The following is a 72,089-nucleotide window of genomic DNA, read 5'->3' as shown; positions in this document are numbered from 1 at the left end:
GAGCTAACAAAGTGTGCAAGCTCCAGCGATCCATTTATGGACTGGTGCAAGCCTCTCGGAGTTGGAATAAACGTTTTGATAGTGTGATCAAAGCATTTGGTTTTATACAGACTTTCGGAGAAGCCTGTATTTACAAGAAAGTGAGTGGGAGCTCTGTAGCATTTCTGATATTATATGTGGATGACATATTACTAATTGGAAATGATATAGAATTTCTGGATAGCATAAAGGGATACTTGAATAAAAGTTTTTCAATGAAAGACCTCGGTGAAGCTGCTTACATATTAGGCATTAAGATCTATAGAGATAGATCAAGACGCTTAATTGGACTTTCACAAAGCACATACCTTGACAAAATTTTGAAGAAATTCAAAATGGATCAAGCAAAGAAAGGATTCTTGCCTGTATTACAAGGTGTGAAGTTGAGTAAGACTCAATGCCCGACCACTGCAGAAGATAGAGAGAATATGAAAGATGTTCCCTATGCATCAGCCATAGGCTCTATCATGTATGCAATGCTGTGTACCAGACCTGATGTGTGCCTTGCTATAAGTTTAGCAGGGAGGTACCAAAGTAATCCAGGAGTGGATCACTGGACAGCGGTCAAGAACATCCTGAAATACCTGAAAAGGACTAAGGATATGTTTCTCGTATTTGGAGGTGACAAAGAGCTCACCGTAAAAGGTTACGTTGATGCAAGCTTTGACACTGATCCGGACGATTCTAAATCGCAAACCGGATACGTGTTTACATTAAACGGTGGAGCTGTCAGTTGGTGCAGTTCTAAACAAAGCGTTGTAGCGGGATCTACATGTGAAGCGGAATACATAGCTGCTTCGGAAGCAGCAAATGAAGGAGTCTGGATGAAGGAGTTCATATCCGATCTAGGTGTCATACCTAGTGCATCGGGTCCGATGAAAATCTTTTGTGACAATACTGGTGCAATTGCCTTGGCAAAGGAATCCAGATTTCACAAAAGGACCAAACACATCAAGAGACACTTCAACTCCATCCGGGATCTAGTCCAGGTGGGAGACATAGAGATTTGCAAGATACATACGGATCTGAATGTTGCAGACCCATTGACTAAGCCTCTTCCACGAGCAAAACATGATCGGCACCAAGGCTCCATGGGTGTTAGAATCATTACAGTGTAATCTAGATTATTGACTCTAGTGCAAGTGGGAGACTGAAGGAAATATGCCCTAGAGGCAATAATAAAGTTATTATTTATTTCCTTATAATCATGATAAATGTTTATTATTCATGCTAGAAGTGTATTTACCGGAAACATAATACATGTGTGAATACATAGACAAACAAAGTGTCACTAGTATGCCTCTACTTGACTAGCTCGTTAATCAAAGATGGTTATGTTTCCTAACCATGAACAATGAGTTGTTATTTGATTAACGAGGTCACATCATTAGCAGAATGATCTGATTGACATGACCCATTCCATTAGCTTAGCACCCGATCGTTTAGTATGTTGCTATTGCTTTCTTCATGACTTATACATGTTCCTATGACTATGAGATTATGCAACTCCCGTTTACCGGAGGAACACTTTGGGTACTACCAAACGTCACAACGTAACTGGGTGATTATAAAGGAGTATTACAGGTGTCTCCAATGGTCGATGTTGGGTTGGCGTATTTCGAGATTAGGATTTGTCACTTCGATTGTCGGAGAGGTATCTCTGGGCCCTCTCGGTAATACACATCACATAAGCCTTGCAAGCATTACAACTAATATGTTAGTTGTGAGATGATGTATTACGGAACGAGTAAAGAGACTTGCCGGTAACGAGATTGAACTAGGTATTGGATACCGATGATCGAATCTCGGGCAAGTAACATACCGATGACAAAGGAACAACGTATGTTGTTATGCGGTCTGACCGATAAAGATCTTCGTAGAATATGTAGGAGCCAATATGGGCATCCAGGTCCCGCTATTGGTTATTGACCAGAGACGTGTCTCGGTCATGTCTACATTGTTCTCGAACCCGTAGGGTCCGCACGCTTAAGGTTACGATGACAGTTATATTATGAGTTTATGCATTTTGATGTACCGAAGGTTGTTCGGAGTCCCGGATGTGATCACGGACATGACGAGGAGTCTCGAAATGGTCGAGACGTAAAGATTGATATATTGGAAGCCTATATTTGGATATCGGAAGTGTTCCGGGTGAAATCGGGATTTTACCGGAATACCGGGAGGGTTACCGGAACCCCCCGGGAGCTATTTGGGCCATAGTGGGCCTTAGTGGAAAAGAGAAGGGGCTGCCCTAGATGGGCTGCGCCCCCCCCCCTTCCCCTAGTCCTATTAGGACTAGGAGAGGTGGTCGGCCCCTCCTCCTCTTTTCCCCTCCAAGGAATCCTAGTTGGACTAGGATTGGAGGGGGAATCCTACTCCCAGTGGGAGTAGGACTCTCCTGCGCCTCCCCCCCTTGGCCGGCCAGCCTCCCCTCCTCTCCTCCTTTATATACAGAGGCAGGGGCACCTCTAAACACACAAGTTGATCCACGTGATCTATTCCTTAGCCGTGTGCGGTGCCCCCTGCCACCATATTCCTCGATAATACTGTAGCGGAGTTTAGGCGAAGCCCTGCTGCTGTAGTTCATCAAGATCGTCACCACGCTGTCGTGCTGACGAAACTCTTCCCCGACACTTTGCTGGATCGGAGTCCGGGGATCATCATCGAGCTGAACGTGTGCTCGAACTCGGAGGTGCCGTAGTTTCGGTACTTGATCGGTTGGATCGAGAAGACGTACGACTACTTCCTCTACGTCGTGTCATCGCTTCCGCAGTCGGTCTGCGTTGGGTACGTAGACAATACTCTCCCCTCGTTGCTATGCATCACATGATCCTGTGTGTGCGTAGGAAAACTTTTGAAATTACTACGAAACCCAACACATTCGATGACAAAGGGGGAGAAATTTGAGTTAGTCTTCAAGCGGATCTATCTTAAATGGGTGTTTTTTTTCTAAGTTACAACTCTCGTTCTTTTGATGACTTTGCTGGATCGAGTTGTAATCTTAAACTCTATGGTGGTTTGATACTTTTGCTGAGTTCTTCTGCATGCTTATTCCTCATTAATATTAATGCACGCATGCTTAATTACATCATTCACCATATTTCATGATGCATTTCAAATTCTTCATGTTATATGTCAAATGCGTGTATGAATTACAAGATATAGGGGGAGATCTCCATGATTATACTCTTCAAGTGTGCATTGCTTCAAAAGCAAATTCCTCACTATGCACATCTTCAGGGGGAGTTCTTCTATATCTTGCAGTCAAATTCCTCATTATCAGTATTTACACTTCATATGTTTATCCCCGTTGAAAAGTTAACCTATATTGTCATCAATCACCAAAAATGGGGAGATTGTAAGTGCATCTAGTGCCCCTTATTGATTTTGGTGTATTGAAGACTTATAGGTTAAGAGACTGATATGTTATGAGTGTACACAGGTCTATAAGTCTATGAGGAGTTTGATATTTACAGAGAAAGTCGACCCCTAAAAATGAAGTTCTTCGACTGAAGACTTTGGATTTCTGAAGACTTTGAAAGTGAAGAAATTGGTGTGACCTTGAAGACTTGGTAATCATTCGAGGAACATGAAGCGTGAAGACTCTTGTTTTTACTGTTTTATTTTCTCTTTCTTGAGTCATAGGAAACACCGTACTGTTAAAGGGGGTCGAGGAAATACTAAGGAAAAATTTCCATGTGATGCTCAACTCAAAATCCTACACCTACCAATTCCTTCGAGTGAAGCCATTGGAAATCTCGCACAGTTCAGTCATATTCTTCAGTGACAGAGACGAAGTTCTTCTGGTCTCTGAGGAATTTGTTCTGATTGAGGAGTTAGGAATTCGCCAGTGCGGATTGCCTACAAAGTGAGGAACATGATAGCCCTGAGGTATTTGAGAGTCAAATATTCCGACCATTGATGTGCTACGCGCCAACTATCCCAAAATATCTACCCACCTAACGGTCATATCAGACAAGGGCATTTATGTCTTATCATGTCAGGCTGCTCCCCGGCTATAAATAGCCGCCCCCTACAACCACTGGTTGGTTGGCTGCTCCGAGAGAAACTGACACTTGTCATTTGAGAGCAACCCATCTTCCGAGGACTTTGAGCGCAAATCGTCAAGTGTGGAAAACCCAAACGACAAACCTACAAACCCCGAAGTGATTGAGCATCACTGAAGAGATTGATCCTGCATGGATCCGATGCTTGTTTCCTTTGAAGATTGTGCTTCTTCCAAACGGTTAGGCGTCAAGGTCTAGAGCATCCAAGAGGAATTGTGGATCACCGAGTGATCGAGTTTGTGAAGGTTCGGAAGTCACCTGAAGACTTACCACGAGTGATTGGGCGAGGTCTGTGTGACTTTACCTCAAGGAGAATACGGTGAGGACTGTGTGTCCGGGACTAGTTGTCCTCGAGTTTAAATACTCAGCCTCTCCAACCAGATGTACAACTGAGACAGCAGTTGGAACTGGACTACCAAATCATTGTCTTCACCGAGCTTACTGGTTCTATTTCCTCAACTCTTTCATTTCCTCATCTCTGTTGTTGTGTGCTTGTTCATATCTGTTTGAAGACTTTGACTGAAGACTTTCTCAATTTCCTCAGTTCAATTTCGTCAGTCTGTCCGTCTTCATCTTGTGTTATCCTATGTTTACGCTTTCTGTACTCTGTGCTTGTCTTCATTTCATCATGATGACTATGTGTGTGTTCTGCTATGTTTACTTTTGAGTACTTATTCCGCTGCAAGTAGTTCTTCATTTAGGATTTTCCTCACCAGCAAATTCCTCATTGAAGAATTCATAAAAATCGCCTATTCACCCCCCCCCCTCTAGTGGATATAACGCACTTTCAGGTAACTTAGCCAAACAATGGTTTGCTAGGAAGGTGGGTTAGAGGCTTGACATTGCAAAATGGGAGGCATGGTAAACAAGTGATAGGTAGCACAGCATAGCGATAGAACGAAGCAACTAGCAAGCAAAGATAGAAGTGATATCGAGGGTAATGGTCATCTTGCCTGAGATCCCGCAAGGAAGAAGAACAAGACCATGAAGTAGACGAACCAACGTAGTCGAACCAATCCTCACAAACACAACGTTACCGGAACTATCAAGCAGAAGCGCAACCAGAAAGAAGCAAACAACATGGTAAACAACCATCACATAAGCATGGCATGATGCAGAATCAAGTATGATGCATGTTCGGTTTAATGAGGCATGGCATGGCAAAGTGAAGCAAACAACACTACAATTTAAGTGGAGCTCAATATGCAACGAGTTGCATATTGACGGAACACCACATTCAATTATTTAGTTCTCTCTCGTTAAGCTACTCAACAATATTAAATGTTGTTAAACATGGCAAGAAGTGAGGCATAATTAAACTAACTATCTAGGCAACTTAAATGAGGCCGGAAACAACAAACAACAATTCTGAAAAAACCTCATGTCCATATTTCGGATTTGGTACTGTTCTGCCCTAAACCATATTTTAATGTCGTTAAACGGTAAAACAAAGTGCACCAAGTTAATCTATGCATTTTTCCACCCCATTTACATATAAATTTTATTTAAAATGGAGCTACCGTTATTTAGTTCTGAATTAAATCATTTTAGCATGGCATTTGAGCAAATTTAATCAAACAGCATTTTAAACATTTCAAACACGGATGAAAGTGGCATAATGTGAAACTAGATGAAATCCTAAGCATTTTACAATATAAATCATTTCAATCTGATACACCATTTGTGAGTTATTAAATGCATGATCGAGAGGGACTTTTCTGTAAAACAGCACTCTCTGGAAAAAAACTAAAATCGCAGATCTGAAAAAAAAACAGGAGCTGGGCCACATCTCGGCTTGACTAGGCTATAGGAACTTGAGGCTCACCATGGGCTCTTGGCCCGGTCGGTGGAGGAGGAGGCTAGGGAGGCCGAATCTGGCGCGGCTGGGCCTTGGCCAACAGGCAAAGGGGAGGCAACCCAGGTGCATGCGGTCGGTCACGGGACTTGACGCGGTCAACGCGAGCAAGGAGCGGGACAAGGCATTGGTCATCGTTGTACAGGAAGCAGAGGTCGCGGCAGAACTTGGGGGCACCGGCAACGGGGGCGCTTAGCGCGATGCAGGGCTCCGGTAGGCAACGGGAAGGCTGGCAGGAGGCGGAATGAGCAGGACGACGCGGATCCGGGCATCGGGGCAACAGACGAGCTCCTGTCTCCATGGTGTCGGGTACCTCCGAGCGGCCAAGGATGCACGGGTCTCAGAAGAGAGAAAGCAAGAGAGACCGGGGAAGGAAGGCAGGGATGCAGAATAGGGTGCGGGCAGCCTGATGCAGCGGGACGAAGGGGCGACAAGGCAAGGGTGTCGGGGAACTGAATCCGGTCGTCGGGGTTCCATTCCCTGCTGGATCTTGAGCGGGTGGGCGGCTTGACTCTGATGACGCAAGGCAGCCATGTGAGGGAGCTCGGGGATGCGAGGACGAGGTCGAGATCCGGAGCAGGGCGCTGGGGTCAAGGGGATCAAGGAGCTCCTCTCCTATGCGAGCTGGGCGCCTGGTGGATCGAGGCAGAGGGCTCGACGATGAGCAGGGAATCGAGCCACCGAGGGGAGGCACTGCTGCGGGCTGGACGGATGGATTTGATCGGGGAGGATTCCAAGGACGGTGGCGGCTGTTGGTTGGATTGGGTCGGGCAAGATCCCGATGTAGATGGTCAGTGGGTAGCGGCGGCGGGCACGGAATGGATGGGACAAATCTCCTAGGTTTTAGGGTTAGGTGGGTATATAAAGCGATGGGATTAGGCTAGGGGCTATCTCGTCCCTCCGCTCGTAATTGGACGGACGGGAAAATAGGCTAGGGAGTCCAAATAAGAAAATAGAGATGTTTTATAGATGTTTGGGGATGATCCGGACTCATCGGTCACGACAGCCCGGTTCGAGTTCGGAGCAGTTTTCGGACGCGCGGGAGGGGTCGATGCGCTGCGCAAAGAGGGGTTAGGCAGTCACGGTCGGGAGGGAAGCGAAACCTTGATTGGTCTGAAACGGTCAACGAAGGCAAAGCGGTCCGAGGGAAGGTGATGAAGGCAAAGGGAGAAACGACAACGACGAACCAATGCAAGTTTTATGAAAACATGCAGATGCAATGCGCATGATTCTATGAGATGAGATGCATGATATGAAGAAAATGCAAAACAAAAGACAAAAACCCAGCCACGGAGGAAATAACATAACACATAGCCGGAAATGGCAAGAGTTGGAGTTAAAATTATGGAAAGTTACATCCGGGGTGTTACACCTCGGTCTTGAGAGCTCTAGCTCTTGCTCTTGTTATGGGTCCTCTTGGTGCTTGGTGAGACGATGATAGATCCATGGAATGATCGAAGGATGCTCCGCATCACTTACATGGTTCAATGACATTGTACACGCCATATAAAGAACACACCAATTTGATTCTCAAGTATATTCAAGTCTACACTGATTATATCGTTTGGTAGTACTATAAATTTTCCATAGTGTTGATAAAGAGGTTTTGCACGTTGTTTGGTAGTACTATAAATTTTTGATAGTGTTGATAAACAGGTTCTGCACGATAGTGTTGATAAAGTCTACACTAATCTAATGTGTAAGGAGGGTCTAGACTTTGGTAGGCTAGAAGCCATACAACTTGCTCGCCGTATCCGCCATGATTTTGAATGATCAGGGCAAACACACAGATGAATGCATGGATGCAGAAGGCTTTGCCTGTAAGCATTGTGAGTTTGTGACTGACTACTCAACTCTGCATGATTAGCTGGCCTACTCAAAAACTCACTGTCTTCACTGGGGCTACCACATTAGATCAATAATACTATTATAAAAATAGGCTATATTTCGGGTTGTTGACCAAGAGTGAGTAAACCGAAATAAATGACACTGACGTCCGCTCCCGTTCGCTCCTGAGCCCCGCTCCCGTCCCCGAGCCATTCCGTCGGCGGCCACTCCGGCCCCGGCGTCCACCTCGCCACCTCCGCCTAAGCCATGTCTTCCCTCTCCCCGACACCCTCGTCGGGCCGCCCACGCGCCCAGCGCTGGCTAGATCCGAGCTCGTCTTCCGCGGGATCTGGCTAGGAGTGCTCCCCTCCCCCCTCCTACCATGAGGTTCTCTGCGGTAGGGGCTGCTCGGCCGTGTCTCCCTCCGGCGATGCCATCCAACTGCCGTCCGGCCCCTCGCCTCCCTCGTCGGCCCGGGGCATGCCCGCGGCCCGGCGCGGCCCGTGCTCGAAGATCCACCACGTCGGACCCTCGCCGCCTGCTCATGCGCCGCCCCTAGATGAGGGGGGCTGGCAGCTTGTCTCCGGCCGTCCATGCTCCCCGCGCCTGCGTCACCGCCCCCACTCCCGGCCCCGCTCGCCTCCCGCCCCGGCCGTGGTATCTCCGACGGGCGCCACCTACCCCGCTGTCTGGACCCCGGCCACCCCTGCATCGACTATCGCAAGGACATGCGATGCAAACCCTGCAGATTCTTCGGCAACATCGCCAGGAACTGCACCCTGCCACACCCTCCCTCATCGGACGGTGTTCTGGTTCCCGCTGTGAAGCGGCCGCGTGTATCTTCTCCGCGGCCTGCAAGATCCTCTGCGTCCAGCGTCGACGGCGCCTGCCATCCCGTGTGCTCCAGGTCGGCCCTGTCGCCGTCTCCGTCCCCGACCCCGTCGGTCCCCTCTCCCGCGCCCTCCTTGCCACCCGTGTCCTTCGGGTTGCTTGGCTCATCCTCGTGCGCCCCCTACTCGTCGGCGGCTCTTCCCCTCTCGGGCTACCCGTTGCTTCGTCCGGCCAGGGCAGTGTGCTACCTGCCCCGCTCCAGCGACATCACCGCGGCGGAGATGACCCTGCGCAAGGCGCTCGTCGCCAACATCCCAGCCCCCCCCCCCCGCCCTGGGTCTCCTGCAAGGACGTCAAGGTGCTCCTCCTGCGCCAGTTTGATCTTCCGGTCTCTGCCCTCTCGGTTCACCTTCGCCACCCCGAGGAGTTCCTCATCCGCTTCGCCGTTGCCGGCGTGCGTTCCAGGGTCGCGGTCGCGCCCGTCCGATCACCCAAATTTTTCCTTTTGCTCCACCCTTGGAGCAGCCTCGCCGGCAGCGAGCCGGTGCGCGTCGTCTTTCGTGTGGAGCTGGAGATTGTGGGCATCCCCGAGCATGGATGGCACCGCTCGTCGGCGGACACCCTCCTGGCCCCGTTCTGCCTTGTCGAGCACCTGGCGCCCGAGACGCGCGATGGACGTGACATGTCTATCTTCCATCTCAGCGCGTGGACGGCTAACCCCGATGCCATCCCTCGGACCTCCGAGCTCCACCTGCCCGAGCCTGGCGCGCTTGTCGCCAACCATGACCCGGACCGCGTCTCCAACTTCGCTGTCAGCCTCACCCGCTTTCTGGTGTCCATCCACGTCGTCCGCTCAGAGGATTATCGTCTCCCGGCTGTGCCACCGCCGCCCCCTCCATGCTCCCCGGATGGGGCGGGCAATGCCCCACCGAACTCACCTCCTCTCCCTCTCTCCTGGCCCCAGCGGCATGATTTCCCCGCGCGTGATGGGCGTTCCCGCGGGCGCCGCTCTAGTGGTCACTCCGGCGGCCGGCTGACGTTCCGCGGCTTTCACGGGGTGCTTGGGACGCACCCTTCGGTGGTCTCCAGTCAATCTACCAGACCCGTGCGTCAGCGCGTGGCCCATTCTGCCCCTGATGAGTGTCAGCGCGGGGCCCCACCTCCAGGCAAAGTGGCTTTTCCCTCGGAGACTGATCCTGACCCTGCGGGCCACCCCATTGGCGACCGCCCATTGGCCTTGATTCGAATCAAGTCGCCACCCCTGGTGGGGCCACTTCCCACCGTGCCGGCCAATCCCCACACCTTCCTGGAAGGTCCGGCCTCGGATCCCGTCGGCGCTTCTCCAGTTGTCGGGCTTGCAGATGGGACTAAGCCACCATCGCCCGGCCCCACACTCGCCAGTTCTCGGGCCTCGCTAGTGTCCCCCCAGGTGGCCCCCGCGCCTGCGTCTCCCGAGACCGTGCCGCTGGCTGATTCCCCTAGCGCGGATCCCTCCGCTGCCCCCCCCCCCTCGCTAGTTGCCCCTCTGCGGTCTGATGCTGGCCCCATCGTCGCCTCCCCCAATGAGGATTGTGTGGCCCCACCACAATCGGATCCCGCGGGCAACCTGACCACTTCATGTGCGCCTCATGCTCATCAGGAGTTGGCACTCTGCCCCCAGCCCATGCACGTCTGATACGTCACCAATGTATCTATAATTTTTTATTGTTCCATGCTATTATATTACCCTTTTTGGATGTTTACGGGCTTTATTATACACTATTATATTATTTTTGGGACTAACCTATTAACCGGAGGCCCAGCCCGTATTGCTGTTTTATTGCCTGTTTCAGTATTTCGAAGAAAAGGAATATCAAACGGAGTCCAAACGGAATGAAACCTTCGGCAACGAGATTTTTTGGAAGAATATCACCCAGGAGACTTAGAGTTCACCTCAGAAGACCCTCGAGGAGGCCATGAGATAGGAGGGCGCCCCCCCCCCCTACTGGGCGTGCCCCCTGTCTCCTGGGCCCCTCGAGCACCTCCGGACCAACTTCTTTTGCCTATATAAGCCTACGTACCCTAAAAATATCGAATATCAAGATAGATCGGGAGTTCCACCGCCGCAAGCCTCTGTAGCCACCAAAAACCTCTCGGGAGCCCTTCCAGGCACCCTGTCGGAGGGGGGATCCTTCACCGGTGGCCATCTTCATCATCTCGGCGCTCTCCATGACGAGGAGGGAGTAGTTCACCCTCGAGGCTGAGGGTATGTACCAGTAGCTATGTGTTTGATCTCTCTCTCTCTCGTGTTCTCTCTCATGTTCCCTCTATGGCAAGATCTTGATGTATCCCGAGCTTTGCTATTGTAGTTAGATCTTATGATGTTTCTCCCCCTCTACTCTCTTGTGATGAATTGAGTTTCCCCTTTGAAGTTATCTTATCGGATTAAGTCTTTTATGAGAACACTTGATGTATGTCTTGCCGTGCTTATCTGTGGTGACAATGGGATATCATGTGCCACTTGATGTATGTTTTGGTGACCAACTTGCGGGTTCCGCCCATGAACCTATGCATAGGGGTTGGCACACGTTCTTGACTCTCCGGTAGAAACTTTGGGGCACTCTTTGAAGTACTTTGTGTTGGTTGAATAGATGAATCTGAGATTGTGTGATGCATATCGTATAATCATGCCCACAGATACTTGAGGTGACAATGGAGTATCTAGGTGACATTAGGGTTTTGGTTGATTTGTGTCTTAAGGTGTTATTCTAGTACGAACTCTTGAATAGATTGATCCGAAAGAATAACTTTGAGGTGCTTTCGTACCCTACAATAATCTCTTCGTTTGTTCTCCGCTATTAGTTGCTTTGGAGTGACTCTTTGTTGCATGTTGAGGGATTGTTATATGATCTATCTATGTTATTATTGTTGAGAGAACTTGCACTAGTGAAAGTATGAACCCTAGGCCTTGTTTCCTATCATTGCAATACCGTTTACGCTCACTTTTGCCATTAGTTACCTTGCTGTTTTTATAATTTCAGAATACCAACACCTTTATCTACCATCCATATTGCACTTGTATCACCATCTCTTCGCTGAACTAGTGCACCTATACAATTTACCATTGTATTGGGTGTGTTGGGGACACAAGAGACTCTTTGTTATTTGGTTGCAGGGTTGTTTGAGAGAGACCATCTTCATCCTATGCCTCCCACGGATTGATAAACCTTAGGTCATCCATTTGAGGGAAATTTGCTACTGTCCTACAAACCTGTGCACTTGCAGGCCCAACAACGTCTAGAAGAAGAAGGTTGTGTAGTAGACATCAAGTTAATTGCTGGCGCCGTTGCCGGGGAGGTGAGTGCTTGAAGGTATATCTTTAGATCTTGCAATCGAGTCTTTTAGTTTCTTGTTTTATCACTAGTTTAGTTTATAAAAGAAAATTACAAAAAACATGGATTTGAGTTTGTCTCATACGCTTCATCTTTTTAATATCTTTTGTGAGAATGATGGAAAGGAAAATTGTGCTCAAGTGCTAGAAGAAGAATGCATTAGAATGTTTGGTACTAGATCTTTGTATGATGAGCATGATTGCAATGTTGTTCGTATGAATTCCTTGAATATCCATGATGCTAATGATATGCAAAGCCACAAGCTTGGGGAAGCTATGTTTGATGAATATGATATTTTTTGTCCCCCAAGTTTTGATGAGAATATTTATTACGATGAAAGCATGCCTCCTATTTATGATGATTATATTGATGAAAGTGGGTTTGGAAGAGTGTAAACTTTAGGAAGTAGTGATCCCACTATTTTGTAGGATATTGAATCTTATTGTGATGAACATGAAAGTGGATTTGGAAGAGTGTCAACTTTATTTAGTGATGATTCCACTATTTCGGAAGAGGTTCCAATTGATTATGAGAACAAAGTTGCTATCTATGATCATTATTGTGATGACATTTATGCTATTAAGAATAATGATAACCATGAAACTTGTCATCATGATTTTAGTTTTCAATTGGATTATGCCTCACATGATAGTTATTTTGTTGAGTTTGCTCCCACTATTATTCATGAGAAGAATTTTTCTTATGTGGAGAGTAGTAAATTTTCCATACTTGTAGATCATGAAAAGAATGCTTTAGGTGCTGGTTATATTGTTGAATTCATTCATGATGCTACTGAAAATTATTATGAGAGAGGAAAATATGCTTGTAGGAATTGCAATAATGCCAAGTTTCCTCTCCATGTGTTGAAATTCTTGAAGCTATGCTTGTTTTATCTTCCTATGCTAGTTGATTATTGTTCCCATAAGTTGTTTGCTCACAAAATCCCTATGCATAGGAAGTGGGTTAGACTTAAATATGCTAGTCATATTTTTCATGATGCTCTCTTTATGTTTCAATTCTTATCTTTTATGTGAGCATCATTGTCATCATCAAGCCTAGCTAGAAAGGCATTAAAGAAAAGCGCTTGTTGGGAGACAACCCAATATTTACCTTTACTGTTTTTGTGTGTTCATATGATTATGCTACTGTAGTAATCATGTTTTATAGCTTTTATTTCAATAAAGTGCCAAGTAGAACCTTTGGGAAGACTTGGGTGAAGTTTATGTGATCTTGCTGTAAAAAACAGAAAATTTTGCGCTCACGAGATTAGCTGCCATTTTTTACTGAAGAGTGATCTTAGGTTGATTCTTTTTTCAGATGATTAATAGACAAATTCCTCAGATCCATCGATTTAGTTCATAATTTTTGGGGTTCCATAAGTATACGTTTGGTACAGATTACTACAGATTGTTCTGTTTTTGGCAGATTCTATTTTCATTGTGTTGTTTGCCTATTTTGATGCATCTATGGCTAGTATTAAGTGGTATGAACCATAGAGAAGTTGGAATACAGTAGGTTTAACACCAATATGAATTTAGAATGAGTTCATTACAGTACCTAAGTGGTGATTTATTTTATTATACTATCGGAGCTTACGAATTTTGTTTTGAGTTTTGTGTGGTTGAAGTTTTCATGTTTTGGGTAAAGATTTGATGGACTATAGAATAAGGAGTGGCAAGAGCCTAAGTTTGGGGATGCCCAAGGAACCCCAAGGTAATATTCAAGGACAACCAAGCAACTAAGTTTGGGGATGCCCTGGATGGCATCCCCTCTTTTGTCTTCGTTCATCGGTAACTTTACTTGGAGCTATATTTTTATTCACCACATGATATGTGTTTTGCTTAGAGAGTCAATTTTTTTGTTAGTATTTGCTTTATGATATTTAGATTAATTTTTTGCATCTTTAGATTCAATAAAAAATGTCAAGGATAGCCTTCGTCATGCTTATTTTGCTAGTATACATGTTGCTGTTTGAAAACAGAAAGTTTACCGCTGTTGCAAAAATTCCCTAGAAAAGTCAGAGAATGGTATAATATTGAATATTTTTGCATATTGAGGTCTGATAAATTTATTACAGTGTGCATTTTCTCCCATAATTTTTGGAGTCAGGGAAGTATTGATACTCTTGCATTCTTTACAGACTGTACTGTTTTGGCAGATTGCTGTTATGGTTGCATTGTTTGCATATGTTTGCTTGTTTAATGATTCTATTTGAGGATAGGAGTATTAAATATGCAGAGACATTGAGTATTCAATGTTGAATAATAATATTAGTGATTTGTTACAGTAGAAGATGATATGGTTTTGCATTGGTTTATACTAACCTATCTCACGAGTTCTTGTTGAGTTTGTTGTGAATGAAGCTTTTGGTAAAAAGAGAAACCATGATATGAGAGGAATTAAGGAGACATAAAAGCTCAAGCTTGTTGGAAATATGCCCTAGAGGCAATAATAAATTAGTTATTATTATTATATTTCCTTGTTCGTGATAATCGTTTATTATCCATGCTATAATTGTATTGATAGGAAACTCAGATACATGTGTGGGTACATAGACAACACCATGTCCCTAGTAAGCCTCTAGTTGACTAGCTCATTGATCAATAGATGGTTACGGTTTCCTGACCATGGACATTGGATGTCATTGATAATGGGATCACATCATTAGGAGAATGATGTGATGGACAAGACCCAATCCTAAGCCTAGCACAAAGATCGTGTAGTTTGTATGCTAAAGCTTTTCTAATGTCAAGTATCATTTCCTTAGACCATGAGATTGTGAAACTCCCGGATACCGTAGGAATGCTTTGGGTGTACCAAACGTCACAACGTAACTGGGTGGCTATAAAGGTGCACTACGGGTATCTCTGAAAGTGTCTGTTGGGTTGGCACGAATCGAGACTGGGATTTGTCACTCCGTGTAAATGGAGAGGTATCTCTGGGCCCACTCGGTAGGACATCATCATAATGTGCACAATGTGACCAAGGGGTTGATCAGGGAATGATGTGTTACGGAACGAGTAAAGAGACTTGCCGGTAACGAGATTGAACAAGGTATCGGCATACCGACGATCGAATCTCAGGCAAGTACAATACCGCTAGCTAAAGGGAATTGTATACGGGATTGATTGAATCCTTGACATCGTGGTTCATCCGATGAGATCATCATGGAACATGTGGGAGCCAACATGGGTATCCAGATCCCGCTGTTGGTTATTGACTGGAGAACGTCTCGGTCATGTCTGCATGGTTCCCGAACCCGTAGGGTCTACACACTTAAGGTTCGATGACGCTAGGGTTATAAAGGAAGTTTGTATGTGGTTACCGAATGTTGTTCGGAGTCCCGGATGAGATCCCGGACGTCACGAGGAGTTCCGGAATGGTCTGGAGGTAAAGATTTATATGTGGGAAGTCCTGTTTTGGTCACCGGAAAAGTTTCGGGTTTTATCGGTAACGTATAGGGACCACCGGGAGGGTCCCGGGGGTCCACCAAGTGGGGCCACCATCCCCGGAGGGCAGCATGGGCCAAGTGTGGGAGGGGGCCAGCCCCAGGTGGGCTGGTGCGCCCCCCCCCCTCCCCCGCAAGGGCCCAAGGCGCCTAGGGTTTGGGGAGGGGGCGCACCCACCTAACTTGGGGGGCAAGTTTCCCCTCTCCCCCCCTTGGCAGCCCCCCTCTCCCCCTATATATAGTGGAGGCAAAGGGGCAGCCCAACACACGAAGTTCTTCTCCTGTTGGCGCAGCCCTACCTCTTTTTCTCCTCCTCTCCCGTGGTGCTTGGCGAAGCCCTGCAGGATTACCATGCTCCTCCACCACCACCACGCCGTCGTGCTGCTGCTGGACGGAGTCTTCCCCAACCTCTCCCTCTCTTCTTGCTGGATCAAGGCATGGGAGACGTCACCGAGCTGCACGTGTGTTGAACATGGAGGTGCTGTCCGTTCGGCACTAGGATCTCCGGTGATTTGGATCACGACGAGTACGACTCCTTCAACCCCGTTCTCTTTAACGCTTCCGCTTAGCAATCTACAAGGGTATGTAGATGCACTCTCCTTCCCCTCGTTGCTAGTCTCTCCATAGATAGATCTTGGTGACTCGTAGGAAAATTTTGAATTTCTACTATGTTCCCCAACAAAGCTTGGGGATGCCCAAGGCAACCCTAGATAGTATTTCAAGAAGTCTCAAGCATCTAAGCTTGGGGATGCCCCGGTAGGCATCCCACCTTTTTTCTCCAACAATCATCGGTTAGTATCGGTTGAGCCTAAGTTTTTTCTTCTTCACATGAGTTGTGCTATCCTTGCAATGTCATTTTATTTTGTTTTGCTTGCTACTTGAATACAATACCGATCTGAAATTCCTTAATGTTAGAGAGTCTTCACATAGTTGCACAATTATTTGAGTACTCATTGATCTTCACTTATATCTTTCAGAGTAGTTTGTCGTTTGCTCTAGTGCTTCACTTATATCTTTTAGAGCACGGCGGTGGATTAATTTTGAAGAAATTTTTAGTCTCTCATGCTTCACTTATATTATTTCGAGAGTCTTTTAGAACAGCATGGTATTTGCTATGGTTACAAATTTGGTCCTAGAATGATGAGCATCCAAGTTGGGTATAATAAAAAACTATCATAGGAAGTGAATTGGATGTTATGATCAATTTGATGCTTGATAATTGTTTTGAGATATAAAGGTAGTAATGTTAGGGTCATGCTAGTGGATAATTATGAAATTGAGAAATACTTTTGTTGAAGTTGGCAAGTCCCGTAGCATGCACGTATGGTAAAAGTTGTGTGACAAATTTGTTGCATGAGGTGCTCTTTTGATTGTCTTCCTTATGAGTGGCAGTCAGGGAAGAGCGATGGTCCTTTTTTACCAATCTATCCCTCTTGGGGCATGCGTAGTAGTACTTTGCTTCGAGGGCTAATTAGACTTTTGCAATAAGTATATGAGTTCTTTATGACTAATGTGAGTCCATGGATATACGCACACTCATCCTTCCACTTTGCTAGCCTCTCTTATTACCGCGCAACTTTCGCCGGTATTGAACCCATTATTTCCTCAAAACAGCCACCATACCTACCTATTATGGCATTTTCATAGCCATTCCGAGATATATTTCCATGCAACTTTCCACCATTCTGTTTATTATGACACGTTCCATCATTGTCATATTGCTTTTTGCATGATCATGTAGTTGACATCGTATTTGTGGCAAGGCCACCTTCATAATTTTCATACATGTCGCTCTTGATTCATTGCATATCCCGGTACACCGCCGGAGGCATTCATATATAGTCATATCTTGTTCTAGCTTTGAGTTGTAATTCTTGAGTTGTAAATCCATAAAAGTGTGATGATCTTCATTATTAGAGCATTGTCTCAGTGAGGAAAGGATGATGAAGACTATGATTCCCCCACAAGTCGGGATGAGACTTCGGACTTTAAAAAAAGAAAAAATAGAAAGGCCAAAAAGAAAAAGAAAAAAAGGAGAGGCCAAAGAGAAAAAATAAAAAAATAATGAGAGAAAAAGAGAGAAGGGACAATGCTACTATCCCTTTTTCCACACTTGTGCTTCAAAGTAGCACCATGATCTTCGTGATAGAGAGTCTCCTATGTTGTCACTTTCATACTAAGTGGGAATTTTTCATTTTAGAACTTGGCTTGTATATTCCAATGATGGGCTTCCTAAAAATGCCCTAGGTCTTCGTGAGCAAGTTGGATGCACACCCACTTAGTTTGTTTTTGTTGAGCTTTCATATACTTATAGCTCTAGTGCATCCGTTGCATGGCAATCCCTACTCACTCACATTGATAGCTATTGATGGGCATCTCCATAGCCCGTTGATACGCCTAGTCGATGTGAGATTATCTTCTCCCTTTTTGTCCTTACAACCACCACCATTTACCACCATAGTGCTATGTCCATGGCTTGCGCTCAAGTATTGCGTAAGAGTTGAAAAAGCTGAAGCGCGTTAAAAAGTATGAAACAATTGCTCGGCTCATCATTGGGGTTGTACATGATGGGAGTATTTTGTGTAATGAAAATGAAGCATGGCCTAACTATATGATTTTGTAGGGATAAGCTTTATTTGGCTATGCTATTTTGATAAGACATGATTATTTGTTAGTATGCTTTGAAGAATTATTATTTTTATGTTTTATAAGCTTTTATCTTGAATCATTTGGATCTGAACACTCATGCTACAATAAAGAAAATTACATCGAGAATTATGCTAGGTAGCATTCCACATAAAAAATTCTGTTTTTATCATTTACCTACTCGAGGACGAACAGGAATTAAGCTTGGGGATGCTTGATATGTCTCCAATGTATCTATAATTTTTGATTGTTCCATGCTATTATATTATCCTTTTTGGATGTTTACGGGCTTTATTATACACTATTATATTATTTTTGGGACTAACCTATTAACCGGAGGCCCAGCCCGTATTGTTGTTTTATTGCATGTTTCAGTATTTCGAAGAAAAGGAATATCAAACGGAGTCCAAACAGAATAAAACCTTCGGCAACGTGATTTTTTGGAAGAATATCACCCAGGAGACTTGGAGTTCACGTCAGAAGACCCTCGAGGAGGCCACGAGATAGGAGGGCCCCCCCCCTACTGGGCGCGCCCCCTATCTCGTGGGCCCCTCGAGCACCTCCCGACCGACTTCTTTCGCCTATATAAGCCTACGTACCCTAAAACATCGAATATCAAGATAGATCGGGAGTTTCGCTGCCGCAAGCCTCTGTAGCCACCAAAAACCTCTCGGGAGCCCTTCCCAGCACCCTGCCGGAGGGGGGATCCTTCACCGGTGGCCATCTTCATCATCCCGGCGCTCTCCATGACGAGGAGGGAGTAGTTCACCCTCGAGGCTGAGGGTATGTACCAGTAGCTATGTGCACGATCTTGATGTATCCCGAGCTTTGTTATTCTAGTTGGATCTTATGATGTTTCTCCCCCTCTACTCTCTTGTGATGAATTGAGTTTCCCCTTTAAAGTTATCTTATCGGATTGAGTCTTTTATGAGAACACTTGGTGTATGTCTTGTCGTGCTTATCTATGGTGACAATGGGATATCATGTGCCACTTGATGTATGTTTTGGTGACCAACTTGCGGGTTCCGCCCATGAACCTATGCATAGGGGTTGGCACACGTTCTTGACTCTCCGGTAGAAACTTTGGGGCACTCTTTGAAGTACTTTGTGTTGGTTGAATAGATGAATCTGAGATTGTGTGATGCATATCGTATAATCATGCCCACGGATACTTGAGGTGACAATGGAGTATCTAGGTGACATTAGGGTTTTGGTTGATTTGTGTCTTAAGGTGTTATTCTAGTACGAACTCTTGAATAGATCGATCCGAAAGAATAACTTTGAGGTAGTTTCATACCCTACCATAATATCTTCGTTTGTTCTCTGCTATTAGTTGCTTTAGAGTGACTCTTTGTTGCATGTTGAGGGATTGTTATATGATCTATCTATGTTATTATTGTTGAGAGAACTTGCACTAGTGAAAGTATGAACCCTAGGCCTTGTTTCCTATCATTGCAATACCGTTTACGCTCACTTTTGCCATTAGTTACCTTGCTATTTTTATAATTTCATATTACAAATACCTTTATCTACCATCCATATTGCACTTGTATCACCATCTCTTCGCCAAACTAGTGCACCTATACAATTTACCATTGTATTGGGTGTGTTGGGGACACAAGAGACTCTTTGTTACTTGGTTGCAGGGTTGTTTGAGAGAGACCATCTTCATCCTACGCCTCCCACGGATTGATAAACCTTAGGTCATCCACTTGAGGGAAATTTGCTACTGTCCTACAAACCTGTGCACTCGCAGACCCGACAACGTCTACAAGAAGAAGGTTGTGTAGTAGACATCAATGTCCCGCTCACATGCAACCCAGCACTGGCGAATCTAGTGGATTTTTTGTGCGCCATGCAAGCACCTGCTCCGTCCATCTTGCCCTCTCCGGTGCATCGCAGACGCCACAACGTGATCCCACCTAACTTCACGCCTCGCCGCAGTGGGCGCATTGCCCAGGACGATCACGGCCTTGATTCTGAGATGAAGGCTAAACGGGTGTTGCTGCGTAAGCTGGGCCTGCTCAAGGATGATGAACCTCTGGACGATGCCATCCTTGCCTGCTACTCTGCCCTCTTTCAGCAGCCGCTTGACGAGGATGTGATCTTGGCTTTTGCGGATTTCTACGGCTGGAGCCTGCCTCCAGCTTCCTCGCTTGATTGCGCCTCATCCGCAAGCCCTTGCCCGGTGGAGGGTTGATCTCCCCCCCCCCCCCCCCGCCTTTCCATGGATAGTGATCTCAGCATTGTATTCTAGAATGTGTGCGGCCTCAATTCACGGGCTAAACACACGGCAGTTCGTAGCGTGATTTCCTCCGCTAGACCTTGTATTGTATGCCTTCAAGAAACTAAGCTCGAGTTGGTCTCGTCCTCGTTGGTCTCCGAGACGTTAGGGGTTTCTTTTTGCGATTTCTTCTTCCTTCCCGCGACTGGCACGTGCGGTGGCATTCTACTTGCGTGGGACAGCACCAAGATTGCTCTTTCCCATCCCGAGATTGGCTCCTATCACGCCTCGGCCCTCGTCACCCCCCCTCTCGGGCAACCAACATTGGTGGCTCTCGGGTGTTTATGGTCCTTAGGCGGATGTCGATAAGCTAGCATTCCTCACCGAGCTCCAAGATTTTCGGAGCACATGTGCGGGCCCTGGTTGGTCGGTGGGGATTTCAACATGATTGTCCCCGCTTCTGATAAGAACAATGGCCGGCTCAATCACAGGTCTATGAGTCGCTTCCGCCGCTTCATCGCCGACATGGAACTCTCTGACATATACCTCCATGGGCGCCGATACACCTGGTCCAATGAGCAAGATCACCCCACGCTAGTGCGCAATGATCGTGTGCTGTGTACCCCCTCTTGGGAGGCTGCCCAACCTAGTTGTCTCCTCCGGTGCTTGGCTTCGACAGTATCTGACCACTCCCCACTTCTCATCGACTGCACCACCCCCCTGAGTGTGCCAAATGATTCCACTTTGAAAGTTTTTGGCCCAAGATGGATGGGTACCTCGCCCTGGTTGTGGAGGCTTGGAACTCCATGGAGCCGGACCCCGACCCCTTCCGCCGGATTTATGACCGCCTTAAGGTCCCAGCGCGCAAATTGCGCAGCTGGGGCACACGGCAAATGGGCGAGATTTCACTCCAGCTTCTGCTTGCCCGCGAGATTATCGCGCGGCTCGACGAGGCTTAAGACTTCCGCCTCCTTTCCGCTGTGGAAACGTGGCTGCGTCGCAAGCTGAAGCATGCCTACCTTGGCCTGGCATCTCTGGAGCGATCCCTCTCTCGCCAGTGTTCGCGTTTCTCCTGGCTACGCGTCGGCGCCGCCAACTCTGCTTTCCGCAGGATACATGCATCTCAACGCCTTCAGAAGAAGAGAATCCACGCGCTTCAAGTCGGTGACTAGTCCCTCACCGATGAAGCGGCCATGGCCCGGGCGGCTTTTGAGCACTTCTCCGGCTCTCTGGGCTCCGAGGACTCGCGCACCTTCTCCCTCAACTTCCCAGCTTTTGAGCCACGCTCCTTCGACCTGTCGGCCCTTGAGCTCCTATTCTCTGCCGATGAGATTTGGCACGCCGTCAAGCTGCTGCCCACCGGGAAAGCGCCCGGGCCTGACGGATTCACGGCTGAGTTCCTTCGCTCCGCCTGGACGATCATCAAGGCCGACATCGTCGAGGCCTTTGGCAAGCTATACGAGCTAAACGGGCAGAGCTTCCAGCGGTTGAACGAGGCTCTCCTCACGCTGCTCCCCAAGAGACCAGACGCCGCCTCCCTCTCCGACTACCGGCCGATCAGCTTGATTCACCTCCTTGCAAAGCTCTTTGCGAAGGTTCTCTCCCTCCGGCTCACCCCTATGCTTGGGGAGATGGTCTCCCCAAACCAAAGCGCATTCATCTCGGGCCGTTGCATCCACGATAATTTATTCCTTGTCCAACCGACCGCCAAGCACCTTCATCATCACAAGCTGTCTAGAATCCTCCTCAATTTCGACGTTGCCAAGGCGTTCGACTCGGTTTCTTGGTCTTTCCTCCTCGAGACTCTCCGCCATCTCGGATTCGGCCCAAGATGGAGGGAGTGGATTTCCATCCTCCTCTCCACGGCCAGCACCAGGGTCTTGATCAATGGGCATCCTGGTCTGCCCATCCCCCATGCCAAGGGCCTCCGCCAGGGGGATCCGGTCTCCCCGATGCTTTTCACGATCGTCATCGACATGCTCCATTCCCTCATCCAGCATGTCGTCCATTGTGGTATTCTCAGACGCCTCACTCCACAATGCACAACCCCCAGCGTATCCCTCTTCGCGGACGATGTGGTGATCTTCTGCCATCCGGATGCCCACGACCTCGACGCGGTGCGCGAGATCCTCCGGATTTTTGGGGTGGCCTCCGGCCTCCATACCAACTACGCCAAGTGTTCCATCTCTCCCATTCGCTGCTCCGACGAGCTGTCTGCGGAGGTGAGCGCCGCCCTGGCCTGCCCGATTGCCCAGTTCCCAATTACCTACCTGGGCCTCCCATTGTCACTCCGAAAGCTGCCATCCTCCGCCTTCGATTCGCTTATTGTTCGCCTTCAGAAGAAGCTGCTCACCTGGCGAGCCGCCCTGCTTTCCAGGGGCGAAAGACTTGCTCTGGCTCGCCACGTCCTCATTGCCATGCCTACTCACATCCTGGCGGCGATCGCGCTGAATGCTAGCACCCTCAAGTGCGCCAACTGGGTAATCCGAGACTTCCTGTGGCACGGGCGCAAGGATGCGGCATCAGGTTGCTGCCCTGTCAACTGGCGCAGGGTGTGCATGCCACTCAGTGTCGGCGGCCTCGGCGTGCGCGATCTCTTTCGTGTGGGCATCGCCCTTCGGGTCCGGTGGCTCTGGCTCCAGCACACTGACCACAACCGGCCGTGGAAACACGTCCAGCTCCCCCATGACGCGGAGGTCCGCGCGATCTTCAGGGCGTCTACCACTTGGATCATTGGCGATGGCCATACCTGCCGCTTCTGGACCGATCACTGGATCCAGGGACAATGCGTGGCCGAGTTTGCACCACGATCCTTGCCCTCGTGCCCAAACGATGCCGGAAAGCCCGCTCTATGGCGGACGGCCTGCATCTTTGCTCTTGGACCCAGGACATCCAAGGGGCTCTTGGCCCCCTGGCGGCTCTTCAGTACCTGGAGCTCTGGCATCGCGTCCGCGACATCCCCCTCTCCTCCGCTCCTGGCGCCATCCGCTGGCGGTGGACGGCTTCGGGCATATATTCTGCCAAGTCCTGCTATGATGCCCTCTTTCTTGGTTCCACCTCGGCGCCGCACGCCAAGCTGATCTAAAAAACGTGGGCTCCGCTATGCTACAAGGTCTTCATCTGGCAAGTCACCCTCGACCGCTGCTGGACCGCGGAGCGCCGCGCCCGCCATGGGCTCTCCCACAGCCCTACCTGCGTCCTCTGTTACCAGGCCCTCGAGACGATCGACCACCTCCTGGTCGGCTGCCCGTTCTCCCGCGAGATATGGCACCGCGTGCTCTCGAGCTTCAGTCTCACTGCGGTGATTCCGACGGCACAGGACAGATTCATCGACTGGTGGAGCGCCGCCACCCTCAACACCCCACACTCGCTTCGCAAAGGCTTTGCCTCCCTTGCCGTCCTTACTGCTTGGAGCCTTTGGAGACACCATAACGCCGTGCACTTCGACTCCGCCCGCCCATCCGCCGACCTAGTGACGCAAAGCATCCTTGACGAGTCACAGACCTGGGCCCTGGCTGGGGCTAGAGGACTAGCCGCGATCACCCAATTGAGCCGCCCTAAGCGCCCTATGCTCTGTTTCCCGGGCTAAGCATCCCGATCCCTTCCTATTCCTAGTTGCACCCTCTTCCGCTGGTGTTGGAGTTTGTAATTGGGCCCTTGTAACTCTTGCTTTCTACCTATCAATGAAATGATACGCAACTTGTGTATGCGTGAAAAAAAGAGAGAGTGAGTCAACCACTCTTCATATCTTCATACGAGATATAATACTATGTGCCAAAATGATGGATCAGTTTTCTTGGAAGCAACATCACATCATAGGATGTTGGTTCGGGTTGGTTTCTGCTTCGTAGTAAGTACCAAAAAAACTATACATTCCGGGCAAAAGAACAAATAATATACGTATTTTACACGCACGCGCCTGCATGCTCGTCAAATGAGGACTAACCCTGCCTGCCTGCCGCCACTTGCCCTCGGAAGCCGGCGATGGAGTTGAAAACCAACCAAAAAGAGTACGTGAAGGATAAACCAACGAGTGAATAGCATAAAACTACCACTTTTCATGATATGATACAAAAAATATCGAAAATTTGTTTATAACTAATATTTATTACGTTGACGTCGGCTGTCTCAAAAAACCTGAATCACCATGTAATTCAAAATTGATCTGGATTATGACAAGTCGGGCCCGCTCCTAAACAAACAGTTTGTTTGACTATTTAGTTTGACCGTTAACTTACATGTGGGACCCACCCGTAAACTTCATCTTCTTCCCTTTCTTCTCTACTTCCCTCCCCTGATCTCTCTCTTCTTTCCTCACGACCAGCCACCGGTCACGGCCGGCCACGGCGACGGGCTACAGTTGGCCACCGCCACAGGCGCGGAGGCAACCGGCGAGCAACTCGACCACCCACGCCTCCTCCCTCCTCCCCATAGTTCGCCTCCTATGGCGCGTGCGCCGCCCGACCCCATCTCCGGCGGAGCTCAGCCAAATCCCTCACCTCCTGCTGGCCTCCTTCCACTCAGGCCGAGCTCTCTTTCTTCACGTCTGACGGCCGCCTTGCCTGGCCCCATCTGCAACGCCTCGAGGCGACCTCGCCATGGCTGCCTCGCCCGCAACCGGCAGCAGGGAGCCCTCGAGCTCTACCGCATGCAATAGGGCAACAACGATGGCCTCAAGCTCGAGCGTGTGCAGCAGAGCAGCAGGGACAGCGCCGCTGAAGGCCGGCCGACGCCCGCATCTGCTCCGACGACGAGCTTGCCGGTGGGGACCCGATTGCCTTTTGTTTATTTTTCAAGGACCCGATTGCTTTTTATTTTATTTTCAGGGACCTGATTACTAATTGAGGGAATGAAGATTTATTTTATTTGAATATGTGGAAGAGACACTGGCATGTAGTCCTCACATGTAAATTAACGGTCAAACGAACTGTTATCTTACATGCGGACCCCAGTTGTTATAAACCTGATTAGATGTTAACCACTCGCCCATTTGGATTTTTTGAGACAGCAGATGCCAACAGTGATAGGTATTAGTCACAAACAAATTTTCGGTAGTTTTTTGATATCATAGCACGAAAAATGATAGTTTATGCTATTCACTCTAAACCAACCCAAGCTGCTAGCTAGCTGTACGTTTGGCATGTACAGCCGCGGGCAGTGAAGTTCTTTCTTGTGGTTTTTTCAGAAACTTTCGTTTTATTTATCTTCAATCATGACAATACAACAAACACTAAAGAAAATATTATATCTGGATCCGTAGAGCACCTAACGACGACTACACGCACTGAAGCGGGGCGAAAGCACGCAGCCGTCATCGTTCCTCCCTCGCTGGAGCCGGACAAAAATTGTTGTAGTAAAAGTCGGGAAGTCATCGTGCTAAGACCCAATAGGACCAGCACACCAGAATAGCAATCGTCGCCATTAATGAGTAGCGTAGGTCAAAAGCATCCACCTGTAGACACACGAATATAGATAAACTACAACCAGATTCAAGCAAATCCACTAAGGACTGATTCGCCGGAGATACACCTCCACACGCCCACCGACAATACTAGATGCACCACCAGAACATGGGCTAGACAAGGAGAACCTTATTTCATCTTCAGAGAGCCGCCGCCGTCTCATCTTCCTGAGCAGGACACAAACCCTAACAAAACTCGAAGGAACATCTAAAAATGCAGCCCTCCCGCCGGTAAGGGCCGGGATCCACCGTGCCACCATGACCCTATGGCCAGCAAAGACGAGGCGGACCGGCGGCAGTGCCGGCGGGAAGAGGAGGAACCCTAGGTTTTTTTTCTTTTTGCGGGAGGAGGCGGCTATGTGAGACTTCTGTGTTGAGATGGTTTTGCTATTCACCGTAAGTCACTTGGAGTGTTCTTTTGCATGTAACCCCTTAGGAAAAAAGCGAGTATAACTTTGAATACGGCACAACGCTTACTTCACTTGAGATCGTGCAGTCCAAACAACACCATACCAAACTACATACCTATGATAGGCTTAAAGCATGAAAGACACGTGCGAACGTCCATGACCTGAAAATAAACACTACCAACCAAAAAAAAGGTACATGAAGGGTAAACCGCATGGGACCTTAACAACAACTTCTAGTAGAAGACGACCAACCATGACAGGGCGCGAGCACCACTGGTTAATCATCGACTACCAGCACATGCTCAACCAAATTAAGGAGTGTAAGGTCCAGGATGGAGGGGACCCTGGCAACCTGCAGGCAAACAACAAGGATTCATAGGAGCATTGCGCTCATACAGTATGACTCCGAAGACCATCCCCACCACCTCAAGGAGTTCAAGGCGACAACAGAGGTAGCGCCTAACCCGGAGGTGGTTAAATGACATACCGTTGAAGACCTTGTACGGTTGTCTCTAGACGACCAGACAAAGAATGTCGTGACACTTCAAGAATCTGAAACGTTGCATTCTCGGATGCCTCTCAGGCCTAATCCTAGTCCTACTGCCTATATCCAAAAATATGGGTGGCCAAATGAACTTCAAGTCGGCCAGCTTCTTCGAAGTAGAGAGACACACATTCCTCCTCTCTGTTTATATAGAAAGAGCAATGGAACTGTACCCTACTTGATGCGGGTCCACAACCGCACAACCTTACATGGTTCGATGACATTGTACACGCCATATAAAGACCACACCAATTTGATTCTCTGGTATATTCAAGTCTACACTAGTTATATCGTTTGGTAGTACTATAAATTTTCGATAGGGTTGATAAAGAGAGGTTCTGCACATTACAGATTTTTGTTCAAGGAGAGGCGAGACTATGGTAGGCTAGCAGCCAATAAATTTCCTCACAGTATCTGCCATTGATTTCGAGTTATCGGGGCAAGCACGCCGATGAATGCATGGATGCGAGTATGAGTTGTGTCTGACTACTCAAAATCCTCGCATGATTAGCTGACCTGCTGAAACAATCGTTATCTTCGCCAGGTAGACGTAGATCAATGATAACTAGTACTCCCTCCGTCCGAAAATACTTGTCATCAAAATAAATAAAAAGGGATGTATCTACATGTATATTAGTTGTAGATATATTTTTTTTATCCATTTTAATGACAAGTATTTTGGAACGAAGGAAGTATCACAAATGGGCTATATCAGGCTGTTGACCAAGAGTGAGTCAACCAAACCACGATAAACCGGTTTTGGGGGAATGCGTCGCTTGCATATCTTCATACGAGATAGTATAATATGTGCCCAAATGATGGATCAGTTTTCTTGGAAGCAACATCACATCATATGATGTTGGTTCGGATGGGCCTGTGCTTCGTAGTACCAAGAAAAACTACACGTTCCCGGACAAAAAAACAAACAATATATTTACACTCACGCCTGCATGCTCGTCAAATGAGGACCAACCATGCCTGCCTGCCTGCCTGCCGCCACTTGCCCTCGGAAGCCGGCGGTGGAGTTGAAAACCAACCCAAAAAGGATATGTGAAGGGTACGGCCGGAATTGACAAATCCGGTCCCCCAAACACCCGCAGACGTGTCCGGACGCGTCTATGAATACTGACCGGACACTTCTTAAAAAATACAATTTACATTCGGATATCTCAATTACCATATCTCAAATTCATGCAACTACGCCGACGCACACGCATCGTCCGGCTACTCCATCACACTACGTTAAATATGCCATCGGACTACCAAAAATTGGCATGTTTGACTGTGGTGGAGTTTATCTATGGCTTCCCTTGCCCTTCCTGACGCCCTTGTCGCCCTTCTCGCGGAAGTACCGGTCGTCGAAGACGCAGTACGGATCAAGACGGATCTGCTCGTCGTCGGAACTGTCCTCGCGGTCGATGCCCTACTTCTCCTCCTTCGATTGCAGTCCAACCATGTCACAGACCGCACGATTCTGCTCTCGGGCGAGGGTCGCGTGTTCCTTCATTGTTGTTTCTTCAAAATGCGGACGCGGATGGCTTCCCCCTCTGCGGCAGCCCGCGCCGCCGCCTCCGTCGCCACCATTTCCGTCGTGATACGGGCCTCAGTGGCCCTTATCCTCTCCTTCCCACGGCGGGCCGCCCATTCCCGGTGGAACTCATACTTTGCCCGACCGGTGATGGGGAAGGACAGGTGTTCCGGCAGGGACCACGTGGATCGAGCACCAGAGGACCCGAGCGCCCGGTGAACTGACGCTATGTCGTCCGTCGGCCAGGCGTTGTCCTCCCGAGAGCGGCGGACTGCCATTGCCTCTTCCAACCCACACGGGATGACACCCCAATCGACGGATCCGGACTGGTCGGAGTCTGATCCGCTACCTGCCATGGTGGTGAAGGACGAAAACCGTCGGAGATGAGCTCCGGCGGTGGAGGGGAGTGGAGTGAAGTGGCTAGGGTTTGCTCTGGCTAGACGATGGGGACGAATATAAGTGGGGTCGGGTGGGCCTGCATGGGCCGGGTCCGACGTGGTGGGCAGTCCGGGCGTGCCCGGGTGTCCCCACATCCGCCCCATATTTGGGCTGGTATGGGGGTGCCGGTCAGCCCGGGCATTTGAGGCTCATTTGAGGCGTCCGTCTGAGTCCAAAAAACATGACCGGACAGCCCACCCGGGCGTATGAGACGGGTTTGAGAGGTCCGACTGTTGATGCTCTAAACCAACCCAAGCTGCTAGCAGTACCTTTGGCATGTAGAGCCGCGGGTAGTGATGTTCTTTCATGTGCTTCTTTTTCGAGAAACTTCCGTTCTATTCATCTTACAGTACAATGGACACTAGAAATAATAAAAATTACATTCAGATCAGTAGACCACCTAGCGACGACTACAAGCACTGAAGCAAGCCGAAGGCACGCCGTCGTCATCGTCTCTCCCTCGCTAGAGTCGGGCAAAACCTTTTGTAGTAAACAGTCGGGAAGTCATCATGCTAAGACCCTATAGGACCAGCGCACTAGAACATTAACCATTGCAATTGATCGGTAGCCTAGATTAAAAGCTCTTGGGGAACGTAGCATGCAATTTCAAAAGAATTCCTATGCTCACGCAACATTTATGTAGGAGATGAACAGCAACGAGAGGGGGAGAGTGTGTCCACGTACCCTCGTAGATTGAAAGCGGAAGCGTCTGCCAACGCAGTTGATGTAGTCGAACTTCTTCTTGGTCTGACCGATCAAGTACCGAATGTATGACACCTCGGAGCTTTGCACATGTTCAGCTCGATGACATCCCTCGAACTCTTGATCCAGCAGAGTTTCAAGGAAGTAGATGACTTTCGTCAGCACGATGGCATGGTGACGGTGATTGTGAAGTTATCCGCGCAGGGCTTTGCCTAAGCGCTACGTGAATATGACCGGAAGCGTAAACTATGGAGGGGGGCGCCGCACACAGCTAGGAATCAATGTTGTGTGTTCTAGTGGTGCCCCCCACATATATATAGGTGGGAGAGGGAGGGTAGCAGCAAGTGGCGCCCTAAGTAGGAGGGATCCTACTTGAGCGCCTTCTCTACGTCGGCCTCCCCCCCCCCCCTTCCATAAGTATCGGAGGAGGAAGGAAAGAGAGGGGGAGGGAAGGAAATGGGGAAGCCGAATCCTCCCCTTTCCTTCTCCCTTCCCTCCTATCCTTCTCCTCCTATTTCGGCCAATAGGGGGCGCACCAGCCCCTTAGGGGCTGGCCTGTCCCTCTCTTGGCCCATTAGGCCTATATAGTTTGTTGGGGTTTGCCCGGTACCCCTTCCGGTGACCTGATATGTACCCGATACCGCTAGAACACTTCCGGTGTCCGAATACCATCGTCCTATATATGAATCTTTACCTCTCGACCATTTTGAGACTCCTCGTCATGTCAGTAATCACATCTGGGACTCCGAACAACATTCGGTCACCAAATCACATAACTAATATAATACAAAATCGTCATCGAACGTTAAGCGTGCGGACCCTACGGGTTCGAGAACTATGTAGACAAGACCGAGACACCTCTTCGATCAATAAACAATAGCAGAACTTGGATGCTCATATTGGCTCCTACATATTCTACGAAGATCTTTATCGGTCGAACCGTTATGACAACACACGTTATTCCCTTTGTCATCGGTATGTTACTTGCCCGAGATTCGATCGTCGGTATCTTCATACCTAGTTCAATCTCGTTACCGGCAAGTCTCTTTACTCGTTCCATAATGCATCATCCTACAACTAACTCATTAGTCACTTTGCATGCAAGGCTTCTTATGATGTGCATTACCGAGAGGGCCCAAAGATACCTCTCCGATACTCAGAGTGACAAATCCTAATCTCAATCTATGCCAACCCAACAATCACCTTCAGAGATACCTGTAGAGCATATTTATAATCACTCAGTTGCGTTGTGATATTTGATAGCACACAAGGCATTCATGCGGTATCCGGGAGTTGCATAATCTCATAGTCGGAGGAATATGTATTTGACATGAAGAAAGCAATAGCAATAAAACTGGACGATCATTATGCTAAGCTAACAGGTGGGTCTTGTCCATCACATCATTCTCTAATGATGTGATCCCGTTCATCAAATGACAACACATGTCCATGGTTACAAAACTTAACCATCTTTGATTAACGAGCTAGTCTAGTAGAGGCTTACTAGGGACACGATGTTTTGTCTATGTATCCACACATGTATCAAGTTTCTAGTTAATACAATTCTAGCATGAATAATAAACATTTATCATGAAATAAGGAAATATAAAATAACAACTTTATTGTTGCCTCTAGGGCATATTTCCTTCACTCTCCCACTTGCACTAGAGTCAATAATCTAGTTCACATCGCCATGTGATTTAACACCAATAGCTCACATCGTCATGTGATTAACGCCCATAGTTCGCATCGCCATGTGACCAACACCCAAAGGGTTTACTAGAGTCAATGTTGTAGTTCACATCGCCATGTGATTAACACCCAAAGAGTACTGAGGTATGATCATGTTTGCTTGTGAGAGAAGTTTAGTCAATGGGTCTATCATATTCAGATCCTATGTATTTTGCAAATTTCTATGTCTACAATGCTCTGCGTGGTGCTACTCTAGCTAATTGCTCCCACTTTCAATATGTATCCAGACTGAGACTCGAAGTCATCTAGATTAGTGTTTAAAGCTTGCATCATTGTAACCCTTTACGATGAACCCTTTATCACCTCCATAACCAAGAAACATTTCCTTAGTCCTCTAAGGATAATTTTAACCGATGTCTAGTGATCTACTCCTGGATCACTATTGTACCCCCTTGCCAAACTCATTGGCTAGGCACACAACAGGTCTGGTACACAACATGGCATACTTTATAGAACCTATGACTGAGGCATAGGGAATGACTTTCATTCTCTCTCTATCTTCTACCGTGGTCGGGCTTTGAGTCTTACTCAACTTCACACCTTGCAATATAGACAAGAACACTTTCTTTGACTGATTCATTTTGAACATCTTCAAAACTGTGCCAAGGTATGTGCTTTGTGAAAGTCCTATTAAGCGTCTCGATCTATCCCTATAGATCTTGATGCCCAATATGTAAGTAGCTTTACCGAGGTCTTTCTTTGAAAAAATCTTATTCAAATATCCTTTTGTGCTATCCAGAAATTATATATCATTTCCAATCAACAATATGTCATCCACATATAATATAAGAAATGCTACAGAGCTCCCATTCACTTTCTTGTAAATACAGACTTCACCATAAGTCTGTATAAAACCATATGCTTTGATCACCTTATCAAAGCGTATATTCCAACTCCGAGATGCTTGCACCAGTCCATAGATGGATCGCTGGAGCTCGCACACTTTGTTAGCACCTTTAGGATTGACAATACCTTCTGGTTGCATCATATACAACTCTTCTTTAATATCCATTAAGGAATGCAGTTTTTTGACATCCATTTGCCAGATTTCACCACAAGTCTCATCGTAGTCAATTCCTTGAACTTTGTCGAATTTTTTTTGCCACAAGTCGAGCTTTGTAGATAGTGACATTACTATCAGCGTCAAGCTTCTTCTTGAAGATCCATTTATTCTCAATGGCTTGCCGATCATCAGGCAGTCCACCAAAGTCCACACTTTGTTCTCATATATGGATCCTATATTAGATTTCATGGCCTCAAGCCATCTGTTGGAATCTAGGCTCATCATAGCTTCTTCATAGTTCGTAGGTTCATCATGGTCAATTAACATGACTTCCAGAACAGGATTACTGTACCACTCAGGTGTGGATCGTGCTCTGGTTGACCTACGAGGCTCGGTACTAACTTGATCTAAAGTTTCATGATCATTATCAATAGCTTCCTCTCTAGTTGGTGTAGGCATCACGAGAATGGATTTCTCGGATGAGCTACTTTTCAAAATTGTGAGAAGTTACAGTTACCTCATCAAGTTCTACTTTCCTCCCACTCACTTCTTTCGAGAGAAACTCCTTCTCTAGAAAGGTTCCATTCTTGGCAACAAAAATATTGCCTTTGGATATGTGGTAGAAGGTGTACCCAGTTGTTTACTTAGGGTGTCCTACTAAGACGCACCTCTCCGATTAGGGTTCGAGCTTCTCACACTTAAGCCTTTTGACATAAGCATTGCATCCCCAAACTTTAAGAAATGACAGCTTAGGTTTATTGCCAAACCACAGTCCATACGGTGTCATCTCAACGGATTTTGACAATGCCCTATTTAACGTGAATACAGTTGTCTCTAATGCATAACCCCAAAACGATAGTGGTAAATCGGTAAGAGACATCATATATCGCACCATATCTAATAAAGTACGGTTATGACATTCGAACACACCATTACGCTGTGGTGTTCCACGTGGCGTGAGTTGTCAAACTATTCCACATTGTTTTAAATGAAGGACTCATAACTCAAATATTCGCCTCCGCGATCAGATCATAGAAACTTTATTTTCTTGTTATGATGATTCTCCACTTTACTATGAAATTCTTTGAACTTTTCAAATGTTTCAGACTTGTGTTTCATTAAGTAGATGTGCCCATATCTGCTCAAATCATCCGTGAAGGCCAGAAAATAACGAAACCTGCCACGAGCCTCAACACTCATCGGACCGCATACATCAGTATGTATTATTTCCAATAAGTCATTGGCTCACTCCATTGTTCCGGAGAACGGAGTTTTAGTCATCTTTCCCATGAGGCATGGTTCGCAAGTATCAAATGATTCATAATCAAGTGATTCCAAAAGTCCATCTGCATGGAGTTTCTTCATGCGCTTTACACCAATATGACCTAAAAGGCAGTGCCACAAATATGTTGCGCTATCATTATCAACTTTGCATCTTTTGGCATCAATATTATGAACATGTGTATCACTACGATCGAGATTCAATAAACCATTAACATTGGGTGTATGACCATAGAAGGTTTTATTCATGCAAACAGAATAACAATTATTCTCTGTCTTAAATGAATAACTGTATTGCAATAAACACAATCCTATCTTATTCATGCTCAACAAAAATACCAAATAACATTTATTTAGGTTCAACACTAATCCCGAAAGTATAGGGAGTGTGCGATGATGATCATATCAATCTTGGAACCACTTCCAACACACATCGTCAATTCACTCTTAACTAGTCTCCATTTATTCTGCAACACCTGTTTCGAGTTACTAATCTTAGCAACCGAACAGGTATTAAATACCCAAGGGCTACTACGAGCACTAGTAAGGGGCACATCTATAATATGTATATCAAATATACCTTTGTTCACTTTGCCATCCTTCTTATCCGCCAAATATTTGGGGTAGTTCCGCTTCCAGTGACCATTTTATTTGTCGTAGAAGCACTCAGTTTCAGGCTTAGGTCCAGCTTTGGGCTTCTTCACGGGAGTGACAACTTGCTTGCCATTATTCTTGAAGTTTCCTTTCTTTCCTTGCCCTTTTTATTGAAACTAGTGGTCTTGTTAACCATCAACACTTGATGTTCTTCCTTGATTTCTACCTTTGCTGATTTCAGCATCGCGAAAAGCTTGGTAATCATTTTTTTCATCCCTTGCATATTATAGTTCATCATGAAGTTCTAGTAGCTTGGTGATAGTGACTAGAGAACTCTGTCAATCACTATCTTATCTGGAAGATTAATTCCCACTTGATTCAACCGATTGTAGTGCCCAGACATTCTAAACACATGCTCTAGCTGAGCTATTCTCCTCCATCTTGTCGGCAAAGTACTTGCCAGAGGTCTCATACCTATCGACACGGGCATGAGTTTGAAATGCCAATTTCAGCTCTTGGAACATCTCATATGCTCTGTGGCGTTCAAAACTTCTTTGAAGCCCCGATTCTAAGCCATAAAGCATGGCGCACTAAACTATCAAGTAGTCATCATATCGAGCTTGCCAAACATTCATAATGTCTGCATCTGCTCCTGCAATAGGTCTATCACCTAGCGGTGCATCAAGGACATAATTCTTATGTGCAACAATGAGGATAATCCTTAGATCACGGACCCAGTCCGCATTATTGCTACTATCATCTTTCAACTTAGTTTCCTCTAGGAACATATCAAAAACATAGGGGAGCTACAACGCGAGCTATTGATCTACAACATAATCTGCAAATACTATCAGGACTAAGTTCATGATAACTTCTTAACACAAAGTATTTATCATGCACAACCCCGATGACAAGCCGAGCAATTGATTCATACTTTTTAACGCGCTTTAGCTCTCTCAACCCTCACGCAATACATGAGCGCAAGCCATAGATATAGCACTACGGGTGGAATAGAGTATGATGATAGGGGTAAATATAAAGAAGACAAAAAAGTAAGAAAGTCTCATGTCGACGCGGCTAACCAACGGGCTATGGAGATGCCCATCAATTGATATCAACATGAGTAGGGAATGCCATGCAACGAATGCACTAAGAGCTATAAGTGTATGAAAGCTCAATATGAAAACTAAGTGGGTGTGCATCTAATCCTATAATGAAAATTTCCCACTAGTATATGAAAGTGACAACATATGAGACTCTCCATATGAAAAACATGGTGCTACTTTGAAGCAGAAGTGTGGTAAAGGATACTAACAATGCCCCTTCTCTCTTTGTTTATATTATTTTTTTTCTCTTTTTTTCTTTCTCTTTTTTTTCTCTCATTGTCCGGAGTCTCATCCCGACTTGTGGGGGAATCATAGTCTCCATCATCCTTTCCTCACTGGGGCACTGCTCTAAAAATGATGATCATCACACTTCTATTTATTTATAACTCAAAAGGAATAAAAATTACAACTCGATACCTGCAACAAAATATGACTCTATATGAATGCCTCTGGAATGTACCAGGATGTGCAATGATCTAGCATAACATGTATGAAAAATGATGAACGGTGGCTGAGCCACAACTACTATGTCAGCTATATGATCATGCAAAGCAATATGACAATGAATGCTCAAGTCATCAAACGGAAGCGGTGGAAGTTGCATGGCAATATATCTCAGAATGACCATGGAAAAGCCATAATAGGTAGGTATGGTGGCTATTTTGAGGAAGATATAATAAGGCTTATGTGTGATAGAGTGTATCATATCACAGGGTTTGGATGCACCTGCAAAGTTTTGATCGAGTATGGAGGTGAGGAAGGGCAATGCACGGTACCGTAGAGGCTAGCAAATTGCGGAAAGGTAAGAGTGTGTATAATCCATGGACTCACATTAGTCATAAAGAACTCATATACTTATTGCAAAAGTTTATTAGCCCTCGAAGCAAAGTACTACTACGCATGCCCCTAGGGGGAGAAATTGGTAGGAAAAGACCATCGCTCATCCCCGACCGCCACTCATAAGGAAGACAATCAATAAATAAATCATGATCCAACTTTCATAGCATAACAAGAGACTATACATGGATGCTTCGGGAATCACAAACCTTAACACCATTATTCTTACTAAACACAACTGTTTACTAGTACTTCCCACATATTATCATCTCTATATTGCAAAACTATTGCAAGGAATCAAACATATCATATTCAGTGATCCATAAGTTTTATGTAGGATTTTATGACTAACCATGCAATTGGCCAATTCCCGTTGACTCTCTAAATAGATATAAGTGAAGCATGAGAGTTAAATTCTTTTTACAAAAGACCATGCTCTAACAAATATAAGTGAAGCAAAAGAGCATTCTACGAACATCGGTTTTCTATGTGAAGAGAAACAGGCAATCCAAACTTCAAATGATATAAGTGAAGCACACGAAACGTTCTATAAAGCCATACTCAAAAGATATAAGTGAAGTGCAATGAGCATTCTATAAATCAATCATGGACTATCTCATACTAGCATGGTGCATAGAAAAAAAGTGAAAACTAAATGCAAAAGACGCTCCAAGAGTTGCACATATCACATGAACGAAACGAAGACGAAAACATACTGATACTTGTTGAAGAAAGATGGGATGCCTTCCGGGGCATCCCCAAGATTACATGCTTGAGTCTCCTTGAATATTTACTTCGGGTGCCTTGGGAATCCCCAAGCTTGAGCTCTTGCCTCTCATCCTTCTCCTCATATCGAGACCTCCTCGATCTTTGATCACTTCATCCACACAAAACTCAACAGAAAGCTTGGTAAGATCCGTTAGTATAATAAAGCAAGTAACTACTCTAAGTACTATTGCATACCAATTCATATTTTGTTTTCGCACTATAGATAGTGTAATATAACTTTTACATGGCTCATACCACCGATAAAAATTGATAGTTTCATTAAAACAAGCAAAACAATGCATCAAAAACAGAATCTGTCTTAAACAGGACAGTCTGTAGCAATCTGAACATCCACCATACTTCTGGAACTCCAACAGTTCTACCAAATTAGGAAAACATAAACAATTTTTATAGAAAGACTATGCAAAAATTTCTAGAAACGTTTGACATTCCACTAAAAATGAAAATTCATGCACTACAGCCAAAGTTTCTGTTTCTGCACTGCACAAACCAGCAAGCAATCTAATCATCCTAAAGACAAATCTTGGCACATTATTTTTATAATACAATGGAATTGTACAAGGGGATAATTATTTTTGTGAGAATCTTCCTGAAAAATTCTACATTGTTTCCATGAGCATGAACACAAGTGTTCAAAGTCGACCCTCACTTCCGCAATGCATCATCTTTCAATTGCTCCTCTTTTGTCGAAAAGTTTTAAGTTCCCCTTTATTTTTATTTTGTTTTAAAACTTTATAAAAGCACTCAACATAAATAAATGACTCTCTAAAACTTCCGGGTTGTCTCCCTGGCAGCGCTTTCTTTAAAGCCATTAAGCTAGGCATAAAGTGCTCAAGTAATGAATCCACCGAGATCCCAAGGTATATCAAAGCCAATTTTAATTAACAATGATTTGTCATTTTGTAGTGAGCACAAAGCAATATATATCAATCAATGACAAAGTCTAACTCTCTTCCTATGCATCGGCATGTCATACAAGAACAATTCATGCACATCAAGTAAAGGCCAATACATAGCATAAGTAGTTTCTTGCAATTTTATCGTGTTGGCAACATAGAGAGGAGGAGATGTTGTTCCTCTCTCATAATAATTGCAAGTAGGAGCAGCAATCACATGCATATTATATTCATCAAAATCATCATGTACAATGGAAAAAGGCAACCCATCAATGTAATCCTTAATAAGTGCAAACTTCTTTGATATAGTGTAGTTTGGAGAATTCAAAAAGATAGTAGGACTATCATGTGTGGGTGCAATAGCAACAATTTCATGTTTAACATAAGGAACAATAGCAAGTTCATCTCCAATATCATAATTCATATTGGCATCTTGGCCACAAGCATAGCAAGCATCATCAAAAAGGGATATTTCAAACGAATCAACGGGATCGTAGAAATTATCATAGCATTCATCCTTTAGTAAGAATGAGGGGACATTAAACAATGTATGAGTTGGAGAGTTACTCTTATTAGAAGGTGGGCACGGGTAGCTAGTCTGCTCTTCCTCCATTTGTTCTTCGCTCTCCTCATCATCTTTTTCATCCAATGAGCTCACAGTTTCATCAATTCCTTCATCCATAGACTCCTGCAAAAAAATTCTCTTCTTGGACAGCGAAGACTTTCTCAATAAACGCATCAATATCGAAATTGTATTTATAGTTATCATAGCAATATTTAAGGATGGCAAAATTTTCAGGTCTATAAACATCATCATCAAAAGCTTCATACTTTAAAAACAAAGATTCAATTTCATAAGCACCCTTAAAAGTAACAAATTCTTATATTTGTTCCACGTCATAGTAATCATATTAAGAACAGTAAAACCGAGCCTAAACCGAGCTCTCTCAGCGATTAGCACTTTGGGCCATCCGTTTTCCTGATCAAGCTGTTTTCGGTCGTTCGATCTGACCAATGTACCACGTTTCACGCACGTCTCAGCGCGCCTGGGCTACTCGTGGGCCTACTGTTCTGTGGGCTGCTATTCCCAAAACTATTTTGGAGCCCTCTCGTTCGCCTAAACAGCCAAGCGTATGATCCTGAGCGAACGGCTGTGATGTGCGTTGTGCATCCGCCTCGCCTCTAGAATTGGGCCAACCTCACTCCACCCCTCCTGGCATGCCTCTTCTCTCCCATCCATTTCCCACACAGATGACAATGGCGACGATGACGGCGGCGCCATTGGGGCGGTGAAGATGGTGGCGAGGCGAGTCCGACTTCTTCCTGTCCGTCCACTACAAGAAATATGTCAACTAGTGACCTTTTGTCAGTGACCCTGGAAGAATTGGTCATAGATCTATGACCATTTGAGACCAATTGGTCAAAAGCTGTTCGGGGGGCTCCAAACCCTAAACCATTGTGACCATTTTGGTCAGAAAGGTCGTAATTTCCTTACACCAAATGGTCACAAAGCAAACAGGGCTGGCCGTTGCCTTATTTCTAGTTGTTAACGACCAAAATAGATGGTCATAGCCTTGTAGATTGTGGTTGGTTGTGATGACTAGGCGCCACCTCATCAGTTTTGCCTATGTGTCATGTCCATGTGGCAGTTTTTGCCCTAGGTTGTGAAGCAACCTATATTTTTGTCATTCCAAAAATTTCCAAAAAAATCTCATAAATTGTTTGGATCATATCTTCATCAAATATGTCAAAAACCTTCCTTGCCTAGTTCAAAAATAACTCAACAATATTCATTTTCCTATTCTGTTCAGAGCAGCAGTTTGTGAAGGAAGTACCACTTTGGCATGTCCAAATAGTATCCATTTTCTATAGTGCTTTCCTATGCCCAAATAACCATCCTCCACCAAATGCCAGCTCAATACATTCATTATTTTGAGCCGAGCTTCAACATTTGTAGTTATGTCCAGTGTGGTAGTTTGTAAAGCAAGTACCACCTAGGCTCCTCCTTTTGAGGTGAAAATTTGTGAAGACGGTCTTCTTAGTAACTGATCATTCTCAGCCAAAACTCACACCCACTAGCCATGGCATTTCCTGTACCGCAAATCAAACACTTGGCTGCTTATTCATGTTTGAGCATCGATCGGTCTCCTTGTGAGAATCTTATGTTGTGATTTTCTTCCTAGCACCTACCTGGGGAGTGCCCAACCCACTAGACATGCCTAGGCCGCCCAGAACACATGGCAACGCCACGGTCACGCAGTGACCACGCGGCGGGCATGCGAGCTTACGCGCTCTAGAGTTGGGGTCCTTGGCCACCGTCCAAACCTCGATGTCTCGCCATCAAACCAGGTATTTCTGATTAAATAGATACTTACCTAGAAATGATTTTTGGAAAAAAAATAAAGAGCAAACTATGAGGCAGCTGCAGTTCAAATTTGACCCGCTTCCAACTGAATCGACGGGAATTTGTCTTTTTCACCAGAGGTGGATCAAAACTTTTTTCACCCAACCATTTTGTCAATTCTGCATTATATATGGCCTAGTATTTTATAAAATTGATTTGGTCCATTTTTACAACAATATTTGGTAGGTCCTTCACAAAAAAACTTCCGTTTGGGCACTCGGAAAATGAAAAATGAATTTTCCGTGCAAAGAAAATGAAAACTTTCTTAGGCAACATTGTTTGGAATTCCAAGATGCACCCTTGTGCACAATATGAGATCATTTGAACAAACTATGCCATGAATGTGGCCATAAGATTGATCATTTGGCTTGAAAGCCATGAATCTTCACACTTGATAGCTCATTTCTGAGAACACTTTTTTAAAATAATTACCGTATTACAAGTTTATTATTTTTCCTGGAAACTTGGTCACATATAATGACACAATGGGAAGGTTTTGCAATTTTTTGATTTTTTTTGAATTTTTTATGCCCGTTTCAAAATGTGGTTAAAACGGCGGGCTTGACCGTTCCTAGCTAGTGGTTGAATCATGGAATTTTTTTGGTGTTTCTTTGATTAAATAGATACTTATGTACCTAGAAATGATTTTTCCGAAAAATAAAGAGCAAACTATGAGTCAGCTGCAGTTCAAATTTGACCCGCTTCCAACTGAATCGACGGGAATTTGTCTTTTTCACCAGAGGTGGATCAAAACTTTTGACACCCAACCATTTGGTCAATTGTGCATTAAATATGGTCTAGTATTTTATAAAATTGATCTGGTCCAATTTTGCAACAAATATATGGTAGGTCCTTCACAAAAAAACTCATTTCAGGCACTTAGAAAATGGAAAATGGTTTTTTCGTCCAAAGAAAATGAAAACTTCCTTAGGGGATATTGTTTGCCATTCCAATATGCACCCTTGTGCACAATATGAGATCATTTGAACAAACTATGCCATGAATGTGGCCATAAGATTGATCATTTGGCTTGAAGCTGTGAATCTTCAGAGATGATAGCTCATTTCTCAGAACACTTTTTTAAAATAATATCCGTATTACAAGTTTGTTATTTTTCCTGGGAACTTGGCCACATATAATGACACAATGCGAAGGTTTCCCAATTTTTTGATTTTTTTGAATTTTTTATGCCCGTTTCAAAATGCGGTCAAAACGGCGGGAATGACCGTTCCTAGCTAGTGGTTGAATCTTGGAATTTTTTTGGTGTTTCTCTGATTAAATAGGTACTTATGTAACTAGAAATGATTTTTGGAAAAAATAAATAGCAAACTATGAGGCAACTGCGTTTCAAATATGACCCGCTTCTAGATGAATCGGCAGAAATTTGTCTTTTTCACGAGAGGTGGATCAAAACCTTTTGACACCCAACCATTTGGTCAATTATACATTAAATATGGCCTAATATTTTAGAAAATTGATCTGGTCCAATTTTGCAACAACTATTTACTAGGTCCTTCACAAAAAACCCGATTATTGGCACTCCGAAAATTGAAAAATGATTTTTTGTGCAAAGAAATAAAAACCCCATCCCAATATACACACATGTGCACAATATTGGATCATTTTCACAAAATATGATCCAATTTTCCATCACAGATTTCATACGTTTTAAAAAAACCATTTTTACACTCAGAAAATAAACTTAAATTCTCATTGGTGGAAAGGTGTGTGCCACGGATCGATGACGTGGCACACATCCATCCATCCATCCACATCCATCCATCCATCCCACACCACGGTGACCTCCTCCCTCCGCTCCTTCCTCCCAAACCCTAACTCCCACTCCCCCGATTCAGATCGAATCGATGGCGACGCCGCACTCCCTTCCACCCCCGCCTCCCAGGATCCAGATCCCTTCTGCCGCCGCCACTCCGCTCCCGATCCAGATCCCCCTTGCTGCCGCCTTCCTCTTTGCCACACCTCTCCCCTCGCGGCCGCCTCCCTCTCCGCCACCCACCTCTCCCCTCGCCGCCGGTCTGCCACATCCGGCAACGTTGAGGCCAGCGGGCACTGGATCCGGCACCAGCGTGGCCCCTCCATCAGCAACTCGAACAGGGTGTCGGCGGCGCCATGGCTTCCCCCAACCCCACGGCGTGGGCCTGAGCCACCCGCTGGCCTCGGCTAGGCCCCGGACAAGCAGCCACGCGGGATGACGACCATCATCGACACCCTCCAGGTAGGCACCCGGTGAATCCCCGGTTCACGACGCGGCCCTAATCCTGCTCGGAGCTCCCTCATTTGACTTGCTCTCCTGCTCTCGCAGATGATGTCAGAGGCGGCTCCCGGTGGACTGGAGCGGACAGAGTGGTCGGAGGTCATCGCGCTCGGCGATGTGGTGTCCAGGCAGGCCACCGTCGGTGAGTCTGAAACCGGACTAAATTCCCTAGACTAATTCTGTGAGCTGGGCTGACAATCATTCACGTGCATTCAGAGCTATTAGGGTCTCTCTGGGTGACCATTGATTCATTTCAGTTGCTTGGCATGCCCGATAGGATCACAAATTAGGGAAAATTTAGGTGTTTTATCTCAATTTAGTATTTTGTACTTGCTCGAGAAGCCAATTAGCTGCAGTACATATGTTTTGGCCACTGTATGCAGCCGAGGTAAGTTATCTCTGGTCGTGTTTAGTGCTCACTGCTGACCGCTGTATTTTGTTTCTGTCTAGTGCCCACTGCTGCAATTCATGCAGTCCTTATGGTTGTGTGATACTGCTTTTTTGCTGGTGATTTATCTCTGGCCGTGTTCACTTATTGTTGTTATGCCTGTTTTCGATGTAGCTGGGATGGTCTGGAGCGGAGACTTGCCTGGTGTGGAAACGCTCAAGGAGAACATTGCTGCGTATTTCAACGTCCTGCAGGGTTTCCTTTTGGCCTGTCATGGAAGCAAGATCGGTGGTAGTCCTACGCTTCACAAGTATATCACTAGTTCTGCAAAAGGCGTGGTGGATGTCAGCTTCTCGTTGTTCAAGCTAGCTGTTTCTGCCTATGGTATGTGATATCCAACATCCTGATGCAGGTTATCTCTAATATACATCTAGCTGTTTCTTCTAATATACCTCCTGATTAAGCATTTCTCTTGCTGGCCAATGCTGAATTGCATCATGTATAACAGCAGCACATCCTTAAGTCCTACTCTTCAAGGTGTCATATAACATACTACCTACCTTCCTAAGCTTTAAGTTCTGACAGGGTGCTGCTAGTTATAGGAAACTTAAGCTTTAAGAGTGCCTTTTTATGCTGATAGATAGGATATGATTTCTGAAATGTTTATGCTGATAGATAGGATATGATTTCTGAAATGTTTATGCTGATAGGATATGAATAGGAATGTTGATTTGTGAAATGTTATGCTGATAGGATATGAGCATGGGTGTTGATTTGTGAACTGTTTGTGCTGGTTGGATAGGATATGAGCATGGATGTTGATTTTTGAAATGTTTATGCTGATAGGATATGAGCATTTCTCTTACAAGGTCAAATTTATACTCTCTGTATGCTGATCAGATTGTTACTTAATGTTCGTGCAGTATCGGCGACAACAAGAAGGCCTGGAAGAGCGAACACTGCAGGTATGTGCAGTCGCTGCCAAGCTTTCTGATATTATTAGCCTACCAGATAATTTTTGATATTGCCTTTTGGTGATTACAGGGCACTGAAGATAAAGCTTACAGAAAGAAATAAAGATGGACATATTCTCACATACTCCTGGATTTCATTTACATCAACTTCTCAAGAGAGGAGTACTCCTTTTTAGTAGTCTCAGTTTAAAGTAAATTAAATGAAAGGAGTACTCCTTTTCAGTTGTCTCAGTTTAAAGTGAATGAAAGGAGTACTTGCTCCCTGTACTAGTTACTTCTACTACTTATTTTTAGTTGTTTAGTACTACTCTGTAGATCTGTGATACTAGTCTAGTCGCTTGTATAATTTTGTTTATTAGTGTAACCTGAACCATGGAGTAGTACCCTGTTCGCATATGTGTGATTATGTGTGTTCTGTAGTCTCTAGCTCCAGTACATGTGAAATATATGTTGTGGTGTAAATCATTTTCATTCTATCTTATAAACGTGTTTCTTCAATAGCTATTTCTGTTCAATTCTTGTTGTCACTGATGTTAGCATTTAGTTTGTCTCAAGTTAAAAAAAATACTGAAAATACAGTGTACAAATCAGCCCAAATATGTGAGCCTCGGTTCTGAAAACTAAAGAGTTCATATATTGGTAGATAGACTGTGATTTAGGATATGCTAAACAGAAAGCTTTATAAGATGGAACTCTCAATATCATGACTTCACTTTGTCTTCAATTTAATATGGTTAGAACTACCATGGTTTTTTAAGTAGTTGGGGCATTAAGAAACAGTATGCTGGGTGTTTGGCCTTGCATCCGTCCTTCCATGAATTCATGCTTGTGCATTGCTAGTTATTGCTTTTTTTGCAGGTCTTCTTCTTCCTCGATCTGGTGCAGCAGCAACAATTCAAGGTCATGGTCATGGAGCAGCAGCCATATATTTTTCTTCTTCTTATTCTTCCCTGAGATGACATGAGATGAGGTTTGTTTTCCTCAAGGTCAAGGTGCAACAGCTTGATTTGATTTGATGTGATTGGATTCAGTTTCCTCATGCCTCTCTGTTTGCATTGCAGGCTCTGTTGGTCGGTCTTCAATTCTTCATGCTGCTGCTGCTACTGCTACATGAGGACCCTCTTCAATTCTGCATCCGTTGCGGCCGCCGCAGCTTCCACCTCCAAAAGAGCACCTACTCCTCGTGCGTTTACCCGGCCGCCCGCATCCGCAAGTGTAAGCTCCCCTTCCTCCGTCCTAGATCTCTAGGTCTGCTACTGTCATGCGCCATGTTCTTGATGTTGCGCGACCTCATGTGGATGCCACGAATGGCGCTGCTCCTGCGTGCAGATTTGATTCCCTGCATTATTATGCGGTTGTTGTCTCGCCGTGGTTGTTCAAACTGAGATGTACCCAATTGATTCATGATCTCGGGTCATAAATTTTTCTGCATTCCCTGTTGCTGTAGCTTGTTGGATGCATAGTTTGATCTCCCAATGGGAATTATTAGTGAATGGTGATGTCTGGTCACGAGAATGGTGATGTAGTAGCTGGTATGCTTGGTGCGTGTATGTCCATCTCTTTACTGTTTTGCTAGAACCATAAATCCTGATGCGCATGATGATCATGGTCTGGTTTGTTAGACCTATTCTGCTGGTGCTTAAAATTTGACATGCCTGGATTCTAAAACTTGTTCTTACAATTTTCATTTCTATGATCAATTTAGAGAGTTGGACATGTCAGTATATTATATACCAAAAAAATTCCTAGCTAGTGAGAACATTTTAGTCACTCCATGAACGCATACTGGTTAGTGTTAGTCATATTATTTATGTACATGGCATTTGCTGTCAATTCTTGATTATAAGTTATTGGATCCCTCATTGGCTACTGTTTGATGTTCTGTACCAGTTCTTATTCTTATGTTGTAACGCCCCGAGACCGATGTGCCAGGTGTCATTTAGTTATTCGCTGTTGTTGCCTTGTCATTGCTTGTGTGTCATGCATTGCATATCATGTCATCATGCGCATTTCATTTACAAACGTGTTCGTCTAATGCATCCGAGCTTTTTCCCGTTGTCCGTTTCGCAATCCGGCGCTTCGTTCTCCTCCGGTGGTCATTTCTACCTTTCTTTTGTGTGTGGGCATTAAACATTTCCGGATTGGACCGAGACTTGTCAAGCGGCCTTGGTTTACTACTGGTAGACCGCCTGTCAAGTTTCGTACCATTTGGACTTCGTTTGATACTCCAACGGTTAACCGAGGGACCGAAAAGGCCTCGTGTGTGTTGCAGCCCAACACCCTTCCATTTTGGGCCCAAAACCCTCCTAACTCTGCTCCATCATCTCGGTCGTTCGATCACGATCGCGTGGCCGAAAACCGCACCTCATTTGGAGCTTCCTAGCTCCCTCTACCTATAAAAGAGCACCCCCACCCCGAAATTCGGATCTCTCTCCCCCTCTCGAAACCCTAAAACTCCATCCGCCGCCGCCGGACAAAATCCGGGCAGCGGACGTGTCCGACCTCCGTCGCCAGCGCCACGTGGTGCCCCCTCATTCGCCCGCGCCCTCAGGTCCACTTCGCCGCGCCGCCGGGCCCGGAGAGCCCACGACCGGCCCCCGCGGCCCATCCAACGCCGCCGCCCGAGCCACGGGGAGACCAGATCCGCGCCGCCCGGTCCTCCCTTGCGCCGCCGCACGCCGTATCGACGCCGGCCGCCCGCCGACGCCGCTCGCCGCCTCGTGCCCTGCCCGGCCCCGGCCACCGTTGAGCTTGCCGGATGCCGCCCCCGTCACCCTTCGCTTCCCGCCACCGTCCCGGAGCGCAGCGGCCTCCATCTGACCCCAGGGAGGAGCCCCGGTGCCGCCCGCCCCAAGATCCGGTGCCGCCGCCTCGGTTCTTGCCGTCCCCGTCGCCGGAGTTCCCAGCGCGCCGCCGCCGGAGAGGATCGGGAGGAGCCCCGATCCGTCTGCGTTGACCGCGTCCCCGCTCTTGGGCCCCGCCGTGGCCTCCCAGGCCCAGCGTGCCGCCCCCGCCTTCAGCCCAGATCCGTGGCCAGCATCGCCGGCCCAGCTCCCCGCGGTCCAGCGCGAGCGCCCCAAGGCCCAGCTCCAGCCGGCCTCGCCCTGGCCTGCCTCCTCCTCCAGCCGGGCCGAAGCCCACTGGGTGAGCCGCCACCCGCCCCACCTTGTTTTTTTCCCATTCCTCTGGTTGGGCTGCCCAGTGCTCCAGTTCCTGTTTCGGCCCGCCTCATTTTTTTTCCGTCCTGGGAATTTGTCCAATTATCCAGAGACTGCCAGTTTTACAGTTTAGACCCTCATGTTCATGCTTTTAATAACTCATGAACCGTGCATCGGATTAAAATGTTTTATATATGAAACTTGCTTAGAATTTTGTGTAGATTAAGAATATCCAACTTTCATCTATGTTTATAATGTTTAAAATGCTGTTTGCATTAATTTGCCCCTATGCCATGTTGAAATGATTTTATTCATAACTAAATAACCGTAACTCCGTTTTTAATAATCTTTATATGTAAATGGGGTAGAATTTTGCCTAGTTTAACCTGGTGGCATCACCTTGCATGTTTAACAACTATAAAATTGTGTTTAGGGCAGAACAGGACCTAATCTAAAAATATGCATATGGGGAGTTTTCGGAATTGTTGTTCGTTGCTTCCGGCCTCATTTAAACTTGACTAGATAGGTAATTTTACTTTGCTTCACCCTCTTGCCATGTTAACTAACATTTAATATTGTTGAGTACATAAACGAGATCAAACTAAATAACATGTCGTGGTGTTTCATCAATAAGCAACTCGTTGTGTATTGAGCTCCACTTAATTTGTAGTGTTGTTTGTTGCACTTTGACATGCCATGTTTCATTAAACCGGACATGCATCATACTCGTTTGTGCATCGTGCCATGTTGTTGTGGTGGTTGTTTACTATGTTGTGTGCTTCTTTTCCGGTGTTTGCTTCTTCGGGTTGGTTCCGATAACGTCGAAGTTGTGAGGATTCGTTCGACTTCGTCCGTTTGTCTTCTTCATGGACTCTTTCTTCTTCCTTGCGGGATCTTAGGCAAGATGATCATACCCTCGAAATCACTACTATCTTTGCTATGCTAGTTTGCTCGCTCTTTTGCCATGCCAATGCTACGATGCCTACCATTTGCTTGTCAGCCTCCCAAATTGCCATGTCAAACCTCTAACCCACCATGTCCTAGCAAACCGTTGATTGGCTATGTTACTGCTTTGCTCAGCCCCTCTTATAGCGTTGTTAGTTGCAGGTGAAGATTGAAGTTTGTTCCTTGTTGGAACATGGAGATGTTGTTTCTTGTTGGAACATGTTTACTTGTTGGGATATCACAATATATCTTATTTAATTAATGCATCTATATACTTGGTAAAGGGTGGAAGGCTCGGCCTTATGCCTGGTGTTTTGTTCCACTCTTGCCGCCCTAGTTTCCGTCATATCGGTGTTATGTTCCCGGATTTTGCGTTCCTTACGCGGTTGGGCTATAATGGGAACCCCTTGACAGTTCGCCTTAAGTAAAGCTCCTCCAGCAATGCCCAACATTGGTTTTACCATTTGCACTAACAACCTACCACCTTCCCTTGGGTTCTGCAGACTCAAGGGTCATCTTTATTCTAACCCCCCCCCCCCGGGCCAGTGCTCCCCTGAGTGTTGGTCCGAACTGAGCTGCCTGCGGGGCCACCTCGGGGAAACTTGAGGGTTGGTTTTACTCGTAGCTAGACTCATCTGAGTGTGCCCTGAGAAAGAGATATGTGCAGCTCCTATCGGGATTTGTCGGCACATTCGGACGGTGTTGCTGGTTTAGTTTTACCCTGTCGAAATGTCTTGTTGTACCGGGATACCGAGTCTGATCGGAGTGTCTCGGCTGGAGGTCTATTCCTTCGTTGACCGTGAGAGCTTGTCATGGGCTAAGTTGGGACACCCCTGCAGGGTATTATCTTTCGAAAGTCGTGCCCGCGGTTATGGGCAGATGGGAATTTGTTAACGTCCGGTTGTAGAAAACCCGAAGTTGACCTTATTTAAAATACATCAACCGTGTGTGTAACCGTGATGGTCTCTTTCCGGCGGAGTCCGGGAAGTGAACACGGTGTTGGAGTTATGTTTGACGTAAGTAGTTTCAGGATCACTTGTTGATCGCTACTAGCTTCACGACCGTGCCTTGCTTCTCTTCTCGCTCTCTTTTGCGATTGTAGCCACCATATATGCTAGTCGCTTGCTGCAGCTCCACCTCATTACTCCATCCTTCCTATAAGCTTAAATAGTCTTGATCTCGCGGGTGCGAGATTGCTGAGTCCCCGTGGCTCACAGATACTTCCAAAACCAGTTTGCAGGTGCCTATGTTACCGAGCAGGAGACGCAACCAAGCTCAAGGAGGAGCTCGATGAAGATCTTGCCCTTTGTGTTGTTTCGTTCTAGTTGATCAGTAGTGGAGCCCAGTTGGGGTCGATCGGGGACCTTTGTCGCATTTGGGGTTCTTCTTTTATTTTGGTTCCGTAGTCGGACCTTGATAGTATCTGGATGATGTAATGCTTTATTCATGTAATTGTGTGAAGTGGCGATTGTAAGCCAACTATGTATCTCTTTCCCTTATGTATTACATGGGTTGTGTGAAGATTACCTCACTTGCGACATTGCTTTCAATGCGGTTATGCCTCTAAGTCGTGCTTCGACACGTGGGAGATATAGCCGCATCGAGGGCGTTGCATATATGTTCATTCTTATTTTTTGCACAGGTGAAGCGCGAATCCATGTCCGAAGCTGTGAAGAATATCAGCAAAGAGTAGCATATTATGTGTTGTAGTTGTAGGCAATAGTAGGCATATCTGGGTTGTAATATACTGTAACGATTGTAATAGATTAATGCAGTATTGGTTTGGACCAATTTCATTTGCTCTCTGGTCTATTTGAAACAATGATTGTGTATGTGCTTTGAATACCCGTGAAATGGAAACCTGACAAGTTATAATGGTTGTTTGACAGATTTTGAAATTTTTGATGTGTTGGATCAATTTTGTGATAAGCATGACAAGTGGGACCAATCTGATTGGTGGGACCAGTGGCAAAAAAAGGACGAAAATAAAAAACCACCAATGGCAAAAAAAGGACGAAAATAAAAAACCAGTAGATTGTAAAAGGCTGCATCTTAGAAAAAAAGGCCGAATTAATGGCCCAAGCCCATGTAGCTAGCGAAAATTAACAAGAAAAAAATACATTAAAAAGGCCGAATTAATGGGCTAGGCCCATATAGAAAACTGAATTGGACCGGGCTGAATCTTGTGCCACATCAGCTTGTCACGCTGGATGCCTACGTGGACTGGGGAGGTTGCTAGTGACCAAAACGCCACAGTGGACATATTTTGGTCGTAAACGTCCACGACCTTCTCACAGAGAAGGTCGCTATAGTCAGTTTACGACCCTCAGCTTTTGACCTTCTATTTTTGGTCACAAAAAGGTCGCAAATAAAAAACTATGACCTTTCAGTGATCAATAGTGGAGGTCACAAGATAGCATATTTTTTGTAGTGGTCTGGCGCAGGCTGCGGTGTTTGCGACAATCCTGGGGCTTTTGTGCGTTGCGGATCCGGGAGATCGGAGGCCGTGGCGGTGGATATCGCGTTCGAAAGCTTCGCCGGATGTGGTGCTGGCGACCGGAGCGGAATCAGAGTTGGGGCTACAGGCCATGTTTTTCGGGTTATGGTTTGTGGTGGTTCATCCACCCTTCGCGTGTTTGGTGTGCTGGAGCCATGATAAAGGTATGGAGCTGACTTTTCCGTGGGGATTGTCCCGGGCTGATATGCCGGAATCTGAACTCGATTCACGTTCAATGGGGCGGGACCTATTATGCGGCCTCAAAAGCCATAGATGGCGATGTGGGAAAATAGCTTCTTTCGGCTCGAGCAGACGATGAGCGGCCGGCCGGCAGGTGCTTAAGGCGAGCCTGGAGTTTAATAATGTTGCAAGGATCGATGTGCTTAGGTTGCAGGGCTTGTGGTCTGTTTCCGTCTTTGTTTGTGTACGGAGTGCTTGTATGTGCTGTTGTCATGTACTGCGTATAAGAATATGAATACAAACATCCTTTTCTAAAATAAAAGACAATGGCGACCGGGGCGCATCAGCTTCCCATGCTTGTCGCAGACTCCCCGCGTGGGGACCAATTGGGCATGCTGTTGCCTTCCAGTGAAGTGCCAGATTGGCGTGGTGCCGTAGCGAGCAGCATGGTCCTCCCGGAGTCATCCACAAGTGCGTGCAGCAGCAGCGGTGGCAAATCCAATCCAGATGTGCTTGTTTCAGGAGTGAGCACTAAGTCGGCTTCAAATCAAACCGATCTGCTTATTCTACTTTGCGAAGACTGCAAGATGTGTACCGCCTTCTATACAGAACAATGGTGATAAATTAATTTGAACTTTGGAAGGATTTTATGTGGTTTGGGTTCTAGCGTGTTCCTGCAGGAGTTCTGAAACTGGAGACGTCTTGGGCGATGGAGGCCATGCTTACAGGGGCGCTTGAGATCAGGTTGTTTGCTGAGGAGGTGAACTGGATGGTTGGCATTGGTTCATAGTTGTACTGAGGTGTATGTGACCTTTAGTATCTGGAACCTAATAACCTATGGTAATTAATTAATACTAACTTTCTAACAAACAACAGGAACATAGATTTAGTGATCTTCTTTAATCACAGAATATTGTATCACCTCTATTTCAAAATATAAGATGTTTCGGTAGGCTAAACTAAGCATACGAAAACTTCTTATATTTTGGAACGGAGGTAGTGTATTTATACAGGAGTATTTGATCACTCAACTATATATCTAGAATGTAGATTACCAGCCTGAAGCTAGCAAATTATGGGCATGTACCTATTCATTTTAAACCTTTCAATTATGCACAGGCAACTAGCAAATTATGAGCAATCTATGTATTTATTTACCGAACCTTGCAACTATGAATGGACTAATCAATTGGAAGACAATTTTGTTGGACCAACCATATGGATTGCTCACTAAGCAGCATTTCACAAGTAGATAATAGTAATTCAGGTAAAGGTTATTTTTGCTATGCAAAATATAAAATGGACAAGTCACCTTCTCAAGTAGTTTGGGATGTCCCTTGGGAAATAGTACTTGCTTACTCGATTTTGTTCGTAGTTCAAACATGGACCTTAGAAGGGTGATTTTGCTAGATTGGAGGTTAAATATATTTTTTGGCGAATAAGTTATATATTCCTTGATGAGAAATCTACCTAATTTTATGTTGGATACCTTCACATATTTAGGTAGATACAAATAACTATCATCATGAAAATTTAATTTCCTCAATTTTTTTGCTAGATTGCTTTTTCATGCCAGATTCAGATTCAACCAAGTGAGGATTCCAACTTGGTCACAGAATAAGAATACGCCTTGCATTCCTCTTCTACCACAAGAACATCACCTCTTTGGCTCTTTGCTATTTCCCTGGCATAACAACACTCTTCGAACCATTTCCGTGGAGACAATACATTTTAATTTGCCTTACAATACCTACAGTTTTCTTCATACAACAATTCCTTCACCTGCCATTGAACTCCACCAATGATGGATCTACAACAAATAGACAAGGAACCCAGAGGTTGACTCCCAATCTCTCCTTTTATGGAATTATGCTACATACTGTACTTTGTATCATGATTGCAATATACATGAATCAAGGTAATACTAAGGAGATTTTCACTTCATATGATGTTTTGGTGATATAAACCAGCAAGAAGATCTTCTTAGAGGTATATACAACTTTGTTTTCAGCTTCATTGAAGTCAGCTTTATTTAGATATCGAACACACTTAAAGGTAAACCTTTCAAAATCCTCAATCGACCTGTTTTATATTGTACACTTTGACATCTCTTGCACATGAATGACTATTCATTGATAGTGCCTACAAATATGTGATTGTAGTTGCTTCTTTGTCTGCACTATAGATTGGCTCTCATGCATACCATCATATATCTAAGTAAATAAATTCATATTAAGAAAGGGACGGGCGCGGCAACACCCTCCATCAGTGATCTAGTATACCATTGGCATAAGAAGCCAAGGTTTCATTATCATTAAATTTGCATGAAAAGGGAAGGTGTGGAGCATTCATCCTAGAGCAACAAGTATAATCATATCTCAAGCATAAATCCCGAGCATACGAATGCAACATATAAATTTGATCCCATAAAAGTTTCCCTTTTGTGTCAAGCGATAATCCCTAAAGTATTCACGTTGATCCAACGTTACTCCCATTATCAAGTTGAATGGGGTTTTCTCAGGATTATCAGAGTAGTGCATAATATCTTTCACATAAGGAGCATCGAGGGTTTTAGGAGGTTCCCCATCTCCATGAGTAGCAAGTACCACTAACTTTTTTTGGTGTTTTGTGTTCCATATCCATAATTAAAGATAGAGAACAACTTAGAACAGGAAATAAAAACTACTTAGTGACAAAGCAAACAATCAGACACGAGAATACTCACCCCAGGCTATTGCTCGCCGGCAATGGCGCCATAAAAAGGTCTTGATAACCCACAAGTATAGGGGATCGTTTGTAGCCTTCTTCGATAAATAAGTGTCGAACCCAACGAGGAGCTAAAGGCAGAACAAATATCCCCTCAAGTTCTATTGACTACCGATACAACTCTACGCACACTTGACGTTTGCTTTACATAAAAAAGTATGAAACTATTTTGCAAGAATAAAACTACGAGTACTTTGCGAGAATAAAACTATGAATAAATTGCGAGGTAATAAAAGTGGATAGCTTTTGTCAACAAGAAAGTCATTTGTCCCTAGGCAATCGTTAACAAGTACCGGTAATCATTCTTGTAATTTTATACGAGGGAGAGGCATGAGCTAACATATTTTCTCTACTTGGATCAGGTGCACTTATGATTGGAACTCTAGCAAGCATCCGCAACTACTAAAGATCATTAAGGTCGTGAAACCCAACCATAGAATTAAGTATCAGGTCCTCTTTATCCCATACGCAACAACCCACCTACTCGGGTTTAAGCTTCTGTACTCTCGCAACCCACCATAAGAGAATCATGAACGTATTGCAACACCCTAGAGTGGGGGCCCCTCACGTTTTCCCGAGACGGAGGGCACCGTAGGACAGCACCATAAATAAAATATACAATTATACCAACCAAGATCACGATTAACCCACAGGACAAAACGGATCTACTCAAACATCATAGGATAACCATAGATCTTTGGGAAATAATATATGGAGTTGAGCACCATGTTTAAGTAGAGATTACAGTGGGGAGAAGGGGTGTTACCCGCTGCATAGAGGGTGAGAAAGTTGGTGTTGATGGTAGCAAGATTCTAGATGTAGATAGCTGTCACGATGCTAACCCCGGCAACACTCCGGCGCCACCGGGAGAGAGGGGGAGAGAGCCCCCCTCCTTCTTCTTCCTCCTTGCCCCCCCCCCCCCCCCCTAGATGGGAGGAGAGCTCCCCCTCTGGTCCATGGCCTCCATGGCGGCGGAGGGGCAGGATCCCCTCCGAGATTGGATCTCCCTCTTTGTTCTCTTCTGTTTCGCGCTCCCCAGATCTGGCCCTTCACAGTTTCTTAAATTCTCAGAGATTCGTAACTCCGATTGCGCTGATCTTTTTACACGATTTTTTCTAGATATAAGCTTCCTTGCACCCGAAGTATAGCTCCAACCAACGTTCGAGGAGGGCACGATACACCAGGGCGCGCCTGGGCCTGGTCGCGCGCCCTGGTGGGTTGTCGTGACCTCGGGCCTCCATTTACGTTGATTCCACCTCCTAAAATTCACAAATATTCCAAAATAATTCTCCGTAGAGTTTCATCACGTTTGGACTTCGTGTGATATGGATTCTGTGTGGTACAAAAACATGCAACAAACAGGAACTCGCACTGGGCGCTGAATAAGTAAGTTACTCTAAATAAATCATATAAAAAGTTGCCAAAAGTATGTGAAAGTTTAATAATATTGCCCTGTTGAAGAATTCATCTGATTAACCAGTTAACTTGCCGATTAATCCCTACTCGTAGGGTCACCGAGTACCCTATAAACCGATAAATCATTCGATTAATTGATTAAATGGCTCATTAACTTACCGATTAGCCGATTAATCCCCTACTCACCAGCCAACCGAGCAGCTACCAGTTAGCGATTTCCTCAACAATGTAATATTGGCATGAAACAATAAAAAAATTACGGAGACGATGGAGACGTATCAGTAATAAGTAGTATGGCCATCACCGCCCACAACTCTTTGTGTTCTACTTGTGCATATCATCTACACATAGACCTAGCTCGGATGCCACTGTTGGAGAACGTAGCATGCAATTTAAAAAAAATCCTATGCTCATGAAAGATCTATCTAGGAGATATATAGCAACGAGAGGGGAAGATTGTGTCCACGTACCCTCGTAGACCGAAAGCGGAAGCGTCTGCCAACGAAGTATATGTAGTCGAACTTCTTCTTGTTCTGACCGATCAAGTACCAAACATACGGCACCTCTGAGTTCTGCACACATGTAGCTTGATGACGTCCCTCGAACTCTTGATCCAGCAGAGTGTCGAGGAAGTAGATGAGTTCCGTCAGCACGATGACATGGTGACAATGATGGTGAAGTTATCCGCGCACGGCTTTGCATAAGCGCTACGTGAATATGACCGGAGTCGTAAACTGTGGAGAGGGGCACCGCACACGGCTAGGAATCAATGTTGTGTGTTCTAGTGGTGCCCCCCCCACATATATATAGGTGGGAGAGGGAGGGGAGAAGCAAGGGACGCCCCAAGTAGGAGGGATCCTACTTGGGCGCCTCCTCCAAGTCGGCCTCCCCCCTTCCATAAGTATCGGAGGGGGAAGGAAAGAGAGGGGGGAGGGAAGGAAAGGGGGAGGCCGAATCATACCCTTTCCTTCTCCCTTCCCTCCTTTCCTTCTCCTCCTATTTAGGCCTATAGGGGGCGCACCAGCCCCTTAGGGGCTGGTCTGTCCCTCTCTTGGCCCATTAGGCCCATATAGTTTGCCGAGGTTTGCCCAGAACCCCTTCCAGTGACCCGATATCTACCCGGTACCCCCAGAACACTTCCAATGTCCGAATACCATTGTCCTATATATGAATCTTTACCTCTTGACCATTTTGAGACTCCTCGTCATGTTCGTGATCTCATCCGGGGCTCCGAACAACATTCGATCACAAAATCACATAACTCATATAATACAAAATTGTCATTGAATGTTAAGCGTGCGGACCCTACGGGTTCGAGAACTATGTAGACATGACCGAGGCACCTCTCCAGTCAAAACTAATAGGGGAACCTCGATGTTCATATTGGCTCCTACATATTCTACGAAGATCTTTATCGGTTGAACAGTTATGACAACATACATTATTCCCTTTGTCATCGGTATGTTACTTGTCTGAGATTCGATCGTGGGTATCTTCATAACTAGTTCAATTTCGTTACTGGCAAGTCTCTTTACTCGTTCCGTAATGCATCATCGTGCAACTAACTCATTAGTCACTTTGCTTGCAAGGCTTCTTATGATGTGCATTACCGAGAGGGCCCAAAGATATCTCTCCGATACTCGGAGTGACAAATCCTAATTTCGATCTATGCCAACCCAACAAACACCTTCGTAGATACCTGTAGAGCATCTTTATAATCACCCAGTTACGTTGTGACGTTTGATAGCACACAAGCATTCCTCCGGTATCCGGGAGTTGCATAATCTCATAGTCGGAGGAATATGTATTTGACATGAAAAAAGCAATAACAATAAAACTAAACGATCATTATTCTAAGCTAACGGATGGGTTTTGTCCATCACTTCATTCTCGAATGATGTGATCCCGTTCATCAAATGACAACACATTTCTATGGTTAGGAAACTTAACCATCTTTGATTAACGAGCTAGTCTAGTAAAGGCGTACTAGGGACACGGTGTTTGGTCTATGTATCTACACATGTATCAAGTTTACGGTTAATACAATTCTAGCATGAATATTAAACATTTATCATGAAATAAGGAAATATAAAATAACGACTTTATTATTGCCTCTAGGGCATATTTCGTTCAAAAGCATCCAACCTGAAGACACACGAACATGGACGAACTCCGACCAGATTCGAGCAAATCCACCAAGGACAGATCTGCCGGAGACACACGCACACCGACAATTCTAGAAGCACCGCTGGGACATGGACTGGGCGGGGAGAGCCTTATTCGATCTTCAGAGAGCCAATGTTGCCTCGTCTTCCTAAACATGACACAAACCCAAACAAAACTCGGAGGAACGTCTAAAAACGGAGTCCTCCTGCTGGCGAGGACCGGGATCCACCACGACACCATGGCCCTCAGGCCTCCAAAGACAAGGCGGACCGACGTCGATGTCGCTGGGAGGCAGAGGAACCCTAGGTTTTTTTTGGCGTAGGAGCAGCTAGGTTTTTTTTTGGCGTAGGAGGCAGCTACGTGAGGCTTTTGTGTGGAGATGCTTTCGCTATCTGCTGTAAGTCGCTTGGAGTGTTCTTTTGTTTCATTGGCTAGAGCCACGGTATTGAGGCGTATGCTGTTTTTTTTTTTAAACCATCTTAGATGCATGTACTCATTAAGAAGAAAGCAAGTACAGCGTAAAAAACGGCACAATGCTTACTTAACTTGAGACCGCGCAATTCAAAACACCATACCAAACAGCGTACCTAAGATAGGCCTAAAGCATGAAACGCAAGCACGAACGACCCATGAGCTCAAAATAAACACTACCAACCCAAAATGGGTAAACCACATGGGACCTTGACGGCAGCTTCTAGCAGAACGCGACCAACCATGATAGGGCGCGAGCACCACCGGTACACCATCGACTGCCAACACATGCTAAACCAAAATAAGGAGTGCAAGGTCCAGGAGATAGGGGCCTGGCAACGTGGAGGCATACAACAAGGATCGGGAGGAACATTGCCCTCATGCAGTATGACTCCAAACACCATCCCATCCACCTCAAGGAGTTTAAGGCAACAACAAAGGTAGCCCCTGACCCTGAGGTGGTGAAATGACATGCCATTGAAGACTTGTATGGTTATCTCTAGATGAGTGGAATAAGGACATCGTTGCACTTATAGATTTGGAAACTACTCTGCATTCTCGGATACCTCTCAGGCCTAGTCCAAGTCCTACTACATGTACCCAAAATAAGGATGGCCAAATCAGCTTCAAGTCGGTCAGCTTCTGCGAAGTACAAATGCTCGCATCCCTTCTCCATGTTTATATAGGAAAGAGCATTGTATATGTACTCTATTTGATGTGGGACCACATCCTCACAACCACGTGGTTCCATCACATTTTACTCGCCATATAAAGACCACCGACTTGATTCTCAATTGTATTCAAGTTTGCACTGATTTTATTGTTCAGTATAAATTTTCATAGGGTTGATAAAGAAGTTCTGCACGTTACAGAGTTGTGTTCAAGGAGGGGCTAGAGTATGGTAGGCTAGCAGCCGTACAATTTGATCACAGTATCTGCCATTATTTTGAGTGATCGGGGCAAACACGCGGATGAATGCATGGATGCGGAAAGACATTGCTTTGGCCGTAAGCGTTGTGACTGACTGCTCAAAATCCCCGCATGATTAGCTGACCCACTCAAACACTCATTGTCTTCGCCCCGGGTACCACATTAGATCAATAATACTACTATAGTAGCATCACAAATGGGCTATATATCAGGCTGTTGACCAAGAGTGAGTCAACCGAACCACGATAACCGATTTTGGTGGAAATCGTATCTTCCTACGAGATATAATATGTGCCCAAAATGATGGATCAGTTTTCTTGGAAGCAACATCACATCATATGATGTTGGTTCGGCCGGGCCTCTGCCTCGTACAGGACCAACAAATATTTTTTACACTCACGCCTGCATGCTCGTCAAATGACTACCAAGTACCAACCCTGCCTGCCTGCCGCCACTTGCCCTCGGAAGCCGGCGGTGGAGTGGACATATGATCCGTGTCTAGGCCCTGACAATATGGCCGTTAGGCGCGAGCTTAGTCAAAGGTTGATCAGTTAGGACGAAGGAGAGTGGTTAGCGTGAGCAGCGGCAGCGGCAGTTGCGGTACGCGACTCTGCAAGCCGATCCGATCCGATCCCGTGCCACAATTCGCGGGCGCGGGGCAGCGCGTTTCCTGCGCCGTGAGCTTTATACCGTTTCAACTCAACAAACTAGCGGAAACTAACGGTGCACTCCGGAACAGGTTTGACTATAGAAAGATGCGGTGAAATGCCCCACATAATAATAATAATAATAATAATAATAATAATAAGGTGAAGGGAAAAGAAAAAATATATATAATTCTAAACTGACACAAAGCCTCACATGATCCTTTCCGTTACATGCGGGGCATTACTTCAATCTTCCTACCACTGAAAAGTGATTGAAGTTTGATGATGCAGAGTGCCTTTTTTTTTTAAACGATGCGGTGCCTTTGTTTTATTTGAAGAGGAGAAAAGATGGGCGTATCGTATCCTGTCTGGGCCACAAGACAACATCCTTCTCCCCAGGTGCTGCCAAATGTGGGTCCCTCAGAAACCAAATAATATCAAGCAGGGCCTACTTTAGAGCAACGTCACAACCTAACCTGGTCAGACTCTCGCCGTGACGTGGAACCGGTCTTTTACAAAATTTCTTTTTATCAACAAGCATTGTTTCTCTCAGTTTAGCCCTTGGAGTTTTGCATAATCTGCTATCCCCAAATCTGCTGGTGGTTTTCTTTTGGGAGGGGATGTTGATGGTAGTTGTTTTTTTTTTCCTCTCAAAGTTCACTAATAACTTCAACCAAATTTTTTTGAGGGAAATAACATCAACCAATTGGAATATCTTGTGTTTAATATTTTTGGAATATTTGTATCTATATTAACGTTTAATTTTTTAACATAGTACGGACGCAAACGCCCATACATATGCACATACACCCACCCCTATATGCGCACGCCCGTACACTCTACCCCTATGAGCACCTCCGAGAGAGTGAGCCAGCTTATTATCTTGACATTGACGAAGTCGCCACAGACGCCTTCGTAGTCGACGAGAACGCCTCCTCCCACTGAACGCACATTGCTGAAAGGCCTGAAATAAATACAGAAAAATGCGAGCAAGTCTAAGACTTGAACACTGTCCTCCTAACCATCCAACCACATGTTGATTCGCTATTAAGGTGTGACTTTGAATAGTTATATGTTCCTACAAACCTGGTGCAATTATCCATCTTTATAAATTAACATATTTTCTTTCTCGAAAGAACCCTAAAATGATATATCATAAAGTCGCTGGTCAAGCTGGTTGCGCAGGTTGCAAAAATAACCATAATCGTTACTCTATACTTTACATATAAGGTTGGGGTGGTACGGAGGTGCATTGGCCAGAATTGACAAGCGAGACATGAAAGATAGATCGATGCTTTTTTAATGCATAGTGGAGATTGGGAATTGAAAAGAAGAGTTGTTTCAGCCAGCTGGTTTAGCTTTAGCCGCAACGAAAAAAGGACAGTAGTTCATCCTAGATGTCTGGTGGGTACAATTTCATAGTTACTAGGATGGAATTAGCACCAATCACCAGACTCATTTTTTTCTTCAAGAAGAAAGGAAATGCAAGCCTCAACAAGAACAAACTAATCAAGCAAAGCATATTTTCTACCCTAAAAAATAAAAACAAAAAATTCAATATGCTAGGTGTATTGTTCAAGAAGAAAGAACGGCGCTGAAAAGAAAAGAAAGCTAGAAAACCTACGTTTTGTTCCACTCATTCCACCTCATCTACTCCAAATACCATTGTTACAAAAAAAAACATAATCAAAATATTCACTACAAGAATAGATGAAAAGAAAAGGGCGTGGTAGTAAAAAAACACAACACCAACGGTTATGCCACAACGTTAGCCTCATCAATCAGTCCCAAAGCTTCTTCAGCCTTCATCATGATTCATGAACAAGCCAAAACCTTCATCTTTCTCCTCCTTTTTGCACCCAAACTTTCCCTCCTTTCCTTCTCTCCCTCTAGTCGCCTTCACCTCCGCTCTCCCATGCTTCTTCTTCGATAACAATATATACTCTCCTCCAACTCCGATTACGCGCGCCTGCCTCTTGCTTGCCATCTCCTATGCCCAGCCCCGTCTCTCCGCAACGGCGAGTACTTTGAATTTTGGTTCGATGATATAATTCTCCCTCTTTAAATCGGCATAATTTATTTCTTGAAAGGACTTTGTTGGAGTATTTTCCAGCAGATCCCTCGATATGGTACTCTGGCTAGGCGAGAAGATCGAATGGGAAACATGGAAGGATTTACCTAGGTTCAAGCCCTCGCAGAGGAGGTAAAACCTATTTGATGCTCATCTATATTGCTTGTGTATAGGAGTTACAATGATCGAGCGATTGAGAAATAACATTATGGTTCTCTATCACGTCGACTAACCTAGCCCCGGCTTATATGGGCACTCGAGGTATAGGGTTACATTATCCTAGTAGGTTATGGATGAGCCCGTTGATCGCCTTGTCATCTACCCCAAGTCCTCCAGGTCCCTCTTATTGTAGGGGCCATGGGCCGTGATAGTCGGTCCATATGACATAACCGACCTAGGGGGCATATTCCGATAAAGTGAGGCACCCATGGGCCGTAATACAGCCAGATCTCAAGATGACATAACTAAAAATCATCGAGCGACCGTCTACACAAGTTGTAAAGATATATGTAGCTTTATAGATGAGTGTGGCCATAGTATGAAAGTTTATTGATGAGAACTAATTCAAGGCTCGAGAATAGATGGATGCTTTTTAACACAAAATAAATAACGTAAAATGAAAATAAGTTGTAGTTCTCAACACCTAATCTAGCACACAATGTCGTGGACAAACAATAGCACGTCCTGAGTGTCTGTTATGTGATGTCCATGGCTATAGTTGTGTCGCCATATCCTTTGTCATTTTCACGGTCAAATTTTCCAAAACGCCAAGGTTTTATATCCGTTAGAAATAATGATCCATCACTCATCATTTTGGAAATAACACCATGTTTCACACACACACACACACACACACACACACACACACACACACACACACACACACACACACACACACACACACACACACACACACACACACTTGTGGAGCAAAGAACCACATTATGCCGGTTGTGCAAAAACTAAATTGGCACGAAGCGGACTCTGTGGCGAGCGGAGTGAATCTCATGATATCTATGTTGCTATTTTACATCCATACCAGCCAGTTTCACATATTTTTCTAGCCAGGGTACAGTTTCATATCCACCAATAAAGGGCACAAATTACGAAATTCTAGTTCCATTCAAGAAGCAAATTAGTGAAAGAACAAATTGACCAGACAAAGTAATGTTTGACTATACCAACATATTATGTGGGAAGACAGTAAAAGAACATGACAAGAAAAAGAAAAGAGAGCAGAAAACCTATGTTTTGTTCCACTCACCTATCCCATTAGAGTCTCTAAATATATGGAAAAAAAAGCGTGTGCTAGTAAACAAAAAGCACATCGCCAATAGTTGTACCACAACATCAGCCTCAGCCATATCAATCAGTTCCAACGCATCTTCAGTCTTCATCACCAGCAGGCCAACGCCTCAGCTTTCTCCTCCTTTTTCCGCCCAATCCACCCTTCTTTCCTTCTTCCTCTCTCGTTGCCTTAACCTCCGCTCTCTTCTGCTCCTCCGATAATAGTATATACTCGCCACCACCTCTGTGTACGCCTGCTGGCCATCTCGCTTGCCTTCATCTCCCGTGCCCAGACCTGTCTCTTTGCCATGGCGAGTACTTCGAATTTCAGTTCTCTGGTATAATTCTCCCTCTTTGTAAATTGACATAATTTCTTTCCAGCAAATACCCCAAGATGATATAACAAAAATTTATTGAATGACCGGCTGCATAAGTTGCAAAGTTTTTTGTAGTTATGATAAAAATATATAATTAATTTATCGATAAGTGTGGTGGTAGTATGGAAGTATATTGATGATAATTAATAGTTGGAGCTTGAGAATAGATCGATGCTTTCAAACACATAAAAATAGTATGTAGTTTTAAGAACCTAATCTAGCACGCGTTGCCATACCGACAAAAAATAGCACTCCTGGATGTCTGTTGTGTGATGTCCATGGCTATAGATGTGTCGCCATATCTTTTATCATTTGTTTGCTGGTATATCTTTTATCATTTGCATGGGCAGATGTCCCAATACGCCAAGGTTGATATGTACCGGACTTAGTGAATTATCCTTTTGGGAAATAGTGCCATGCATCATATATTTGTGTATAGAGTGTAGAACCACTTGTCTTCCGGTTGTGGAAAAATTCAACTATCCTTGAACCAATTTGGCATGAAACTAACTGAATGGAAGCCAATTGTGGCAACCAAAGTGAATCTCATGCTATCTTGCAAGTTTTACAACAATACCAGTCAGTTTTATATATTTTCTTGGCGGAGTAACAGTTTCATATCCCTAAAACAAAAATGGCACAAATGACCAAATTGTAATACCCTGCAAGAACCAGCGCTAGGAAAGAACAAAGACGAGCATATAAAATAGTATTTGGCTATGCCAGATCTATTGTCCGAGAAGACAATAGAAAAACATGACAACAAAAGAAAAAGCAGAGCAAAAAACCTATGCTCTGCTACATCCACCCCATCCCACCAGTCCCTACAAAAAAATACACGGGAAAGAAATGGTGTGCTAGTAAAATAAAGCCAAATGCTCTGTCTTTCTCCTCCTTTTTCCGCCAAACAACCCCTTTCCTTCTCTCTCCTGTTGCCTACACCTCGGCTCAATCCTGCTCCTTCTCTGGTAATAGTATATACTTACCACTAGCCCCATGTATGCGCATCCGCCCTCTCACTTGACTTCATCTCACGTGCCCAGTCTTCTCTCTCCATCATGGTGAGTATATATGAGTAAAATGCAAGCGCTGTCCTAATTCTTTCTCAAAAGTGTCGACTGGGTCCTAATTCTTTCAAAATGCACATCTGGGTCCTAATTCTTTCTAAGTTGTTCACTCGAGGTCCTAATTTCATCTGACCGCTGCTGACCAGCTCGCGTGGCGCTTTGACCGCTGCCACGTCGACTCGAGGGCCCACGCGGGAGAGTTCCCGCGATTGGAGGTTGGTAATTTAAGCAGTTTGGCCCCCGGAGTTTATGCTCTCTTCATTCCCCGGTCCCTAGGTCTTCTGCTCGCTCTCTCCCTCTCTCTGGCGCCACGCTGTCGCCGCCATGTCCGCCACCGCTAGCTCGTCTGTCGTGAAGCACCGCGGGAAGAAGGATGCCCAAGCGCCTGCTCCACCTCCGGCATTAGCCCTTTTCTCGCCGCCCATCTCATCAACGGCTGCCGCGAGTATGCTGCCGTTGGTACCACTGCTAAACCCAGGAGATTTAGGGCTTAGTACAAGAGGTAGCTCAGGTGTACCACTAACATGAATATCATCCATTACATTGTCAAAGGCCATGTCTTTGTGATCAATAAACAATTGAAAGTAATGGAATTTTGGAACAACTGTTGTCATGTGCAAAGTGTCAGTGTCACAGTCCACAATCCGCAGTCCATCGCCTAAATTCTTTCCAGGCAGTAACCAGTAAATAACATGCTTAGATTGGTCACTATATCCCAGTTGCTGCATAAAATCAGTGAGCCAGAGAGGAGACCATGTATCTACTTCGCAACCATCGAACAGAGCAACTTTCCCATCGACATACGTCTTCGATCGGCCAAATCCGCAGAAAAATCCACCATAGTTGATTTCTACGGTAAAAACCTCCTCTTCTGCTCCTAGGTATTGAGGGATTCAGTCAAATACTACCATCGATTCGAGCTAAATCGAAATCCGCGGAAAAAAGGATCGAGGGTTAGGGTTATGGGCACCACACTGACCGTATCGTGGAGGAGGATCTCCAGGTCACCGATGCACGGGCGCCATCCTAGCGGCGCCACCGCCGGACAAGCGCCTACGATGGCCGCCTGCCTCTTCTCACCGGACCGCCGCTGTCGATCTCCCCTGTTTCGCCAGAGCAGAGAGAGGTGGGGAAGAGGAGAGGGAAAGGACTATGGCTGCGGAGAGATTAGGGTTGGGGGGCTCTTTTGAAAAAACGCACGGCTTGTCGTTATCCCGCGTGGGCCCTCGAGTCGATGTGGCAGCGGTCAAAGCGCCACGCGAGCTGGTCAGCGGTGGTCAGACGAAATTAGGACCTCGGGTGAACAACTTAGAAAGAATTAGGACCCAGATGTGTATTTTGAACGAATTAGGACCCAGTCGACACTTTTGGAAAAGAATTAGGACCGCGCTTGCATTTTACGCTTTATATATTTTCTTGGCGGAGTAACGGTTTCATATCCCTAAAACAAAAATGGCACAAATGACCAAATTGTAATACCCTGCAAGAACCAGAGCTAGGAAAGAACAAAGATGAGCATATAAAATAGTATTTGGCTATGCCAGATCTATTGTCCGAGAAGACAATAGAAAAACATGACAACAAAAGAAAAAGCAGAGCAAAAAACCTATGCTCTGCTACACCCACCCCATCCCACCAGTCCCTACAAAAAGATAAACGGAAAAGAAATGGTGTGCTAGTAAAATAAAGCCAAATGATCTGTCTTTCTCTTCCTTTTTCCGCCAAACAACCCCTTTCCTTCTCTCTCCTATTGCCTACACCTCGGCTCAATCCTGCTCCTTCTCTGGTAATAGTATATACTTACCACTAGCCCCATGTATGCGCATCCGCCCTCTCACTTGACTTCATCTCACGTGCCCAGTCTTCTTTCTCCATCATGGTGAGTACCCCAAATTTCCCCGGTATAATTCCCCCTCTTTGTAAATCAACATAGCTTTTTTTTTGGAAAAGGACCTCAAGATGATATAGCCAAAAGTCATCGAACAAACGGCTGCACAAGTTGAAACGCTATTTGTATCCGCGATAAAAATATATAATTAATTGATCTTAAGTGTGGTGGTAGCATGGAAGTGTATTGATGAGAACTAATATTCAGGGCTCGAGAATAATCGATGTTTTTTTCTAGCACAAAATGAAGAATATAAAGTGAAAAAACAAGATGTAGTCTCGAACACCTAATCTTGCATGCATTGCCATAGCGACAAAAATAGCACGTCCTCGATGTCTATTGCGTGATGTCCATGGCTATAGTTATGTGGCGGTATCTTTTGTCGTTTGCAGGGTCAAATCTCCTAACACGCCAAGGTTTTATATCTACTGGACATAGTGAGCTATCGTTTTGGAAAATAGCGCCACATTTCATACATACGTGTACGGAGCCTAGAACTACATGTCTTCTGGTCGTGGAAAACCACAGTTGTCATTGATCTGTCTCGACGAAGAAACGGCTTCATATCGCCAAAAGAAGACCATCACAAATTACCAGGCTCTAGTATTCTTAAAAAAGGTAATGAAAGCCTCAACAAGAACAAAATGAACATAAAAAAAGATCTATAAGTGTGGTGCTAGCATGTAAAACAAAGAATGTAAAGTGAAAAACAAGACGTAGTTTCGAACACCTAATGTCGCACGCATTGCCATAGTGACAAAATGTGACACCCCAAAATTTTAACCTGGTTTTGTTGATTAAAATTTTGCCAGAAAATTAAAACTCTTATTTTCTGGACTCACTTTTGATTTTTGAAACATTTCCTTTCTTATCATCATGGAGTTTTTACCTCAAGTGAAATACTTCTCAATTTTATTGGACTCTCTTACCCTCTCAAATAAAACTTTTCTTTTATTAGAGGGATTAATTATTTCCCTGATCTTTATTCCTTTAAAAATGGTTTTTCCATGGTTTGTGGTCCTTTTTGAACTACAACCATTTGATAAAATCTTTTAAAAATCCCACCAAAATTTGGAGATGTCATGTGATGTTTCTAAATCACTTTTATGAAAAGAGATATTTCTTTCATTTAATATTTTGAGCTCTATCCCAAATTTTCAAATCTGGTCCAATGGGCACTTTTACACTACAACCTATTTAAATATTTCTTTAAAACTTCCATCAAAATTTTGGGATGTCAATATGAGTATGTTAATTAACTTTTTGCAAAAACCCAGTGTTGTCCCTTGAAAAATTTGAGTGAATCAACCCCTTTTCCACTCTGGTTCAACATGATGATTTGTACAACAACTATATTTTAAGTTGCTCCTTTATCCATGATTCTTTTACCTACTTGTAGTCTTCCATACTAAACCCCTACGTCCAGGAGCACGCACCCATTGGATCATTTTTGGTTCATGAAGTAATGCCATTTGTCTCCTGTCCAGAATTGAGTTTTTGCAAAACTTGCACTAACAAGTTTCTGTATTTTTGCCAACTAACCTCACCACCCTTTTATTCACCTAATGAGACCACCATTTGGAATTTTTGACCACTCCAAGACCTGCCTAGATGCCTCTGGCATTTTGTCAAACACCCTGTGGGCATGGACATATTTGGCATGATTGTAAGTTTGTGTTGTGAACTTTCCCATCTGTCCAAACCAAGTTGTCAAGTAGCCTGCTAACGATCTCTAGCCCAGGCCTGTGGATTTGCATTAGCTCTCTAGCAGTTTTGGCCATCCTGGCATTTCGTCGAGCAGTCGCCGTGCACGCCCGGAGCACGAGCAGAGCACGCGTTTTGCACGTGCTCGCGCCCGAGCCAGCGCGCCCCTGGATAAGCTTCCCCGAGCTCATCCTGATCCTTTCCCACTCGCCACGTCGCGCCAAGAGCCCCGACCGCCTCCTCGCCCCCTGCAGCGTTGGCAGCAAGCTTCTTGGCGGCACGCCTGCGGCCGCATCCGCCACCGCCATGGGCAGCACCACCCAAACCACCACAGCGCGCCACCTTGCCTCCTTCGACAGTGGAGCGTTCGTCGGTAGCTCCTGGAGCCGGCCAGCCACCGCCACGTCGCCCTGCAGTACAGTAGGGCAGTTCGCCGGTGAGCTTATCCACGGCCGCCGCGAACCGACTTGGACGTGCTATAAAGGGAGGTCCCCGGACTCCTCCGAGCACCCAGGCAGCTTCACGCCGTCCTTCTCGTACCCCCTTAGTCGTCAATCGAAGCGAGGAGGTCGTTTTCAACCTCTCCGGTCAGCTCGGCCGCCGCCTCGTCCCGGTCAGTTCCGACGCACCAAGACCTCCCCTGCCCTCCCAAACGCCACCGTTCGACTCCACTTGAACCCGCCGAGCTGCCTAGCCTCCCAGACACAGCTAGGAACCACCATGGCTGGAATCCCCAAATCCACCGAAGCCTCCCCTCCGCCGTGGAGCTCGCCGCCGGCGACTCCCTCCACCCCCGACGACCCTACGAGCACCGGAAGGACCGCCTAGGAGTGGCGGATCCATCCCTGCACTTGGATGCCCGTGAAGAACCTCCGTTCGCCGGCGACGATCGCCGGATGTCCCGCCTCTGCTCGGGCAGAGAAGGGGAGGGAGTGGGGACTAGTCAAACCTGACTAGTGGGCCCCCTGGACCCACTGTCAGTGACCCACGCGCGTCCACGCTGGAGTAAGTGGAGGCGTATAGTCGGAATACGTCTTCGACGTGTACGTATATTCGAATCGTTTTCTTTTTTCTGTTTTTTTTCTAAAAAATAACAGATTTTGACCACAACTTTGACTGGCTATAACTTTTTAAATACAACTCGAAATGAATTGATTCTTTTTCCTACCTCTCTCAAATTTAACCTAGTTTATTTTAAGATCTATTTGAAAAAATTTCAAACAACTTTTTGTGCTGTTTTTGAATTTGTGTGTTAATTCAAATTTGTTTAAAATAGGACTTTGGAGAGAGAGAAGAAAACTTTCAAAAGTTTTGGAGTGCACCCTGCCTTTCCACACATTGAAGGCAAGCATTCTGAACCCCGGCAGAATATTTTCGATGTGTTTGTTGACACGTTTATAACATCACCTCATTTCGGAGAACTTGTTATTTCATGTGATATGATCATATGCATGAATGCATATTAGTGATTTCCATACTGTTGGAAATGAACACACTTGTGATGATAATCATCCTCATGTGCTTTGCATGCATGCCGGAAGGAATCCGGGAAAACCTCTGCCTTGGGTAGGCATGAGTTTGTCGCCGGTCTTCGTCGGGACGGTTATGTCCGGTATGGCATAGTGAGGTATAGTGAGCGGTGATTCCGTTGGTTGAATATTTTCATTATACATGTCATGCAGGGAAAATTATAAACCTCCTGAGTCGACCGTAGATCGGGTCTTGTTCCAGTAACCCCCATACTTGTTTCGTACTACCACTCGTCTCTACAACAAGTAGAGTACGGTTCAGTAATTTGTCAACCCCTTTCTAGCACACACCATACAGAGGGGCCGGGATGAGGGTACCACGGCCATGGATTAAAGCCAGTCATCCGGTCAAGGGGCATGGGTGTTTTCGGTTGTAGCCGAGGGGGTAGCTTCCCCAGTTTTGCGCGCGGTATAAATTTTTTGATCCCATGCTAATCAAGGTTGTAGCCTCCCCACTTAGAGTTTTGCTTAACGAGTGTCGTGGGTGATTCCAAACACCGGTGAGTTAAGTTGGTGTGTGCAAGTTAGGTGTGTTTTCATTTAAAAGACCGTAGACGGAATTAGTCCCGATGGACTAAAGGAATCCGTTACTCGTGGGTAAAGAGTACACCCTCTACCGAGATTAAACCTATTCGAATAGCCGTGTCCATGGTTAAGGACTACAGTCTGGGTCGGGTCAAGTGTCGGTCTTAGTGTTGGTCTTCGGAGGTGAAACTGTTAAACCAGAACTGGAGTCACGAATTGTGACTTCTGATAATGATGATTATTATTTTCGTTGTGAACTAACCCGTGATATTTTTGGTATTATCGAATATCCCTGGGATGGTTCTACCTCCGGGATATTCACTATGATTGATTTCTTTTAAAGCCCTTTATGTGGTGTCGCTGAGACGCCCGACTGCGGCATTTCTTTTAAAGCCCTTTATGTGGTGTCGCTAAGACGCCCGACTGCGGCATTTCGTTTTAAGCCCTTTATGTGGTGTCGCTAAGACACCCGATTGTGGCATTTCTCTTAAAGCCCTTTATGTGGTGTCGCTGAGACGCCCGACTGCGGCATTTCTTTTAAAGCCCTTTATGTGGTGTCGCTAAGACGCCCGACTGTGGCATTTCTTTTAAAGCCCTTTATGTGGTGTCGCTAAGACGCCCGACTGTGGCATTTCTTTTAAAGCCCTTTATGTGGTGTCGCTAAGACGCCGGACTGTGGCATGCTTGTTTTTATTTCATAATTTTAATACTACTACGTTATGGCACATTCATAAATAACATGCTTGCGTGCATCAGTATTTTTATTTACCTTTTGTGACTGACGTCATGAGCATAAATATTTCAGAACCATCGTTGTTATATTATACCCGTGTTCATAATGTTTGCGAGTACATTCAAAGTACTCACTGGCTTGTCCCTGGCTATTGTCTTGGTCAGATTTCTTGCGCAGAGAGGAACGACCGTGATGACAACCCCGGAACCTAAGCAACGGTGATAACAGCCTCGTGAAGATAGGAGTTAACCTGGTGAGCTGTTCCTGTGGGAAATGGAGTCCCATAGACACTGACGATTCACAACCCGCTTCCGCCATCAAACACTAGAAACCATTTGTTGTACTCACAGGCCAGAATGGTCTTGTACTACGTATTTTGTGTTTTGCTTGGAAATTCTGTATCAAGTTGGTGCCTCATCAGCTAACAGTTATCCTGGGGCTGGTGAGCACAACGGCCATTCTCTGGAATTTAATACCCGGAAAACCGGTCGCGACACAAAAATAGCACGTCCTCGTTGTCTGTTCCGTGACGTACATGGCCATAGTTGTGTGGCGGTATCTTTTGTCGTTTGCAGGGTCAAATCTCCCAACACGTCAAGGTTTTATATCTACTGGACATAGTGAGATGTCATTTTGGAAAATAGCGCTACGTTTCATACACATATGTGTACGGAGCCTAGAGCCACCTGTCTTCCGGTCGTGGAAAATCACAGTTGTTACTGATCCGTCTCGACGAAGAAACGGCTACATATCGCCAAAAGAAGACCGTCACAAATTACCAAACTCCAGTATTCTTAAAAAAAACAGGGCAATGAAAGCCTCAACAAGAACAAAATGAACATGCAAAATAATATTTGACCACACACCAGGTCTAGGTCCCTTGTGCAAGAAAATAGAGTAGAAAAACTTGGCAAGAAAAGAGAAACCCTATTTTCTGCTCCACCCACCCCACCGCATCTAGTCCCTAGCAAAAATAGGCGAAAATGACTACTCTGATGGTTCAAGATGATATAACCAAAAGTCATCGAGCGACAGGCTGCACAAGTTGCAAAGATATTTGTGTCTATGATAAAAATATATAATTAATTGATCTATAAGTGTGGTGGTAGCATGGAAGTGTATTGATGAGAATTAATATTTCAGGCTCGAGAATAATCGATATTTTTTCTAACACAAAGAACATAAAGTGACACTAGTAGAAAAAGGCCCATTAGTTCCGGTTCATGAGGCCCATTTGTTCCGGTTCCGCAACCGGGACTAAAGGGTCGGTACTAAAGCCCCCCCCCCTTTAGTCCCGGTTGTGTTACGAACAGGGACTAAAGGCCCTCCACGTGGCCGCTGTCTGGAGCTCGACCTTTAGTCCCGGTTGGTAACACCAACAGAGACTAAAGGATTTTTTTGATTTTTTTTCTTGATTTTCAAATTTCTGAATTATTTGTATTTAATCTCGAATCACCCCTCATCACTGCTCAATTTAATATCTAATCTCTAATCACCCCTCTTCATTCTAAACCGTCTAACTTCCCGGTCGGTCACCCATCCTCTCACTACTCAAGCCTGAGCACGCTTAACTTTTGAGTTATATTCCCCCTAGTTTGCAAGTTTGCACTTGTTGTTTTCTTGATAATACTAAGCTGAATCCTATTAACCCTTAGGAGTTGAGCTTGAGCATTAAGCATCGTTTGAGTTTGAACTATTATTCTGAAAAACAATAATTATTTAGTAACACTAATATTTTTTGAATAAGTAGTTTGACCACAATTTGACCAGATTCGACCATAGTCTGACCGCAGTTTGACCAGAAGTCAAAAAACTAAAAATAATTATTTATTAACGCTAATATTTCTTGAATAAGTAGTTTGACCATAGTTTGACCAGATTTAACGAAAAGTCAAAAAACTAAAATTTGAGCATATCTTTTTTTCTTTCAGAATTTGAGGATTCTAAAAATTTGCAAACAGGCCTACGGTGGTCAAAATCGGATGTGTATTTTTATGCTGATTTTTTTGATATATTATGCATATTTTTTTGACATCGTATGC

The 72,089-nt window shown here is 45.3% G+C and overlaps 1 long non-coding RNA gene across 1 annotated transcript; it reads left to right on the top strand.

Moving 5' to 3' along the window:
• The first annotated feature begins 44,850 nt into the window (after nt 1–44,850).
• Nucleotides 44,851–49,584, top strand: LOC123159682 (uncharacterized). The gene is made up of 2 exons (XR_006479847.1): nt 44,851–44,905; nt 49,436–49,584. It is a non-coding gene; the product is annotated as an uncharacterized lncRNA (long non-coding RNA).
• Nucleotides 49,585–72,089: the final 22,505 nt, after the last annotated feature.

The sequence above is a fragment of the Triticum aestivum genome, chromosome 7B (genome assembly GCF_018294505.1).
Source record: "Triticum aestivum cultivar Chinese Spring chromosome 7B, IWGSC CS RefSeq v2.1, whole genome shotgun sequence".
Lineage (NCBI taxonomy): Eukaryota > Viridiplantae > Streptophyta > Magnoliopsida > Poales > Poaceae > Triticum > Triticum aestivum.
This window is presented reverse-complemented; position numbering and strand designations above follow the sequence as displayed.